Genomic DNA, 56,303 nt, shown 5'->3' on the forward strand with positions numbered 1-56,303 from the left:
CATGTGGCCACTCCCAGGCGAGGTGGGAACCTCAATAATGAGAGGCCCGATGCAGCTCCTTCCTGGACACCAGCTTCGGGGCAGTCATCGAGTCTGACCCTGAGCATTCCACAAACTGCGTCCAGCTGAGCTATGGGCTCCAGGGGTGATCCCGTTCTCCATGCTCTGATACCCTATGATACCCTAAAAAGTACACAACTCCTCTACCCAGCTCAGTTTCTCTAAGGCCAACTCTGTTGAGAAGAGGGAGAGCCAGAGAAACACAAAGAGAATAAGAGAAATGGCAGCTAAGGTAAACATGAAATAAGCGCATGGAAAAGCCTTTGGGAGAGCAGAGGAAGAGCTGATTAATGCTGCCTGGGGGGCCTGAGAATGCTGGGGAGGAGGACCGAACCCAGTGAAAAGGATTGGCAAAGCAGGGGAAGGAAAGGTGTTTCACGCGAGGGAACAGAGTTCAGGCACACAGAGCTGTGAACAGGCAAATCACTGAGGCTCTCTGAGGATGCACAGGAGGCAGGAAGCAGGCAGGAAAGGCCAGCAGGGCAAACCGGAACGTGAGACCTTGCTGTGACCTTCAGACAGAGACCAAACTGCTTGGGAAGTGGAGGCATTTTGCATTTGAAAGGAAAATGAACATTTGGGCTGAGAAATAAAGCTGTGTATGGAGTGCCTCCTCTGTGCCCAGTGGCTTACAGGCATTTTCTCCACATCACGCAAGGTGCACGTTTTACAGGGGCAGACACGACAGAGCCATGGTTTTTCTACGGTATAAGCCCTGTCCAAGGAGGGGGCAGGGCAGAAGGGAACTTGGCAGAGCCATAGCAGCTCCTTGAGGGTGAGGACCCCCTTACACGGAAGGAAGCAAGTTGGAGCTTATTAAAGAGTTCAGTCTTCTGATCTTAAGACCTGAAACCTGGTCCGTACTCTGGGCCACCATAGTGCTGTCAAGGTCACCACACTCAACACCCTGAATGAGCCACCTGTCAAGAAACACCCACACCGAGGCTTCTCAGTGGCAGGGCCCACATGCCTGGTGCCTGGCAGGTGCTCAGTGATAGCTGTTGGATGAAGCTTTCTGTAAAGAATTCTTTTGGTTGACTCCTGGCTTTGGCCAACACCTCAGGAAGTAACTCCCAGTCTCTCTGGTTCACCAAAGTCATTCAGAAGAGGAAGACCCCTCTACTTCCATGGGGCCGCCCAGCGTGGGAGTGCCGCCAGAGCCCCGCAGGCAGCTGAGTCAGGGTTGGGGGAAGACTTCCTGGAGTAGGAGAGGCCTAGGTGACCCCACGGAGGGGGGGCGGTAAGTGGAGAGGGCAGTGGGAGGTGGGCTCAGGAGTGAGGACGGGTCTGGTGAAGGAAGGAATGTCGGCGCCGCCCCACCTCTCAGGGCCGTGTTTTCCTGTGTGAACCTCAGCTTCTCCTGCCTCAGCAGCCTTCTCCAAGGTGTTGGATTTAAGGAGAGGGTGGAGGGAGGGAAGGAACCAGCTCTGCCTGAGCCGGGGTATGGACCAGGTCCTCTTGCTATGTGCCAGCCTCAGGTGTTATCTGTGGTGACTCACAGCCCTTCCAGGCCTGTTTACCCATCTACAAAATGCACTCCATTATGGGGTTTCCTGAAGACTCGGTGTTAGGTGATTTTTGTTGCTCTCTTGATTTTGTCTGTTGTTTTTGAGTTCTGTGGAGGATAAGAGATGAACCAACTGGACCCTCTGTGTTGGACTCACCACAGTCAGACCTGGCATTTTTGAGTACTTGCTGGAACTATTCTAAGTTCCTTATATGTATTGTCATTTCATTCTGAAACCACCCTGCTATTATCCGCATTTTGCAGATAATGAATGTGAGCTTTCCATCCACCCATTCCCTCACCCAGCACTGCTCATCAGGTGCCCAGTGGCCTGGGCTCCGGGTCAGCCCACACTTGTCAGCACACCCGGCCTCCCGAGACAGCCGGATGTCTGGGCAGGACTTGCAGCTCTTAGTTAGACCTGTCGCCACACCCTGTTTCAGCCCCCAATGGCCTCCTTCCCTACTTGCCTGGGTAGCTCGGCAGCTGCCAAGGCTTGTCATGCTTCCCCCCCCCAACCCAGTTGTTTGGGTGCCGGCAAATGCCAGGCAGGTGAGGAGCCCCAGCTTCCACCAGCCCAGCTGCCCTCGCCTTCCAGGTGCAGGGTAGGTGTGGGGCAGGGAGTAGGGGAGAGACAGGGTGTCTCCCAGGCTCAGAATTGCTGAGACGGAACCTCAACTGAATCACAGCATTAACTCATCTAGAACTGGGGCTCAGGAAAACAAAACACCTGTGCGTGTACAGGGAGAGACCTGGCATCCTTGTAACATGAGTGGCCAGGAGGTGTCCTCCGCCCAGGTGCAGGCGCAATTTACTTCCCTCTTCAAACTTAAATCAAGTGGTCCCAACTTCTCCCTTTCTTCAGAACCATTTGTTTAGGACCCATCACGAGCCCAGGAAAGAGAGGGAAAGTGGGGCTTCCTGCATAAATTAGGAAATTAAGTCTCACAGGAATTCAGCAATGTTGCAATCACCCAGAGGTGGCTTCTGGGCTCAAGAAGCTGAAGCCCAGATCCAGAACTGATGGTCTTAGGAAGGGGGCTTGGACGTAGTAGGAGAAAGTCAGGAAAAAGTCTTGGACTTGGAACCTGAAGCACAAACGTCTACTCCCACCTCTGCTGTTTGGTGGCCAAGTAAGTGAAAGTGACTCACCCATCGATGAGCACAAGTGTCTGCATCCCTGAAATGGAGGCAACCCCACCTCATGAGAATCTAGCGAGAATAGCCACACAGGAGAGAAACCAGCGTCCACAAAACCAGTCCTCAGGAACCCAGCTCCATGGAAGAAGGGCTCTGTGGGTAAATAGGTTTGTAAAATGCTCTCTCCTCTCCTGAAATGTGTGCCGCAGGTGAAGGATTCGGAGAAGCCCTGCAATAAGGAAAGCAGGTGGAAATTGTTTAACACAGCGTTTCCCAAACTTGGCCCAGGAAAGTGTTCTGTGGGGTGGTGCTGTGAGTGCCCTGAACGCAAACATTAGGTGGCTGTGGTGTTTGGAAAATGTCAAGTAGCCCACTTTCGTGGGGGAGAGGATTCAACCAAGAGAAGGATGACAGCAACGTGGAAACCAGGTAGGCCTTCAACACGCTCCTACACAGTGGGTGGAAGTGGACATGGACATGGCTGCGTTGAAGACAGTTTGACTACACTGATTAAAATGTCAAAGTCTCTACCGCTTGATCTGGTAATTCCACCTCTAGGAAATTATCTTGCATAAGTACTTGCACTTAATTATATGTACAAGAATGTTCACTGAAGCATCACATGTAAATATAAAAAGAAAAAAAAGAAGTAAACAATCTAGACATCCAGCCCTAGGGGAGCATTTGAGTGATGACTGTGTGCATATGGCAGCCTGGGCTGCTACCACGGATAAAGCGTGGCTGCGCACTCTGACATGCAAGACCTCCTAGATATGCACTTCAGCAGAAAAATAACTTTGTTTTCCTCTCTCTCTCTATGTATATACACATAGATATAATATATGTCTGGCTTTTTATATTTATGAATAACACTTCAGTGGACATTCTTTTACATATAGCCCATGTAAGTATTTATATAGGATAAATTCCTAGAAGTGAAATTGCCATATCAAAAAAAAATTGATATATATATATATATAGAGAGAGAGAGAGAGACAGACAGACAGAGAGAGAGAGATACAGACATATAGATATGGATGCATGTATGCATCCATATATCTACACATATTTATTTGTGTAATATATATATATAGACACATGTAATATATATGTAAACACACATATACACATATGCAAATGTGTATATATACATATATTTATACAAAGATATATGTGTGTATGTGTATCTAAATAGAAATGACACATCCATATCCATATGTACCACATATCATATATTATAAATACATAGAAAAGTGTCCAGAAAGGGACATGACAAAGTTAACAGGGGCTTTCTCTTCAGAGGGATGTGGGATTAGGAAGAAGGGTGGGAAGGACAATGAGACTTATCAGCATTTCCATGCTGTTTTTATTTTTTACAGTGAACATGCATTACTTTTGAAATTTTGAGAAATATGTCTTTTATTATTTATTTATTTTTAAAACATTATTTAATTTATTTATTTTTGGCTGCATTGGGTCTTCATTGCTGCACGAGGGCTTCCTCTTGTTGCGGTGAGCGGGGGCTACTCTTCATTGCAGTGCGTGGGCTTCTCAATGCGGTGGCTTCTCTTGTTGTGGAGCAAGGGCTCTAGGTGTGCGAACTTCAGTAGTTGTGGCATGCGGGCTCAGTAGTCATGGCTCGTGGGCTCTAGAGCGCAGGCTCAGTAGTTGTGGCGCACAGGCTTAGCTGCTCTGCGGCATGTGGGATCTTCCCGGACCAGGGCTCGGACCTGTGTCCCCTGTACTGGCAGGCGGATTCTCAACCACTACGCCACCAGGGAAGTCCAGATGTCCTTTAATTGGTAGAAAAAAACACTAAAACAAGGCTCAGGAGGATGGCTTTTCTTTTGTAGTCAACTCAAAGCCTTTGTTTTTTGTAACCTGAAGCCATGGGTGTTTGCTATGAATATAAGCACTGAATGACTGTTGGATCCCCAGATTCACTGCTTTTGGTTTCAAAATAAAAACACTTTTTTTTGCTTGTTTGTATTTGAAAACTACTGAAGATTGCAATAATGTATAACATACCACTTAAAAAATATCTTGAAAGAAAGATGTCAGAGCTACCTTGGTTAACCTGACCAGTCTTCTCTCTGGAAATAATCCTAGTAATAATCTCCAGTGAATAGGGTGGTGCAGATTCTGCAGTGGATTTTGAATGGAAGTATTATGATGCTGTGGGGCACCCTCAGAGTCAGTTTGTCTGTTTTTCATTCATAGTCCCCGGTCTCTGGAGCACACAGCCTAGAGGGGGCATGTGAGCCAGCAATACCCACCTACCCTGTTCCCACACTCCCATCTATATGTTTATTATTGTGCTTTTCCTCGGCCCCTGTTACATTACTGACCTTCTGGGATCCTTTCCCATGCTTTTGAAGTGTATCCTTTAGAAGTTCACCTAGTTCAGTTCTCTTGGTGGGGAACTCGTTTCTTTTGTTTATCTGTGATTCTCTTTGTTTTACTCTCATTCTTGCAAGTTGGTTTTGCCAGTTACACCATTCTAACTTGACTTTCAACGCGTTGTGCACGGCCTCCCAGAGTCTTAAGTCTCCCATTGTTGCTGGTGAGGAGCTGCTGTGTTGTCCCTGTGTTAAGGGCTCTAGTCTTTGATTCAGTGTGTGCTTAAGATCCTTTGTCTTTGGTATTCTGCCCACATTACATGCCCAGCAGCAGATTTCTTCTTATTTACTCTGCTTAGGATTCATGGGGTTTTCTTGATTTTGTAGATTCCAATTTTTCATCAGGCACTCTTTCTTTAAAAATTAACTTTCCTCCATTTTCTCTATTCTTTCCTCTGGGACTCAAATTTGATGTAGAGAGACCTTTCCATTATGTTTTATTTCTTCTCTCTTTCCACCTCTTTCCTACTCTCCTGATCAGTGTATGATAAATACTGTTTTACAGTTACATTCTAAATAATTTCCTAGCACATTTCTCCAGTGCATTATCTTTTCAATTGGGTCTAATCTGTAACTTAACCTATCAACTGAGTTTTAAATTTCAATAATTATATTACTCATTTTTACAAGAATAAATGAATTCTCTGGAAAAAGAAGGGCATTCCCCAGAGGTGTCAGCAAAGGTGAGAACATGAGTGCAAGAATGGGAGAGGAGTCCTGGGTTGGAGGGATGGGGGTGCTAACCAAGCCCATTCTTTATTGATAAGACCTCTGAAGTCCAGAGAGTCACACAGGGGTCACACAGCTAGCTAAGGGCAGAGCCAGGATTTGAACATAGGCCTTCTTTCTTTCTTTCTTTCTTTCTTTGGCTGCATCAGGTCTTGGTTGCGGCATGCGGGATCTTCGTTGTGGCATTGGGGATCTTTCGTTGCAGCACGCAGGCTTCTCTCTAGTTGTGAGCTTCTCTCTAGCTACCACGCGCGGGCTCTAGAGCACACGGGGTCAGTAGTTGCGGCACCCAGGCTTAGTTGCATGTGGGATCTTAGTTCCCCCACCAGGGATCGAACTTGCGTCCCCTGCATTGGAAGGCGGATTCTTAACCACTGGACCACCAGAGAAGTCCCCGCCTTCTTATTTCTTATTTCGTTGTGGAGCACAGGCTCCGGACTTGCAGGCTCAGCGGCCATGGCTCACGGGCCTACCCGCTTCGCGGAATGTGGGATCCTCCCGGACCGGGGCACGAACCCGTGTCCCCTGCATCGGCAGGTGGACTCTACCACTGCGCCACCAGGGAAGCCCCTCCTCCTCTTTTTGTTTCCCTTTTTGGTGCCCCTGCTTTGTGGTACATGAAGCACACGCTCAAACTAGGCTACTGGGAACTGCAGCCTGAAAAAGAAGCCACAGCTTTGCCTGCACTGGGGCAGGCAGGATGTCCTTGAATGCAGCTGTAAGGCAGGTCGCGGTGCGGGGCTCCCGCGGACTCCCCCAACTCCTCCCAGTTGCTGATTCCGGGAAGAGAGGCTGGAAGGCAGATGCTTGAGGAGGCTAACCTTGGGGCACCGTCGCCACCTGGTGGCGTACTCCGGTTCTTGCAGTGGTCGCGCCTGCAAGCGCCTCGAGGCGAAAGGAGAGAACAAAGAAAATCTGGGCGGAGGGGCCAGGGTGGGCTATTTGACTTTGCCGGAAGACCTGACCCGCTTTGTCCATCACTGGAAGGTGATGCGCCCCCCGGAAGGGCTGAGCTCCATCCTGAGAGTGTGCAAACAGGGAGCCCTAGACTGGGCTTTACACTACTTCCAGGCATCATCACTTGGAAATCAGAAAGGCCAAAGTCTTAAGATATTAGAATCATCGAGGAGGTAATCCCCACTCCCACCCCTGCCGCCAGGTCACAGTCACAAGGGGCTGAGAACTGCCCGAGATCACTCAGCTCCGGCTGCTCCTCCGCCCCGCCCCAGTGTGGGCAGCCTTTTTTCACCAAGGTCTCAGAGACATTCCGGCCACAGGCAGCAGAGTTTACCATATCTCTGTGATCCTCCCTAGGGCACTTGGCCTGCAGCTCCACGCCCTCTCCTTCCCCCTCTCCCAGAGATCTGACCTCCCTCCCGCCTCCAGCTCCCCTTCCCTTGGGTCCCCTCCCCCACTGGGACCTCTCTCCACCTGTCCCTTCAACTGCCATTTGCATGCCTGGGACAAGTTGCTGTCACCAGCCTGGATATTTCTCCAGAGCAATTCCCTCACGTTCATCCCCTGACCACCCAGGAATCTGGACAGTCCACTGTCCAAACCCGCCCTGTCCACATAGGAGGAGCTCAGCACTGCTGTCCCCTCCTCCTAAAATGTTTTCTTTTGAAATATCATACTTACAGAAAAGCTGCAAGAATAGTACAAAGAACTCCCCTACCCACTTTACCAAGTCATTTATTTTTTAACATTTGCCTCATTTGCTTTCTCCTCTCTCTGTTGTCTCTGTTACACACACACACACACACACACACACAGTTTTTTTTTATGAAACCATTTGGAAGTAGGTTACATCATAGTCCTTAACCTTACCTCAGTGTGTTATTTCCTGAAAATAAGGATATCCTTCTATAATTATCAAATTCAGGAAATTTAACATCAAGACAATATTTTAACCTAATCAATAGTCTATATTTCCACATGGTCAGTTGTCCCCAAATGTCCTATCTAGCACTTTTTGTTTGGTCCCAGATCCCATCCAGGATCACATATTTCATTTACTTGTCATGTCTCTTGAGTCTCCTTAATCTGAACAGTTCCTTAGCCTCTTGGTTGTGTATGACACTGACATGTGTGAAGAATCTAGGCTGGTAATTTTATATAGTTCCTCAGTACAGATACTTCCTTTCATCCTGCATTTTTTTGCTCTAAGTGTCAAGGGTCTACCCAGTTCCTCAGGTTAGGAACCTAGGTCCCTCCCTCCCTCCCTCCCGCCCAGCCCTCATCAGGTCCTCATGCCCACTGCCCTTCTCTTCAATGCCCTCATCATTCCTCACCAACCAGCCATCCTCCACCCTGCCATCAGCGACTGTACTGCTTCACACAAGCTGGCTGTTTAAAGTGTGGTCCAAGGACCTGCAGCAACAGGAGCTTGTTAGAAATGCAGAATCTCAGGTCCCAGCCCTACAGAATCAGAACCTGCATTTTAAAAAAATTTTATTTTATTTATTTATTTTTGGCTGCGTTGGGTCTTCGTTGCTGTGTGCAGGCTTTCTCTAATTGCGGAGAGTGGGGTCTACCCTTCGTTGCAGTGCGAGGGCTTCTCATCGTGGTGGCTTCTCTTGTTGCGGAGCACGAGCTCTAGGCACGCAAGCTTCAGTAGTTGCGGCACGTTGGCTCTAGAGCACAGGCTCAGTAGTTGTGGCGCACGGGCTTAGTTGCTCCGCGGCATGTGGGATCTTCCCGGACCAGGGCTTGAACCCATGTCCCCTGCGTTGGCAGGCGGATTCTTAACCACTGTGCCACCAGGGAAGTCCAGAACCTACATTTTAACATGTTCCCCAAGTGTTTCTTCTGCTAAGTCTGAGAAGTCCTGCTCTCAGAGATCCCTGAAGCAGACCCCTCAGCTCCATATTGAAGGAGTGTCCCTCTCTACCACCCCTGACCCCCAAACTTCATTCTTACCTCACCTACGTTCATGAGGGTATGCTGTCACCTTTGTACCATTTAGTCCTTCTTCTAGGAATGCCCTGTCTCTCCTGAGACTTCTACTCGAGATTAGGCTTAATGGTCACTTCTGTGGTGTGCTTCCTGCCACTCCTCCTGGGCGCCATTTCCTTTGAACCTGCCTCTTATCCTAGCTTCAGTTACATGCAAGTGTTACTCCCAAGGGCTCCTGATCTTTAAGGAGTTCCTCCTCCCATTAGTTGGTGAGCTCCTTGAGGGAAAACCTGCATCTCACACACCTCCTTATCTACAGTGCCTAGAACAATTCGAATGTCTATTGAATGGGCATGTAAAAAACCAGCTCTTCTTCCACAGAGGTACTTCTTCCCAGTAGATCCTGAAGTGGGTACTGGGGTATCCAAAGGGCCATCCAAATACCTGAGCCACAGAATGTTGGGACAGGGGTGGCCACAGGGAGACATCTACTTCAAATGCCCTTTGTGATCCATGAGAAAAGGCCCCAGAGAAGGAGAAGTGGCTTACTTGCAGTTTCGTCCTCTGGAGTGGTTGGCCCAGAGAGTCACTATTGACCCATGTTTTGACCTTCCTGGAGCAAACTGCCCTCATGTGGTTTAGTGTGAGAAGCAGAGTAGTAAAAACCAGAGTTGCAGATGAATGCGCACAAAATGCAGAGACTTATGTAGAAGTTTTAAAAATGAAAAACTATTCTGTATCTTCTTGCTTAGGAAACAGTCATGCCAGTGAAGGATAATGGTTACCTTGAGGAGGATGCAGGAAGACTGGAGGGTTTATAACCAAGCTGGGGTAGGCAGGGGGCTTCAGCCATGCTGTTTACTCTTAAGCTGTGTGCGGAATATGAGTGTTGAATTTTTTTATACAACCTTATGTCCTTTAAAAATTCTGATCTGAACCAAGGGATCATGCCTTGCACACAGTTGTCCTCAAATTTTTTAATGAGTTTTCTTGCTGAAGGTTTTCAGTTAACCAGCCCTCAACCTTGTGGGTGCCCATTAATTTTTTTTTTTTTTTTAATAGTAAATGTAAACTTTCTGCATGGCAGGCTTCCAGCTCTAACAAGCAAGGTTCAGAGGGCAGGGTGCATTCTGGAAAACAGAATACCACTCTGTTATTGGAGCTTAAGATGAATACAAATAAGGCTGGGGTTATATCTTAGCACATGGGCTAGAGTTCAGGTTTCATTTTATAGGCAAAGAAACACTAAATTCTCAAGGAAGAATGGTTTGAATGAATTATTCATTTTAGCAAGGTGACTGTGGCAACAACAGGCCAGAGAGGAGACCAGCTAGCTTTGGCAATAATCCAGAAGTATTACCTGCTCAAAATAAATTTATTTTATTTATTTTTGGCCATACCGTGCAGCTTGCAGGATCTTAGTTCTCCAACCAGGGATCGTACCTCTGCCCCCTGCAGTGGAAATGCAGAGTCCTAATCACTGGACCACCAGGGAATTCCCTCAAAGTAAATTTAAAAAGCAAAATGGGGTGAGGTGAAGAAGAGAAACAAGACTTGCTCTGAGTAGATGTTGAAGCTGTGTGATGCGCAGAAAAGGGGCTTCTTATTCTACTTTTATGTTTGAAATTTCTCATGATTAAAAAAGGTAGTGGGGCTTCCCTGGTGGCGCAGTGGTTGAGAGTCCACCTGCCGATGCAGGGGACACGGGTTCGTGCCCCGGTCTGGGAAGATCCCACATGCCACGGAGCAGCTGGGCCCGTGAGCCGTGGCCGCTGAGCCTGCGCGTCCGGAGCCTGTGCTCCGCAACGGGAGAGGCCACAACAGTGAGAGGCCCGCGTCCGGCAAAAAAAAAAAAAAAAAAAAAAAAAGGTACTGATCTTGTAGAAGTCATAAATATACACTGACGTGACAAATGAAAAAACCCTAATTACAAGAAAGGATAGTTGGTTTTGGTATAAAGTTTTTCATAAATGAATTAGAAAAGTACTGTATCACCTCAAATATACAATACAGAAATAGCCCATGATACAGAAATAGATGTTGAAGAGTTTAAATAACAATTCATTCTGAAAGACTGAGAAAAAGCAGCATATCTAAATTAACATTTATATGCTTTTAAATGTGTACAAATAATATATTTATAGCTATAGTAGATATTTAGCTATTTCTGCCATGAACTTAGTTTGTGGTCTAACTAATCAAAACTTTCGAATCTTCTCATTAGGAATATGGAGTCTTGTCTTTGGGAAGGTACTGTAATATGGGATGGGTTAAACAGAGTACAGCCATGTGATTTTATATGCAGTTGAAAATCACCTCTATATATTGTACATAACTCTCTTTATATACGTACATGTATATATACCTAAATATATATACTGTTTAAAAAAATGGTGTGACAAAAGTTGAATGGAGAGTAGGGTGGCTGTGCTTAGACATGCAGTGTCTCTTTGGAAGGGTTAATAAACCATCTGGGAGAGGAAGTGGGGAGATGAAGGAGATAGTGCTCTCCCCTCCTAATCTTTATGAGCACGTTAACAGTAACACTCACTGGATGTTGGTATCACAGGGGACTTCCTTTCTTCACACATTGTCTCATAATTTTTTTTTAAAGGCTGGAATAGTGCCTCTACTATAGAGGCAAATCAGAAGGGGACTATGTCTAAATGAAGCTTGAGGGAATTCCCTGGTGTCCAGTGGTTAGGAATTCGCACTTTCACTGCTGAGGGCCTGTGTTCCATCCCTGGTCGGGAAACTAAGATCGCACAAGCCACGTGGTACAGCCCACCACCAAAAGAGAACACATATTACTTGCTATCTCGGCACCACTCTATTTTGTAATACACTTTTGTTCCAGCTGGTATCCATTCTGGCAATAGCCCCCAGTATTACAGGTCCAAGTTTCTCTGGTTGCATGTGGGCCCGTGACTCACCATCTGCCTGATTTCCTTCTGCAGTATCCTCTCTGGCTCCTTCAGAACACAACTGAAACTCCTATCTCCTTTACAGTGGTCCCTCCTTTGGTATGTTGCTCAATCCTATGAATTAATACATCTTGTAAGAGAATGTCAGAGGTTCAGGCAGGCTTTTCATTCCCCTATTGCATCTTGTAAATCACCCTGAATCACAAGTTTGTTTTTGGACTCAGAGTAATAACGGAAGATCATCTGGCCATCCCTGACGCCAGGCCACATGACAGCTCCTTGGCCTCTTAAGGAAATGTCGCTACCCCAGCCTCTGGTTTTAGTCAAGTGTGGTCCCAGAACTTTTAAAGGGACTCACAATTCCCTTTAAATACATTATGAAGTAGGCAGAGAGCATGGGTTCAAGATTGTTTTTATTTTCAGAGCCTGCAACAGTTGGTTACCAATGTTACTAAGCTGGTACATTCTGAAGGCCATCCCACCTCCCTTTTCAGGCATTCAACCAACAGAATCCCTACAAACAAGATTACAGACTAATTAAGATGTGTCTCAATGTGTGTGGGGGAAGAGGCCTTCTCCCCCTGCTCCCCTCCTCCCCACATACTTTTTCTAACAAGATTGTTTTATAGTCAAATGCAACTCAAACCCATAACACAGCAACCAGTCATCTCCAGTATCACTGATTCTCTCCCTGCCTGCAGAACAGGAAGCCAGGGCAAGAGGGGAGACTGAATCTGCTATATAAGAAAAACTTCGCTATACCCCAATGGAGCAAAGATGGTGAGGAAGCCAGCGCCTAAGGGTGGGGATGAGCAGGAACCAAACAGGCCTGTCTAGAATCAATCAACTCAGCCCCAGCTCCTTGGGAGGTGTTCCTTTGAGACCCCTACTTCTGTGGGATGAGATGAGGGGCAACTGGTGATGATCCATCTCTCCCTGTCCCTCAAATTAAAACATGATAAACTCAAAGTTTTACCTGCAAAATCCACCACGCTGCCTCCTGAGAAACACATTCTATAGTCATCTCTGCCAGCACCCACTCCCTTCTAATGCCCAGGGCTTCCAGCCCCTCTCCCCAACCTTGGGTGGCCCAGCCAACACTGATTTGATACTCCTTGACTCATAGAATGACTATTTTTAAAAAATTAAAATAGAAGCAATCAAAGAGTATCAGAGTAATAGAAGAAAGACACTCAATATATACTCCCTTCCCTTATCTGGCAGAGCCCCCCATCCCTGCCTGCCTACACTGGGATACCTGCTCTACCATGTTCCAACACTGACCTGGGGGTGGCCCAATGGAAGCTGCCTCAAGTGCTTTCCTGACCGTGACTCCTAGACAAGCAACATCACAGCGAGCAGGGTCACCCCAGTAGATCTCAGGGGCCTTCGAGGTAGGTCTGGGAGGTTTAGCTTATGTCCTGTAGCCAAGCCTGAGTCTGGGGCCTGCTCCCACCAGTATCTCAGTCCTTGGCTGTATATTAATAGCAGCAGCCCCAGTACTGCAGCACCTCCTGGGGGTGACAGAGTGCCTAGTTCTCTGTCCCACAACTCATGTCCTTCTTCCCCCTCCCTTTTTCTTTTTTTTTAAAAATTAAAGGCAGAGGTAGTCCCTGGGATGATAAAACCCCACCTAGGATGGCAGTATTGTAACTTAAAGCAGTTAAATAAAAGTCTCCAGGAGTTGATTACAAAAAAAGAAAGAAAAGAAAGTGACTGATGAAGTTGAATAAATTAATGATATGGGTTATCCCACAAAGACCTTTCCTTTGCAGGCCGTCTTTGGTATTTGGCCAGCAGCATTTGTGAGTCTTCTCTCCACTCGGACTCTCCTACCCCTCCCCCCTCAGGAGAGAAGGCCATTGCCCAACGAGGCCCAGGCGGCTCATCCAGCTGTGGGGGATGAGGAGTCAGAACATCTTGACTTGGTGCTTGGAACTGTGCTGTGGCACGTGACAGCCTTGGCAGACCATCCTGTTGCAGAAGGAGGACAACTTACAGGGACAGAAGAGCCAGCAGGATGCTCTGGGCTCCAACCCTGGGAGAGTGGGAGGTAGGTTTAAGACATGGAAGCCTCAGGCCTTCTCTCCAAATGTCACATGGCTGGCCCCTTTGCTCCAGTTTCTCTGTAGCAAAGCGGGGAGGGGGGTAGGGAGGGAGGCTCAGGCTGTTGCTGTCTGGCACTGAGACCCTCAGAGCTTCTTCAGACGGCTATACATCTCTCTCTTGCTCTTTTCCCCGGCCCAGGTCCGGCTCTTGGTGCGGAACTTCTTCAGGTCTTCTTTAAAGTCCTCATGGTGCATGGGCCGGTAACTGGGGGGCTCGCAGTGAGACTGGCGGGAAGACAGGACGAAGTCAGGGCACACCTGCTTCATAAGCACACTCCTGCGTCCTCCCTGCCGGGGGCTGCAAGGCTCTGCTCAGCAGGTTCTAGGGCCCTTCTGTGTGCGGGGCAAATCCCCAGACCCCTGGCAAGAAACACCCATGACCACCAGACATCTGGGTGCAGGGGCGGCCCCCGCCCTCCAGAGAGTCCATCTTACCTGGCATTTCAGGAAGAACTCCTTATATCCGCCCTTCAGGACATATAGCTCCGGGTAATGGAGTTTGGGGTACTCGTTACCAAGCCGATCTCTCTCTCTCACATATCGGCACCTATAAAGGGGAAGGAAAGCCAAAGCATGGTTAGCTCTACACAGTGAAAGCAGTGTTCCTTACACACATCTCCCCAACTTTACCTTCATTCTTGGAAACAATCAGTGTTGACTTGTGATTTCCTGGCCACCTGTTATCTTCAGGAATAGTGTTCAGAGCCAGTGCCACTGCCTCGTATTGGCAGGTAGATGGTCTCTTCCCAAATTTTCAAGTTAAACAGCCCTAGCAACTGATCTCTGCCCAGCATCTTCCCTGCCACCACCAGCACCTAATCTTCGGTGACAGCTTCCCAGCCAGCTTCCCTCTGCATTCTCCACCCTCCACGACCAGTGTCTCTCCCTTACTTCCTTCTGAGCTTTGCTCCTGTCTCAGGGCACCTACTTGCATCCTGTACTAAAATGGACTATTGTGTAGTGTACTGTATACTCCTGTAGTTATGTGTGTGCAAATGCAGCAAAATATCACCAGTCGATGAAATCAGGGGAAGCATGCACTCTTTCTGAGCATGAAATGGTTCCAAATAAAAAGGTGGCACAAGAACTTGAACCCAGTCCCATGAGAAAAGTCTCTCTTGGAACCTCCTAGTGAAGCTGCACTGCTCCCTGCCACCTCTGTCCCTGTTTGCTCATCATTTGTCACAACCATCTTCCGTCTCTCCACTGGGACCTCCCCTGCGGCAGGTCCGTCCTGTTTGCTCACTGCTGTAACTTCATTGCCTCAATAGCCCCTGACACGTCCAGGCTGGCAGTCCTTTCTGAAGGGAACTAGCACAGATGGGCAGCTGTTTGGCCCTCCCCCTAGCTTTTTAATACCACCACTCACTTCTGACCACATTTTCAGAACCAGTCCTGTCACCATTAGTGAGAGTGTGGAAAGATGTTGTTAGAGCATCAGAGTATTATTTTAAATCTGAAGTGATGTTATTTTATTGTAATTATACTTTCATTTATTTTGGTATAAAACTTATCTTCGTAGTAAATTATAACAGGGCCTTAGTCACCAAAGTCCTAACAGAAGTTCTTATTAATAAGGGGTGGGGATGGGGGGGCAGGGGCATTTCTTTTAAACTCTAACGTGGCAATAACGTGAAGGTAACATAATCCACTCCTTTGCAAACGTGGATTTGACAAGTGTTCAAGAGCATCACATCAAGTTTTGCAGAGAGGATATGACACTCTTCTGGCATTTGCATAAGGAGCAACCACACTGTACCTGAAGGATGTCACCTGAGAACAGTAGCCCCATAGGTAGAAATAAGGACAGTGGGGGAAACTGGAAGAGCCAGAGTTTAATTCAATATAAAGGAAGGCTGGACAGTAGGCCATGCCCAGCAGTAGCCAGGACTAACTCAGGAGTGAGGGTGATGAAGCAGAGGCCAGATCCTCGGGGGATGTTGCACAGGGAACACCTGTGTCACAGGCTGGACTGGGGAAGCCAGAAAGCCCTCCACGACGACTACTGTGAAACTGTTAGGGCAGCCTATAAACTACACTCCAGGAAGCTGTTCATGAAATCAACTGACTGCAAAACAGGTAAGGATTTGAGAGAATACCTGTTACACGTGAATTGATACTTTTACAAAACTAGGTATTTTCACACCATGTGTGTAGGCTAAGGCATGGAAATGACATTCGATGTGCAACAGGCGGTCCCACAAAAGCACCATGGGGGCCATGCCCTGGAGCCCACTCACATGCGAGGGCCTCGCTCAGAAGAAAACTCGCAGTGGAACACCACGATGACACGCTTGCCATCTGTAGGTACGATGGGCTTCTTGAGTAAGAAGTCTTCAACCTCCTCTTCCATGTGCAAGTTCACTGCACCCTGTGAAGGCACCAAGAGACTCATGTTTCACACTCGCAGTAATGATTCTTCGAGACTGGTCTTCAAATGGGCACCTCAAATTCTGTTATGACTGTGTGCACTGTATGAGTGGTATTTGTGAATGCCCGGGACTTTCACGGCCACGACAGTGGCAAACACTAACACTGTATTTAAAGTACCTCCTTACCGTATTTCAACACTATATTATTGGTTAAAAGATTAAAAGGGCACAACCAATTACTTTCTTCCTGGGAAAGTATGTTCCAACACCCAACTAACCAGGCAACTATAAATGTAAGAGGTATCATTAGGCTTGGCACAGACTGGGACATGTTGCCAGAGACTGGCTTCTCCTCATGGCTTCATGTCCAGGCATGGCTTAGAAGTCAGTGGGTACCATTTAGAAATGTCCCTGATGGTGATGGTGATGGTGATGGTGATGGTGTGAGGGACAGAACAGGAAGCAGTTGCCGTACAGTGTGGTAGAGATTAGTGCAGACCAGGGAACATTCTTTCAGTGCACCAGGAGTCAAATGCCTTTCACACCCACTGCTTCTTTTTACAATTCTTATAACCAGCATGTGAGCATTATAATGAGCAGCCAGGTGTCACCTCCGCCTTTAAAAAAAAAAATCACAGATGCTGTCCAGGGCTCCTGCTATGCCTCCCACAACAGCAGGGCTCGCCCACAAGCCTCAGGAATCCATACCTTGATGTGGCCTCCCTCATATTCATATGGGTATCGGCAGTCAATGATAACAAACTCTTTAATGAGGTTGGCAAACTTGCCACTCAAAACAGACGCTATCTGTGGAGAGAGAGCCAAGGAGAATCAACTCTGGCTGCCAGGAACACGTAGATTCCATGTGTGGCAGGTTCCAAAAGGATGACTTACAATTTCTGGAGAGATGTATTTTAAATCCTGATGCTTTCCAGCAACTGTATGAAAGAGGTAACACTTACAAAAAAAGAGAGAGAAAGAGAGAGAGAGAGAGAGAAATACTTAGCAAATCCAAAAGCTTAAAAATGCAACATTTTTATATTGCTTGCCTTCCTGGTAAGAGTCAGCTTGAAAAAAAAAAAAAACAAACATTAATCTAATAGAATATGTTGGTTACTTGTCTAGCCACTTCATTAATATCCTGACATTGAATTTTCACACAGACTTATAAGGCACATTATCCCCATTCCCATATGTCAAAGCTAGGTACCTTGTCCAAGGTTAGCCAGCAAGTAAGCCAGACTTGAATACAGAAACCTCAGGTGATTTCCTTTTTCTCCCGCTTTTGTTAGGAACCCTCACCTCAGCAGCCAGACTGTGTGCAGCACATAAAGGACACAGAGAGGAATGACTTCACTGTTTACTGAGCACCTGCTATGTCCAGCATGGTGCTAGACATTGGAGGTGGAATGAGTGAGGCTGGGCCCAGCCTTGAGGGAGAAGGACGGGCACATCAGTAATTACTCACTAGGGCGGACTGGCCGAGTCAAGTGCTCACCCAATCCCGTGGCCATGTGTGGGGTCATTATGACAAACACAACCAACCACAGCTTCAATTCAGGTGCAAGCTTCTACCAGCAAGGATACACCACACCCAGGTCTTGGCTTGCTCTTCCCTTCAGACTAGAACTGTCTTCTATTTTTTAAAAATTTTATTTATTTTTTAACATCTTTATTGGAGTATAATTGCCTTACAATGGTGTGTTAATTTCTGCTGTATAACAAAGTGAATCAGCTATACGTATACATATATCCCCATATCCCCTCCCTCTTGCGTCTCCCTCCCACCCTCCCTATCCCACCCCTCTAGGTGGTCACAAAGCACCAAGCTGATCTCCCTGTGCTATGCAGCTGCTTCCCACCAGCTATCTATTTTACATTTGGTAGTATATATAAGTCTATGCCACTGTCTCACTTCGTCCCAGTTTACCCTTCCCCCTCCCTGTTGTCTTCTATTTTTAATCCACTTATTTCTCCCACCTGGTTGAAATATCTAGCCCAGATCCAAACCTTCCCCAATCGCCTAGCTGAGACTGAGACAACCCTTTTATTTCTTATTTATTTATTTATTTAGTTAGTTAGTTAGTTAGTTAGTTATTTTTGTGGTACGCAGGCCTCTCCCTGTTGTGGCCTCTCCCATTGCGGAGCACAGACTCCGGACGTGCAGGCTCAGCGGCCATGGCTCACGGGCCCAGCCGCTCCGCGGCATGTGGGATCTTCCCGGACCGGGGCACGAACCCGTGTCCCCTGCATCGGCAGGCGGACTCTCAACCACTGCGCCACCAGGGAAGCCCAACCCTTTTATTTCTTAGTCTGCTGCTTTCACTGCACTGATGTTTACTTCAATCTACTATGTGATACATGTGGTACATGTCTATGTGGCATGATGTCTTACTGACCGTATGTTAAGTGTTTTGAGGGAAGGAACTGTGTCTCATTTTGGAATCTTTGCCTTACACATGATAAGTGTTTCCATAAATGTTAGCTACATTAATACATAAAAGACTGGTCTGGGGACCTTCAAGTCATATGTGGCTAAACAAGCTACTACTGACACAGGAATGTGTCACATTTCACCACAGCTCAAAGGCAGCCAACCTGTATGAGGCCATCAGCAGACCATCCTCTGGACCTCCCTGAGGGCCTTTTCCCTCTAGGGCCATGCTCCTCTGGACAATGGAGAAATTTAGTCTCAATCCTGGACATTCTAAGAGGACCTTTTGATATACAGACTTATATACAGTGAGGCTAGAGGTTTATTTCTGCTTCTTTACACTTTTCTGCAGTACTGCTTTTATAATCACAAACACAGTTCCCAGAGAGCCTGGTCTTTGGGTTGGTGTCAAGGCGGCTGGTGGGTGGCTCCCTACTTGAAACCTCTGACCAGCATCAGTAAGGTCTATAGTCCCACAGAGACTGAGATACACCTGATCATGAATGTGTTTCCTTATCTTAAAACAAACTTCAAACTGCGTCCCCTTGGCGGGGTCGGGTGGGGTGGGGGGAACCCCAGGAACCACTTCAGGGAGGGAGGAAGGCTGAGGGGGGCATTTTAGGTACCCCCTGCCAGTCCTGCATCACAGAGCAGTTCTGCGTGCAATTACCTTGGAGAAGTCTCCTATAAGGTCCCTTGGGTCATTATCCAAAATATTCTCAATGGTCCCTTTTGGGGAAGATACCAGGCATAAAGACTGATGTAGAATCTGTAACAAATCAAAGGTGGAGAATGAGGCCAGGCTTCTGAACAGAACTTATGAAAACATTCACCTGGAATGTGTCAGGAAGAAGAGACTGAAATGTTAACATCCATATTTAGCAAAAAGATACCTTTCTTATTTGACTGAATCTAGAGTGAAAAAAAGAATATGGGTTACTGACTAGGTATACTGTTATTTGAACTGAATTCAATTCTAACTGAACTGCTCTGAAACTTCCTTTTTTTTTTAAAAAAAAAAAAAAAAAAGAAGGATTAAAATTAGGGCTAAGTCTAAAAAAAGTATTTCTTAGTTCTACCCACTGAGAAGCTCCAGGGTTGCAGTAAGTAGCCCTTAGGTCAGTGTGCTCTCTAAATAATACAGCTGACCCCTGAACAACACGGGGTTTAGGGCCACCATCTCACATCCCCGAATTCAACCAACCACAGATCATGCAGTACCACAGTATGTATTTATTGAAAAAAATCTGCGTATAAGGGGACCTTACAGTTCAAACCCATGTTGTTCAAGGGTCAACTGTATTTTCCACTAAAAGAAACCAGAGCTTTTTGATTGACTCCAGGCTGGGACAAGAAATGTACAAGATAAACCTGGAACACTTTGTCATTAGTAGCAAGGAAGCACTCATATTTCAAAGGACACATCAAAAGGGCTAATCGTGGGTAAGTAAGGATTTCTTTTATACACTTAGTGTATTTTATATTATTTATTTGGCTGCACCAGGTCTTAGTTGTGGCATGCAAACTCTTGGCTGCGGCATGTGGGATCTAGCTGCCTGACCAAGGATCGAACCTGGGCCCCCCGCATTGGGAACGTGGAGTCCTAGCCACTGGACCACCAGGGAAGTCGCAGGATTTCTTAAGCAGTACACAAAAAACACGAAACATAAAAAGACTGATAAATTAAAACATGTTTAAAAAAAAATCAAGAAATTCTGTTCATCAAAACAACAAGATTAGGTAAGAACAGGCAAGCCAGAGTGGGCAGATATGCATCCATCTCAATAAAAGATTCATCTCTGAATATATAAAGCATTCCCACAAATAAGAGACAACCCAATAGAAATATGGGCTAGAAACTTGGCTGAGTAATAGAGAAGAAAATCTAAGACCAAGAAAAATAACTATCAGGGAAATGCAAGTTAAAATCAGATACTACACACTCACCAGAATGGCTAAAGTTAAAGAGATGAACAACACCAGATACTACTGGTAAGGATGTGGAAGAACTGGAACTCTCACACACTGTTCTGAGTACAGCCAACCCTCGGTATCTGTGAGATTGGTTTCAGGACACCCAAGGATGCTCATATAAAATGACACGTAGTACAGCTAGTGCTCAGTAAGAATGCATTGCAGGGGCTTCCCTGGTGGCGCAGTGGTTGAGAGTCCGCCTGCCGATGCAGGGGACACGGGTTCGTGCCCCGGTCCGGGAAGATCCCACATGCCGCGGAGCGGCTAGGACCGTGAGCCACGGCCGCTGGGCCTGCGCGTCCGGGGCCTGTGCTCCGCAACGGGAGAGGCCGCAACGGTGAGAGGCCTGCATACCACAAAAAAAAAAAAAAAAAAAAGAATGCATTGCAAAGTTGGTTAAATCCATGGATGCGGAGCCCCCAGATACGGAGGGCTGACTGGACAACCACTTTGGAAAGCTGTATGGCAGTGTCTGCTAAAGCTAAACACATGCCTAGCCTAGGACCCAGCAAGTCCACAAGAAAAGTTAAAGTGCATGTTTACAAAATAAATTGTATAAATACCATCAACTAGTATTTGACAAGGGAGCCAAGAATGCTCAATGAAGAGAAGATCAGTCTTCTCTATAATAAATCATGCTGGAAAAACGGAATATAAACATGTGAAAGAATGAAATTAGACCCCTATCTTACACTACTCACAAAAAATAACTTGAAATGGCTTAAAGACTTAAATGTGAGACAGGAAACCATAAAACTCCTAGAAGAAAACACAGGAAAAAAGCTCCTTGACATGAGTCTTGGCAATGACTTTTTTAGATTTGACCCCTAAGGCACAAGCAACAAAATAAAAAATAATTGAGACTACATCACACTAAAAAGCTTCTGCCCATTAAAAGAAATCAACAAAATGCAAAGACAACCTATAGAATTGGAAAAAATATTTGCAAAATATATTATCTGATAAGGGGTTAATATCCAAAATATATAAGGAATCCATACAACTTAATAGCGAAAAAACAATCTTTTTTTTAACATCTTTATTGGAGTGTAATTGCTTTATAATGTTGTGTTAGTTTCTGCTGTACAACGAAGTGAATCAGCTATAGGTATACATATATCCCCATATCCCCTCCCTCTTGCATCTCCCTCCTACCCTCCCTATCCCAACCCTCCAGGCGATCACAAAGCACCGAGCTGATCTCCCTGGGCTATACAGCTGCTTCCCACTAGCTATCTATTTTACATTTGGTAGTGTATATATGTCAATGCTTCTCTCTCACTACATCCCAGCTTATCCTTCCCCTCCCCGTGTCCTCAAGTCCATTCTCTACGTCTGCATCTTTAAAATAATCTGGTTTTAAAAAGTAGGCAAAGGACCTGAATAGACATTTCCCTAAAGATACACAAATGGTCAACAGGTACATGAAAAGATTATCAATATCACTAATCGTTTAGGGAAATGAAAATCAAACTGTTGTACAATGAGATATCACTTCATGACTATAAGAATGGCTATCATTGAAAAGAAAAGATGGGGACTTCCCTGGTGGTGCAGTGGTTAAGAATCCGCCTGCCAGTGCAGGGTACATGGGTTCGAACCCTGGTCCGGGAAGAACACACATGCCGCAGAGCAACTAAGCCCATGTGCCACAACTACTAAGCCTGCGCTCTAGAGCCTGAAAGCCACAACTACTGAAGCCTGTGGGCCTAGAGCCTGTGCTCTGCAACAAGAGAAGTTACCGCAATGAGAAGCCCGAGCACCACAATGAAGAGTAGCCCCCACTCGACGCAACTAGAGAAAGCCTGCGCGCATCAACAAAGACCCAACGGAGCCATAAGTAAATAAATAAAAATGAAAAAAAAAAGAGGGAACTCCCTGGCGGTCCAGTGGTTAGGACTCCACACTTTCACTTTGGGGGTCCGGGTTCAATCCCTTGTCGGGAACTAAGATCCCGCAGTCCCCATGGTGATGCCAAAAACAAACAACAACAACAACAACAAAAACAAGAAACAAGTGTTGGCAAGGATGTGAAGAAAAGGGAACCTTTGTACAATATTGGTGGGAATGTAAAGTGGGATGGCCACTATGGGAAACAGTATGGACGTTCCTCAAAAAAATTGAAAATAGGGACTTCCCTGGAGGTCTAGTGGTTAAGAATCTGCGCTTCCAATGCAGGGGGCATGGGTTTGATCCCTGGTCAAGGAACTAACAGCCCACCTGCCGTGCAGTGCAGCAAGCAGACAAAAAAGAAAAAAAAAAAAATCAAAAACAGAACTAACTAGGAGCCAACAATTCCACATCTGGGAATATATTAGAAGGAAACGAAAACACTATGTCAAAGAGATATCTGCACCCCCATGTTTAGAGCAGCATCCTTTATAATATTCAAGAAATGGAAATAACCTAAGTGTTCATTGACGGATGAATGGATAACAAAGTTGTGATACACACACACACACACACACACACACACACACACACACAATGGATTATTACTCAGCCATACAAAAAGAAGGCAATCCTGCCATTTGCGACAACATGGATGGACCTTGAGGGCATTATGCCAAGTGAAACTGAAATAAGTCAGACAGAGAAAGACAAATAACTATATGACATCACTTATATGGGGAATGAAAAAACTTAAAAAACACAATACAAACCATCACCACAACCACCAAAACAAAAACCAAACTCATAGAAAAAGAGATCAGATTTGTGGTTACCAGAGGCAGGCAGTGGGGGAGGGGGATTGGATGAAGGTGGTCAAAACGTACAAACTTCCAGTTATAATATAAATAAGTACCAGGGATGTAATGTACAACATGATGACTACAGTTAAGCCTGCTGTATGGTATATATGAAAGTTGTTGAGAATAAATCCTAAGAGTTCTCATCACAAGGAAATAAAAGAACTAAAATACCTAGAACTAATTGACAATGAAAAACACTACAATCAAAGTTGTGAGACAAACCTAAAGTAGTGGGAAATTTATATATCTACATAGAACAGGACACAAGAAAAATTAAAACTAACATCAAGGAAAAAAATTTATGGCCCTACTCCATGGCCCAACAAGTAGGGAGCTTAGACTTCCACCCCTGCCCAGCTGTACTTAAGTGTCCCAATCTCTACTCCACTGGGATGGTGTCTGCAGAGGCCTAGAAGGGAGCCTGAACTCCCAATCCTGCCCAGCAAACATGAGGCTTGCCCCACCCTAGGTGGCATATCAAGGGAACCTGAACTTCCATCCCCACCTTCCTGCAGTACCAGAGGACTGACTGCTAAAACAGAAGAGTTACATAGCCTCATAATATCCAAAGAATATAGATATAACTGAAAAATCACTTGTCATACCAAGAACCAGGAAAGTCTCAGCTTGAATAGGAAACAATAATCAACAGAAAGCCACACCAGAAACAGACGTTGGAATTGCCTGACAAGGATTTTAAAGTAGCCATTATAAAAATGCTTCAACAGGCAATTATGAACATGATTGAAACAAATGAGAAACAAGAACAGCAAGTCTCAGCAAAGAAAAAGAATCAAATGGACATTTTAGAACTGAAAGATACAATATCACAGTCCTTGAGCAAAAAAGAACCTGCATAACTAACCTCCTGGGGCTTCTTTGGACTAGCTGCCTCTTCGGGACTGGCCCCAGCCACGCTCTTCCTCCGCTTCCTATTTCCACGTGGGGACTCCTCTTGCGATCGGTCTGGTCTTTTCAACGTTGACGGGATGGTGGAGCTACACGTGGAAGGGGAGTCAAACAGCTTGCAACGATTGCCCTTGGTGGGGGGGGTGGGGGGGGAAAGAGACCCATTTAATGTATTTCATTAACATACACTCACTTGAATGGTAAAGAGAATAGATCAAGGACTTCCTGGGATGGTTTAAGATTGATCCATCCTAAATTAGGAAACAGACACTGTCCATTTATCTAGTCCCTGGCACATTGTAGACACCAAGTCCCTGGTGTTCAATGAACATGTTCTAAAGCTGACATTATATGGAAATGAGGAAGACTATCCATGCCCTCAAAAGCCTACGTCTGCACAGGGTCCTAAGCGTCAAATAACTGTTACCTTCCAGCCAGGGACACATTTTTGGCTTCCTCTTCCCTTCTAGTTTATTACTTGCACTTTGCTGGAACAGCTTGAACAGGCTTTAACAGCCCACCTTAATCCAGAAGGGTGTGCGGTAGCTGGATTATACTATAAATCAGAGCCAGTTAAGGTGGTAAAATAGAGTTGAGTCTAAGTTTGCAGGGGGCAGGGGTGCCTTCAAAACTGTGTTCAAAAGTCCTTCTCTCTACTTGTTTGTTTTCTTTCTGGATTGTACCAAAGCTTTTTTTTTTTTTTTTTTTTGTGGTACGCAGGCCTCTCACTGTTTTGGCATCTCCCGTTGCGGAGCACAGGCTCCGGACACGCAGGCTCAGCGGCCATGGCTCATGGGCCCAGCCGCTCCGCGGCATGTGGGATCTTCCCAGACCAGGGCATGAACCCGTGTCCCCTGCATCGGCAGGTGGACTCTCAACCACTGCGCCACCAGGGAATCCCTGTACCAGAGCATTTTAACTCAAGACTTACAAAGCCAAAGGAAATACACGAAGATGTGCTATAGTACTTGATCTTTTAAAGACTAATTTCTCAGAGTCTGAGGGCAGCCCACCTGACTAGGGGTAAAGACAGTCTGACTTCAGCTCTCTAAACTCATCTCAGCCCGTTCACAACTCAGTGTTCCTTGGCAGGGCTTTTCCTTCTGTGCTGAATGCCCTTTCATACCCTGTAAACCACTCCCTTTCAAGCTGATACTAAAATTTCAGTGTTGCCTCTTCTTTGAAATGTTCCTGATAGTCACCCAGCAAGTGTGTCACTCCCACACTGGCTCTCCTAGAGACCAAGGATTTTCCCCTTATTTTTCTGAAGTTTATTTTAACAGTATGTTGTTCAGAAAAGCAAGGTCAGTTTTGTCTTGTTGTTGTTTTTTACCTAAGAGAGCTGGAAGCATTTTTGGGAAGAGGGCTTACTGCTTTCAATAGGATCTCAGAGGAACTGTAAGCTCCTCAAGGGCAGAAACCTCAGTGCCAACTCAGCCCCTGGCAATTGTGAGTCTACTATGTTTGTGAAAGGAAACCCCCCACTGTGAAGGGCCCACACATACTATTCATGATTTTTAAATCCAACTTATAAAACTGATAGCCATTTCCTAAGCATTCTCACACTGTATATAATTTTGTCTTTCAAAAGGACCTAGTAAATTTCATCGTAACATTTGTCCTGGGGTAGCCTATTCCCTCAGAGCTTTGCACATTAATCTACTATAATGTGTAAGTGGCTTCAAGACTGTAGTTCATTTGTTCCATATTTATAGTTCAGGGACACTGATACTTAAAAATATACTTATCAGGGCTTCCCTGGTGGCACAGTGGTTGAGAGTCCGCCTGCCGATGCAGGGGACACGGGTTCGTGCCCCAGTCCGGGAAGATCCCACATGACGCAGAGCAGCTGGGCCTGTGAGCCATGGCCGCTGAGCCTGCACGTCCAGAGCCTGTGCTCCGTGACGGAAAAGGCCACAACAGTGAGAGGCCCGCGTACCACACACACACACAAAAAATATATATATATACACACACATATACTTATCAATTTATATGTATACCTAAGGGTGTGTAACTGTATTTGTATTGTGATACTATCTCACTTTCCCTAGGTGTTTGCATAAATGAGGATATGTTCCTGTACAGGCACAGCCTTGCGTCTGACTGTTTGAAAGTGTCCCTGATGGAAACAGAAGCCTACAGTCTATATAGATAGGTGGGTATTTAAAAAATATATATATATATATATATGTAGATAGAGAGAGAGAGAGACAGAGACAGAGAGAGAGAGAGAGATTTTGTGAGTTACTGTTGTTTGCCAAGTGTGCTGATGCTAAGGAATGTAAATAAATGAGAATGATATAAAAAAGTAATAAACAAACAACAACAAAAAAGTAAACAGTCTTCAGACTAAAGGCTTCAGATTGAGAAGGTTTTTTCAGGGAATTCCCTGGCAGTCTAGTGGTTAGGATTCGGCGCTTTCAATCCCTGGTTGGGGAACTAAGATCTTGCGAGCCGTGCAGCGAGGCCAAAAAAAAAAAGACTAATTAATTCCTCTTCAAATGAAGCCTTTCTGTCCCAACTTATTCAACCAGTCCATAATATCTATCACAGTCTGAGTCTCCTCCTTCTACTGGGTGTTCTCTGAATGTGCTCCAGTCTCTCCACATTCTCTCAGCTGTGGAAAGTAAAACAATACGGTAGTCCAGTGTGTCCTCTCCTTCCCCATCAGAACAGGGCAGGGCTAACATCTCCTTTTTCTGTTCTGGGCCAGGGTTCTCCAGTCAACACTCCTAAGGAAGGATAGCGCTATCTGCTACAGAGCCATCAGCTGGGTGGGTACAGATGGTACCTGTAGCAGAAGTCTTTCTATTCCTGCTGCCTGAGATCAAATTCCTTGTCAGATACAAACTGCTCACCCACGAAGCTGTCAGTTAAAATCTAAGCTGATACCAAATCTGACAGAGTTTGAGAATAACTGAGTCTCTTAAATTCAGTTTAGCAGGTATTTTCCAGCACTATCCAGTGATCTTAAAGAAGTTAATAGAGAGGTCAGAGTTGTATAGAAAAGACATTAACTGACCAAGAACAGTTGAGATGAACTAGAAATTATAAAAACAAGAACTGCATGCATTTTATATTACCCAGACTTCCTCACACTCCAATGAGGACAAAAACAAAAACAAAAACAACTCCAAACAAACTTGAAAAAACAGTGTGCATTAACACCAGGAAACACTAGCGACCAGTCAAGGGAAAGGCCCATAGACCCAACCACAGAATCTCAAAAGAAACAATTTTGATTCCTGTGGCTCCCTCTAGACACACTGGGACTTACCAGGTTTGTAGTTCTTCTCATGACAAGGGGAGCTGTCCAGAGGCTTGCCATGCAGGACGGGGTCTCTTCATCATTCTAAACAAAGAAAAATGGCGTCACAAAGGTCCAGCAGAGACAACATTAATTTAAATGCTTTAGAATTCTTCCTGCAGAATACCAGAAAGACCTGGATAGGAAGCATTCTAATGTTCACCCCCTTCCCCGTCCCCAACATTTTAAGGTCAGAAAAGAGTAACACTTAACAGTCCCGTTATCTGAGCATAGCTAAAGGTATGCCCCTGAGGGACCGTGAGGAGGCACCCTGTTCTCCTCAGCTTTACGCCACGTGGCAGCTATTCTTCCACTGTTCCTGATTCATATCTCTTGCCAGAAAAATGGATTGTCAGCTCCTTCAGGGTAAGAAGAATCACATCAGTGTCTTCTTTTGAACTCCTCCATAGGATTTAATCAGGCTAGAAGCAGAGTCTCAATAAATTCCCAACAAATGAATAAAAATATCCGCCAGTTGGGGGATCACTGTTCCTTTTCAGATGACTTCTCTCCAGGGTAGTCAGTAAAATGGATGGGAAAACACACACACATAGTACCTTCAGATTCTCTCCATCGAGAAGATCCATGAAGCCATCATCCTCATCAGACAAAGTGGCAGTCACAGGGGAGTGGGGCATAAAAAAAGGAGTGAAATGCCCTGGTTCACTGCCATCTCTTTCATTTGAGGAAAGCTACAAGACAGAATTCATGGCTTGTTAATAAATAATTAGCTTTGACTTCCTTGGATGGGTCACTAGTTTTTATGAGGAAAACATATTATATTTTTTGTAAGAAGTTTTAGCAGCTCTAATCAAAGGAAAATGAAACCTAAGATTATAAATGAATTGATGTCCACACACAGTTCTGAGTAGAGTCAGGCCAAGTAGCCTTCACAAAGAACACTCCCCAGGAGCAATTCACCTTACAGTGAGATCTGGGGCTAGCCTCTTGTGAAGGGCAAGGTTTGTTTTTTCTGAGGATCATAATTGGTGAACAGGGATCAGCATGGGGGTTGTGACAAAGTGATAATCTGCTAAAATGAGGAAGGGTGAGAAGATACCAAGTCTCTATGGAAACCACAGAATGGACTAGAGAATGCTTCTGTAACTCCAGTTCTGACAGAGGGATATAAAGTCAAGAAAGTTCTAGAAAGTCCATCCTAGGGACTTCTCTGGTGGTCCAGTGGTTAAGAATCCACCTTCCAATGCAGGGGACACAGGTTCGATCCCTGGTTGGGGAACTAAGATCCCACATGCCATGGGGCAACTAAGCCAGAACGCCACAACTAGAGAGCCCACGTGTCGCCAACTACAGAGCCCACGTGCTCTGGAGCCCATGTGCTGCAACTAGAGAGAAGCCTGCGAGCTGCAACGAAAGATCCCGCATGCCGCAACAAAGAAAGTCCATCCTAGACTTGGAACTGGAATTTAAATGACAGTTGCTCACTTTTAACTGAGGAATTACTTGTGCCAGACACTAGGATATAACCTTTTATGTATAATCCCATTTAAGCCTCACAATACACTAAGGGTAGTTAATCCTGTTCTTTTTATTTAACGAATCAGGAAACCAATGCTTAAGAGAGGTTACCAAGGTCACACAGCTCACCTGTTTGACCACAAAGCCCAAGCTTTTCTCCCCACTATACTCTCCCTAAGAGAGACCATTCCTGGAGTCAAAATATAGAGTATATCTCATTAAGCAACACTATCTTGTTTTTCAGGTAAAACCCCCATTATAAAATGAATATATATTTAGTATAGAAAATTTATAAAAACCACTCAAAAATCTACCATCTAGAGATAAACACTGCTAATAAAAACATTGATGATAATGAATTATTTCTTTTCCAGGCACTTCCCAAAGCCAGGAAAAAAGTTCAGAGATAGATTTTTTTCTCTCCCATAGCATTTTTTTCTCTCCCATATTCTCTTTGGGGTATGAATGCATTAATCCTCAAGCAGCCCTCTGGTTTTCTGAGTAGATACCTCACCTAGGGGTCCTCTCTGCAGCTGGCCTACTCTGGTTCAGGCACTAGCTTTGCTTCACAATATAAAACAAGTTCTGGGTTGCCTCTCATCCTCCACAAGTGTACCTGAGCACACCCTGGGCACACTGCCAGTTTTTCAGCCAGCAGAGCCTAGGAGCAGGTAACTCTATCATGGGGCAGCACCCACTGAAGGCTCACCCTATGGTATAATACCAATTTCTGTAACCCAGCTTCTGGCGTTCCCAGGTGCAGATATGCTATAGAAAATGACAATCTCTGGACAGGACCTAATTCTTCCTCCATGATTCCTGCACCAAGGAGCCATTATGAGGAAATATAGATGGTGCTTAAAGACTAAAAGCAAGGATACAAAAGAACTACCCTCTGGGACTTCCCTGGTGGTCCAGTGGTTAAGAATCCGCCTTCTAATGCAGGGGACTCAGGCCCAATCCCTGGTCCGGGAACTAAGATCCCACATGCCACAGGGCAACTAACCCCGTACGCTCTAGAGCCCGCGTGCCATAACTAGAGAGCTCGCGTGCTACAACTACTGAGCTCGCACACTCTGGAGCCCGTTTACCACAACTAGAGAGCCCACGTGCCACAACTAGAGAGTCTGTGCGCTGCAAATACTAAGCCCGCATGCCACAACTAGAGAGAAGCCCCATGTACCGCAACAAAAGATCCCACATGCCACAACAAAGATACTACACGCCTCAACTAAGACCCAATGCAGCCAAATGAATAAATAAATATTTTTAAAAGAAAGAAGAAAGAAATACCCTCTGACATGATCAAAAGCCAAACCATTGCGCTTAGCACTGGCTTTCTTTCAGTTTGTACCCTCAGCACCTACAATTAGGGATGGCCAAGTGATTACAGGAAACCCTGGTGCTGTGTTCTTCAGGTGTACACTAGAGATATTTAGTTTTGGATACCCAGCTCTCAGAGGGTTACTGTGTACTTGGGAATCAGCAGACTGTTTAATTCTGGTCTTCATTTATCTGTGTCCTTTGGCAAATCACCCAACCTCCCTGACCATACTTTCCCAATCTGTAAAGTGGGGTAATTCCAGCTACTTCACAGGCTTATGAAGATTAAAGACAGGAGAACATAAATTGCTTTGTGCAAATGCTAGACAGAGTAGTGATACTAGCTGAACCTGAACCTCAGACCTTAAGCCAGACTGGAAAGCTGTATTTTCAGATGCAAGTTCCCAGGAAAACCTGGAAACCAAATGTGGTCATTTTGCTCAAGCTGGGCCTCTCTAGTCCATAGCTATCTGTCAGATCATCAGTAGGAAATTAGGAAGTAATGACAGTCTCTGGCAAGTAAATAACTGTGGGACAAGTGGCCCCAAATACTGTCAAGTAGCCTGATAGGCAATGGGTTCACTGGTATACATAATAGTTCTTAATAAACCAAGTTTGGAAGAAGACAAGTGCTCTCTTCAAACAAAATCATTCTGGGAAGTACCTCTCAGCATTCAGGACGCATCGTAAAAGACAAGTTTGAAGTAAGACATACAATCCCACCATACATACATTCAGAAGAATGACCCAGGACGCCTGCAGAATTCCCATAATTGACAAGGTCAAATATTCCTTGCTCAAGTCCAATATTTCAAACATATCACCTCTCACTTCTGCTTCTGCCTGTCTGCTCTCCAGACACAGCAGAAACACGAAAAATGTGAGTCTAGTTTCAAAAAACAAAGTCAAGGTAAAGACAGCAAGAGCTACTGCTTCAACTCTAGGTTAAAGAGGGTGCTTTCATCTCTTCCCATCAGAAACTCCCAGGACTATGAAAGCCAGAGCACGTACCATCCGAGCTGGGGCAGAGTTCTGCCTCTGTGTGAAGAGATCTTTACCCTCCTGCAGTCCATGAGCATGCAGGCAACCTCGAGATGCAGGTCTTACTGGCTTCTTAAACTCAAAGGCTTCCTGCAAGACGGTATAAATTGAGACATCATCCACTGTCTATGAAAACCAGCTCTAGGGTCTCAGCTATAGCTTCAGGAAACAAGCAAGGGAGTGGGTATTGATCACCTGCCTCCAAACCCATTTCTGATCTAATTCCAATACTGGATCTGTGTAATTAAGAATTTCAAAGATTCTGTCAAAAGCTAACTTCTAATACAGCACTTTTTTCTCTTACCACAAACACTTTATTTCCTAATAAACACATGAGTATCTGCCAGGTACACAAAACACTATAAGCTAAAAACTAAATCAACAACTGTCTATCAACTATACTTCAATTAAAAAAAAAACTTTCTAGGGCTTCCCTGGTGGCACAGTGGTTGAGAGTCTGCCTGCCGATGCGGGGGACACAGGTTCATGCCCCGGGCCGGGAAGATCCCACATGCCGCGGAGCGGCTGCGCCCGTGAGCCATGGCCGCTGAGCCTGCGCGTCCGGAGCCTGTTGCTCCGCAACGGGAGAAGCCACAACAGTGAGAGGCCCGCGTATCGCAAATAAAAAAAACTTTCTAAAATCGAAAGCAATTTCATTTCAATATAATTGAATAGGAATAAAAACTTTTCAGTCTAAACTTAAAAGAGGGCTTTATATTTTCCATCTTCTTCCTACCAATAGGAGATAATTAAGTGGAAAACACTTAAAGTTACTGCTTTCCATACTAAAAGCAATGGGGAAAAAAACTAACGACAACATAATGACTATAGCTAACACTTCTGGATGATAAGAGAGTAAATCCTAGGAGTCCTCATCACAAGGAGAAAAGTTTCCCCTTTTCCTTTCTTTTCCTTTTATTGTATCTATATGAGAAGATGGATGTTAGTTGAACCTACTGTGGTAATCATTTCACAATACATGTAAATCAAGCCATCATACTGTATGCCTTAACTTTACAGTGATAAATGTCAATTATTTCTCATTAAAACGGGAAAAAAAAACCAAAAACCGTTCTGGTTTATTCAACCACTTGGATGAATCTCACATAATGTTGAGTGAAAGCCAGAAGTGATAGAATACATACTGTATGATTTCATTTACTTAAAGTTTAATAGCACTAATAATTCCCCTACCCTAAAATATCCACTGAAGAACTTGTTAAGCACAGCTAACATCACAGAGTATTTACATGCCCATACAGTGCTTTCAGTGCATTAGCTCATTTATCCATCCGATCATCCCCACTTTAGAGATGAGGAAACTAGGCCCATAGGTTAAGTGATGTGCCGAAGATCTGGCTTCATAACCCGACTGGACAACTCCAGAGCAAGAGCTCTTTAACCTATGCTGTTTCCCCTCCAGAATGAAGCTCTAAGCAGGCAACCCTGGGAGAAGCCAACCTGGGGTTGTGGGGAGAGAGACCAGGCATGAGTACAATAGCATTAGACTGTTTGGTTAAATGTACTACACAGAGGGAGACGTAGTGTTCTAAGCACTCAAGGCAGGAACTCATTTCTGTATCTCCCTCAGGACATCTTGCAAGTTGCCAAAGGAATCACTGGGAGAGTTCATGGAAGCAGTAGGTTCTGGAAGTATTAAGTCTGGAAGATTATAAGAAGTATGATATGGAAATAAATAGATATGGAAATACAGTGAGAAAGAAGACTGGGAAAGCTGAGCTGATTCACTGAACTCTTTTGGTGCCTACTCTGTGCAAGGGGCCCCGCCAGGTGTGAGAAAAGCCAGGCCAGGACGTTCTTGGACTTTTGGCTGCACCACCCCAACTCACCTTCTAAGCTACCATTTCAGTTACTCTGAGATCCCCTGGGACTTGTTGGCTCTGTTCTTTCAAATACTGTCAAGAAGCATTTCCCTAAACTTCTAACTCATCCCAGGGTCAGCACAAAGAGGCAAGGAAGGCCTGGCCAGACCCTTCCAGATAAAGTGTTCATGGATATAATTCCTACTCAGAGCTACCTTCTGAGCAACTCCTACCTGCCAGGAACCATTTGAAATGCTTTATCTACATTATCCTTATTTAATTCCCACAATAATCCTAAAAGGGACTGTTACTCCTATTTCACAAAGAAACAAAGAAGGCTAAAAAAAAGCCAAGGTCACAGCCAGCAAGCAGTAGGATTCAAATCTAAGTTTTTCTGACTCCAAAGACCATCATGACTTTGGTGAAGGTTTAGTCTCCCAGGAAGCAGCCAGCCCAGCTACTTCTCCATAAGCCATGAACACTTGTGGGTTTGACCTGCGCCCCCAGGTGAGTAGATTAACGCCACACTCACGTTTTCCTTGTTCTCATCCTGGTCAATTAGCTGAAAGACATCATGGTCAAGAGAATCAGAATGGCTCCTCTTCAGAGCTGGGCTACACCCCAAGAGCTTCTGCTATTAAAGTGAAAAGAGGAATTAGGGTACATAAATGAAAATTCAATGGAAACTCAGTTCTAAAAGAAAAAAACATATGGTGGTGGTGGGTTGGGGAGACCTAGCCCCTCATACACTGCAGTGGGTAACCAGTAAATGTGCCTAGGGCTCCACCTTGAGAGAACACAAGATAGAAGTTCCCACTACATGGATTTACACCTAACTTCACAACGTCTACAGCCCTCTCAGCAAGGACTTAGGTACCAAATCAACCCCAAAATAACATCACTTACATAAAAAGAACCTCCTTCCTGGTTGGATAAAACTCTAATAGTTAGAGATGGAAGAAAAAGCCCTCAAGAGGTAGCCATTATTGAAGTTGCTTTAGGTAGAGTGTTTTGAATGTTTATGAGACAAAGTAAGGAAAAGCAGTCTGTATAAATTAAGGTCTACTATCAAGGTTATACTGGTAGCTAAGGGGCAGATAATAGGTATTGGCTCAAAATAAACAAGGGAACTAACTTACAGGCAGAGAATTTATTCTCCTCATGGGATTTTCAAGGCTGTAACGAAATCAGAAAGTAAATAATGAGAATAAAGCAAGTAAAGAGGTATACATATTAGCAGATGCAAACCTATAGTTTGGTGGGGTGAGGGGAGAGTCAAACATTCCCATTTTAGGCAAGATGGAAAAATAGATTTCTGAAGCTGTCTTGTTCTCATAAGCATCTCCACCGCTGGGCTTCTAGTGAAAAAAGCAAGCCCAGGTCTTCTCTTAAAATATACACGTTCTAGGGCTTCTCTGGTGGCACAGTGGTTGAGAGGCTGCCTGCCGATGCAGGGGACACGGGTTCGGGCCCCGGTCCGGGAGGATCCCACATGCCACGGAGTGGTTGGGCCCGTGAGCCATGGCCGCTGGGCCTGAGCGTCCAGAGCCTGTGCTCCGCAACGGGAGAGGCCACAACAGTGAGAGGCCCGCGTACCACAAAAAAATAAATAAATAAAGTTTTTCTAAACACAAATATTTAAAAGCAGTGAATACGTACTTTTCTTTACTATCCAAGGGCCCAGGAGAATCCAGACAGAAGCCTGTGGGAAATTCAAACAAACAAACAAAACACCTCTCAGGATTTAATACATGATGCACCACTTTGTCATTGAAATAAATAAATAAAACTACTAGTACTGTTTCTTTAAGGCCATCAACAAAGGCTCATGGCTTGGACTTTTGACAGAATTGAAGTTGAGTCTCCATGATTGCCAAAACTTTTGTAAAAGTCTAAATATTTTCATAGTATATCTACTCATCCTTTCCTACTTGCAAATAGCATCATGGAAAACAGGATTTGAGGAGAGTGAATTAAACCAAACCTCGTGACTTATTTACAAAACAGAAACAGACTCACAGATGTAGAAAACAAATTTATGTTACCAAAGGGGGAAAGGAGGAGGTGGAGGGGATAAATTAGGAGTTTGGGATTAGCAGATACAAACTACTACATATAAAATAGATAAACACCAAGGTCCTACTGTATAGCACAGGGAACGATATATATTCAATATCTTGTAATAACCTATAATGAAAAAGAACTATATATATGTATAACTAAATCACTTTGCTGTACACCAGAAACTAACACAACATTGTAAATCAACTATACTTCAATCAAAATAAAAAAAAGTTCCTAAACCAAACCTCATGATTGCTTCGTTATTCAGATAGAGGTTACCCAGGCTAACTTTCTGTGAGTTCCAACCACGGAAAGAATAGGTACCTGTTTTCTGGAATAGTTTTGGTTTCAAATATCTTATATCCTGTCAGATCATATGCACAACTCAGCGGGTTGGAAAATACAATTATGTTCTCTGACAAGCAAGGCAAGTATTTATTGCCTTCAACAAAATAACATAAAGTGAGGTGCTCAACTCACCAACGGCAGCAGAATAGAGGAGACACTGCTCAGCATGGCCCAGAGCCACCAGGGCCTGCCTAGCACACACCTTTCCTCCATGATGTCTAAATAATCGTACAGGAAGTTAGGTGTTACTGCTCCTGACATTCTCCCTTGCCAAACTGCCACAATCCTATCCCTGGTTCTTAAGAAGCCTACATTTTAAGACTTTTGCTCTTGCAGTTCCCTAACCTAAAGCATCTGTGCAAATATACCTTGCAGTAACATGAACTTATGGATTACAATAAAATGCACTGGCACAGTTTCTCCATAGCAGGCTCACTGAAATAATTTCATTATATATCCAATAATTTACTCAGCATTTTAACCAATAAGATTTCCTGAATGCCACGTAGAGTGGTATGGTTAATTTCACACTATTACTCATCCTCAACACCAAGCACAAACCACCTCCCTGTGGCCACTTGACACGTTTCTTCTCTTCATAAACTGCCACAGGGGCTCCTTTGTACTGTTGTTAAGGGTGTTTGTAACTCAATGCCGGACTTTTCTGTTTACTATCTCAACTCACCAAACTAAGTTTCTAGGTGAAAGCGCACATTTCAGCAAATTCCAAGTATTGCTTCCCACACGGCAGACACATGATAAAAATGTTTAAGACTAAAAGAATACCTGAATCAGTTGATTCCGAGGAGCCCATTCTCTGCAGACAGCTATTCCTCACCTCCAGGGGCTGTTCATACTCACTGAAACCAAGAAAAGTAACACTCTCTATAGCTCTAGGACATAATTAAAAGGTTACATACAGGAGACAGGCCATGACATGGCAAGTTGCCATGCTGCCATCAACCATCATTACTTTCAGACCACACCACAGAACACTTGGCCACCCAGAACACCCAGTTAGCACTTGAGCATAAAAGGAGATGAGAAAAGAGTGGGTTAGCATGGTCTGGGTCACACTATAGGACAGGACGACAAAGAAGACTATTGGAGTATTTCCTGAAATGAGAGCATGTGTTCTAGGTACTGAGCTAGGAGCAGGGGTGAATAGGACAAGTTCCTGCTTTTCAGAGATTGGAAAAGACATGTGCTTATTTAGAAAATGTGACGTCCAAGATTGAAGAGAAAGCAGTTTCACCAGAAAAACGGTGGGATGCATTTTTTGCAATAAGGAAAACAGCAGGGAAATTTGTGGCATGGAAAGTTGAATAAAAAGACCTGGTCTTAGGAAAGCATCGGGGTGGACATCAGGAAGGTGCACGGGGCGAGGGATTGCGACGATTTCGCAAACGCCAGGAAAGAAAATGCCACGTCCCTTTGCTGAAAAGGAAACAAAGCTCACAGGATACTAAGCTCCTACGAGGTGGCTCAGCAAAGGGTGGAAGTGAGCGCCTAGGAGGGCCTGCTCTTCCCGCGTGGAGGGAGATTTCAAAGAGCTTCCTGGAATAGGGACAGAAGAGCACAGGGCAATCCGAAAGGGGTGGCGAAGGTGGGGAGTCGGGGCAGACCCACCCCCTACCGGGCCCGGCTCGGGGCTGAGAGCGGCCCTAGAGGGTCCGAACGGCCTCTCCCGCCCAACATTCGGCCTGGGGGGGGGGGGCGGATGCACATGGCGGGCCCCCGCCGGTGGGGCCGCCCCCAAGCGGCGGACAGGCAGGTCTCGCTCTTCTCCCGGCCTGTTTCCCGGCCCGATCTACCCGAAAGCCGTCTGGGAGGCCAGCGGCCTGAGGCACCGCTCTTCGGTCCCTCCTCACCTGCCCAGTCCCTGCAGCTGGTCCATGGTGACCGTCAGGCTGGTGACAGGCGACAGGCCCCCGGCGGCTGGCGTGCTGAACAGCGCCTTCACGACGGGCTGCGGTGCGGGAGGGGGGCTGCAGGCGAAGAGCAGGCGGCGGCGGTGCGGGGGCTCCGGGCCCAGTTCCATGGCGGCGCCCTGCCTCCCAGGGATTCTGCTCCCTCTTCCTCCGCCTCTGCCGCGCCCGCCCCGCCCCGCCCCGCCGGCACTGGCCTCGGCCGCGCGCCCCACTGCCGGCGCCCGCGGGTCAAACACAAACACGACCCCGCGGTTCAGGGACGCGGCTGCCGCGGGCAAGCGAAGAGGACGGGCGGGTGTCCGGACTCGGCAGGCGCCAGCCACAGGCGCGAGCGCTTCCCCTCACTCCGCGAGGCCGGCGGGCGGGCGCCGGCAACCTGAAGATTAAATCCAAACAAGCGGGGCAGGTCTAGGAGGGAGAGCGGCTAGACCGCGAGGCCACGGCCCGGTCTCACACTCTCTTCACTCTTCTTTCACTCTCTTGCCCAGCCCGGGAGTGCTGAAAACCAGGCCGACCTTCACCTCCCTCCCGGGCTGTCGCTGCCGAGGTGGCCTTTCGCGGTAATAGCTGCTCACTAGGGCCTGCCAATGCCCCGCCCTCCCTTTCCTAGTTGGCGCCAAACGGAATCCACCAATCAGTAACCAGTTCTCCTCCTCGCACAGGAATGGCAGCTAGGCTGGACCAATGAGAGGGGAAGAAGGAAGCAGCTCGCGGGACTCCGCGAGGTCACCCCTCCTCAGAAAGGGGAGGGGCCTAGAGGGGACCTGAGCTCCTCTGAGCCAGAGTGGCTCGGAGGTCAATGAAAACTCCCAGCTGAACCTGCGAGGCGCCGGGGGAGACCGGAAGCCCCTCTTGACCCATTGCATGGTGGGAAGCGTAGTTCGCACAGCCAGCGGCAGTCCAGTCACTACTTACCCCCGTTAGGCCAAAGCTATGTCGGCCGCCCGTCCCGCGCTCCGCAAACTGAGGAAATGTGGAGGGTGGAGAAGGCGGTCCGGGCCCTTCTCCCACCCTGGGCCTCCAGGCCCTAATTTTATCGCGAGAGAGGGAAGTGAATGACCCAAGGACTGGGCGCTGCCTCCTGAACACCAGGGCCCAACTCTGGACCGCTGACTCCTGTCCAACAGGTAGTTCTGGCCATGAGTCGCTGACCACAAGACTTAACCCTACGGCCTGGACTGTGGGCCTCGGCATTGTTTGCTCACCTCCATTTTAGCTCTTGTATAATACTTTTCTCAGAATCATTTCCTTCTCTCCCACCCTTTCTTACCTCATTGGGATAGCAATACCGTAAATATAATAATAGCTAATGCTTATGTAGTGCTTAGGTCCCCGTGTTCCAAGGGCTTTATCTATTAATTCGTTTGATTCTTTTTTTAAAAATTTATTTATTTTTGGCTGCGTTGGGTCTTCGTTGCTGCGCGTGGGCTTTCTCGTTGTGGGGAGCGGGGGCTACTCTTCGTTGTGGTGCACGGGCTTCTCACTGCGGTGGCTTCTCGTTGCTCTAGGGCGCAGGCTCAGTAGTTGTGGCACATGGGCTCAGTAGTTGTGGCTCACGGGCTCTAGAGCGCAGGCTCAGTAGTTGTGGCACATGTGCTTAGTTGCTTCGAGGCATGTGGGATCTTCCTGGACCAGGGCTCGAACCCATGTCCCCTGCATTGGCAGACAGATTGTTAACCACTCTGCCACCAGGGAAGCCCTAATTCGTTTAATTCTTAAACAGTTCTGTGAGACAGGAATTGTCCCCATTTTATAGATGACCAGATTTGTTGTTATATCCTCTGTACCAGTGGCAACTCCTAGAATGAATGATTTTATGAGAGAGGCAGAGGTACAGCAATCAGTCCTTAAGAGGACTTGTCTTTAGATAGCATGTTTAGAGCAAATACTCTTGATTATTTAGATTGTATATTTATTTTAGGTGTCTGGTTGAGATTATGACCACTACCTCTGTTTTGGGCCTACCGTTAAATTCATTAAATATTTCTTTAAAAAGCTTTTGCTGGGGTGGAGGGATAAATTAGGAGGATGGGATTAACATATATACACTACTATATGTAAAATAGATAATGAACAAGGACCTACTGTATAGCACAGGAAACTATACTCAATATTTTGTAATAACCTGTAAGGGAAAAGAATATGAAAAAGAATGTATATATGTATAACTAAATCACTGTGCTGTACATCTGAAACTAACATAACATTGTAAATCAACTATGCTTCAACTAAAAAAATAAATAAAAAGCTTTTGCTTTCAAAGGTTTGTATTATGCAAATAATACAAAATAATTATAGCCTTAGAAAATACAGATAGTTATAATTTTAAAAAATCATCCATAATTCTACCATCTTCAAAGAAACAATGGTCAACATTTTGAACTTTTTGTATGGACATACACTATAATTATACAGTCAATATTTGTTTCATGGTTAAAGGAATGGAAAGTCCTTGCCCGAGCAGACATTTCCTGAATGGGATTTGCCCAAGTAGGTTGACATACTGAAGCATTTCCACCAGCAATCCAAGTATTGGAATGAAAACTGTGTCCGAAATGTTAGAGAACCTTTTTTGTTTTTCCTTTCTAAATGTTGTTGGGGACTTCCCTGGCGGTCCAGTGGCTAAGACTCCACGCTCCCAATGCAGGGGACCTGGGTTCGATCCCTGGTCAGGGAACTGCATCCCACGTGCCGCAACTAAGAGTTCACATGCCGAAACTAAAGATCCCGTACACAGCAACAAAGATCCCAGTTTGTCGCAACTAAGACCCGGTGCAGCCAAATAAATAAATAAATATATAAATTTTTTTTTTAAAAGGTTGATGAAGTGTTGAGGATGACTTTTTTTTTTTTTAAGGTTTGCGTACATGGATTGTGAAATAAAAGCAAAAGAAAAGGAATAATTTAACCAAACCCTTTTCCCCATTCACTCAGGAATGCTCTCCAAAGTCCTGGAGCAGCTCTGGGGGGAAGGGAAGAGACCTGCGCTGTGAATTGAGAGGTCTGAATTCTAATCTAGCTCTGCTTTGGGGCAAGTCGATTTTTGTTCACTCGTTCATTCAGTCTCTACTGTGAGCCTACCAATTTGCCAGATCCAAACAGACAGGGTTAATGCTTCCTTGGAGATTTGCCTGGAATACTCTTCTTCACTCAGCTAACACCCACCCTTTTAAGAAAGCTCTACCGTCAGATACTGTCATTGACACATTCCCCTGTTACCATCCACATTCCAGGCACCACGTGTTTACACTGGTTTCTGTGATAATTTAATCCCCCTCAAAAAAAGATAATAAACGCAAAAGGATAGGGACCCCCCCCTTTCGTTTTCTCTACTCTAGTGCCTGATTCAGGGAAACCCTCAGCACATAATAGATCGAATACATGCTGCGAAGAAAAAGTGTGACTGCTTTGAGAGTGTTTAAGAAGGGAATTTAATCTGGTGTGGTACCGTCAGGGAATCTCTGAGGAAGTGTCCGGGAGGATAAGTCCTTAGGAGGTGGAAGAAAGCGTGTTCTGGGCAGAGGGACAGAACCTAAGCAAAATCTCTGAGGCTGGGAGGAGTCCCCCCCTCCCCACCTTGTGGCAGAGAACGAGGGGAGGGGTTGTTGCAGAGGGCACAGACTCTGCAGGGGCTTGTAGACCACATTCTGCAAATTTATCTCAAGGGCAATGGGAAATAATTGAAAGGTTTACATTTATATTTGAAAAAGATAACCCTGGCTGATTTAATATTTTACATGTGCCCATTCTTCTTTCACCCACCTGTGCTGTTAGCCAGATTGGATTTATTCTGCATGGTTACCTGAGGCAGTGTGAGCCTCCCTGGAGGTTTCAGATTAACACTGAAAAGGAAAGTCAGAACTAACAAAGCTTTCCAAGGTGGAATGAGCAGTCCACAAGTCTGTATCACCAGGGTCTTAGATGCTGTGGGGGTGAGGAGTACCTAGCATCGAGGGTTCCCAGATCCTAGTTCTACATTACAGTTATCTGGGGAGTTTTGACTTTTACTTAGTTATTTATTTACTGAGTTCGCAATCCATTTACATGGGACAAATTCAAATGATACCAAAAAAGGCCTAGACAAAATCTCCCTCCCATCCCTGTCTACCCTGTTTCCTCCCCGTTGGTCAGCACTGGCCAGCTTTGTGTGTGTGTGTCTCCTAGAGCCTGTGTCTGTGGTAACAAGTGCATGTACATATTCCGCCACACATACTTTTCATTTTTCATAGACGGCAACAACATGTTATAAACACTGTCCTGAATCTCGCTTTTTTCCACTTCATATATCTTGGAGTTGGTTCCATATTAACAGATAAATTTCCTCTTTTTTTTTTTTTTTTTATTGCTACCAGTTTGGGGAGCTTGTTTGAAAATAGAGATTCTCTGGTCTCCCTTGGATATTTTGACTTCATAGGCTTGGTGTAGGGCCCTGCCTGGAATATGTATAATCAGAAAGCTCTATGAATTGTTCTGAAACACAGGTTTGGGAACCACTTAACTGAATGACTTTTAAGGCCACTGAATTCCAGAGATCCCACACATTCTAATACATAATTTGTGTTTATCCTGGTTTGTGCTGGGTAACAAGCTCTGTAGGATGGTATTCTGAGCACAGGCTAAATCTTGTCTCATGGTTAAATGTCTGCTCTGGGATAACAAACTTTTCTAGCAGAAACCGCACCCCCACCCCTGCGCATTCTTTCGTGGGTGCTTCCTGAACAGTGAAACCCACCCCCAGTACTTTTTTGGCCTCCTGCGTTACGGCAGAGAACTCCCAAATTCCCGTTACTGATAGGAATATCTCGCCTGAATTCCTGCCCCACATCTGAATTCACCTAGAATGGCCCGCCGGCAACTCACAACTCTACTTACCTCAAGTCCACTTACTTCTCTTTCCTTCCTAACCGGACTTGTGACCCTGCCTAGTGCCCTTGGCAGGAAAAGGCACCTTCACCTGCCTGTTCTTCCCCCGCTGCTGACCTGATCTGGCTGGACTCCCAAGCCCTTGACCCGTAAATGCTCTTTCTAAATGCAAATCTGATCTCCTCTCACCCTCTGTTTGAAGCCCTTTCCTGTAACCCCCCAACTGCTTAAAGCAGGGGCTCCCATACGTTTTGGACCCATGACCTGGAACACACATATCAAAAAGTTTTCAATACATCATTTACCCAGTACTACCTGTAATACACTGTTTTCTCTTTTATTTTTGTGACTTAAAAATCCTAGCTATGAAAAAATTTGAAATTTTTAAAAAATCCTAGTTATGAATCCCTAAAATAAATGTGTTATGATGGCCTGTGACCTACACTTTGAAAAGCAGTGGCCGATAGGCTCAGTAAGCTAATAATGGTGTCAGCAGGACTCCTTTCATCTTAAAAGCTGTATGAAAAAATAAAGTGGGAATTCTCGGGCAGTCCAGTGGTTAGGACTCGGCGGTTTCACTGCCGTGGCCTGAGTTCAATCCCTGGTCAGGAACTAAGATTCCTCAAGCTGCTCGCAGAGTGGCCCCCCAAAAAAATCTCAGAAAAATTCCTTCCCATTCCTCTTGTTTTGTGTAGTTTATTACTTGGCTCAACATCCCTGTTCTTGCGTTCATTCACTCAACAAATGTTTATTCATTGCCTACTGGGACAAACCTTGTGCTAGAAATAAAATGCCACAATCCCTACCCTCAGCAGGCTTACATCTGCCAAATACAGTCTCACAGAGGAATGCTTGCAGTGATGAAAGCATTATCATGATAATGGATGCTGTCTGGGGCAGGCTGGTGGAGCTAGGAGGAGGGGTGGAGATGGAGACTCAGAAAGCTGGAGTGGGAAGGGAGGGGGGACTTCCCAAAGGAGATTAAAGCTACTGAAGCTTGAGGGTGTAGGTTGTTGGAAAAGGGTGATTCGGGGTGGGGTGAGGTGGGGTGATTTTTAAGGAGAGGAAAGAGGCCTCAGAAGCCAGGAGGTGAGGATACTACTTCTGCAGAATGGGCTCGTGGGAATGGCTGTGAGGACACAAGTGGGAGGAAGGAGACAATTCTTGAAAGATTGAGCATGCTGAAGGGATTGGCCTCATCCTGTGGACAGTGGAGGGTGTGGAGGGTGGATGAAAATTGCTGCAGGGTGGGTCAGTGGGGGAGAGTGGGGAAGCCTGGGGAACAAGGAAGGGGCTGTCCAAATAGTTCCGGTGGGGAATGGCAAGATCCTGAACCGAGGCGGTGGGAAGCGGGGTGAGGGCTCAACAATGGGAAGAGGGGTGTGAGTGACCTTAGGAGCTGAGGAAGGAGATGGAGCTCACTGGGTTTTGATAGCTGAGTCATTGAGGTGGGGGAGGGAACGGGAGGAGTCTAGAATGATTTCTAGGAAAGGACTTAAGCACCTGGGTGGGTGGTGGCATTATTTCAACAATAAGAGGCACAGTTCTTGGAGGAATCTGATGAGCTCAGTTTTGGGCTTGTCTACTGTCTGGGGTTGGCACTCGGGAGAGAGATTTGGAGTTCATTAGCATAAGGATGATAATGTCCACTGAGGGTGTGCAGGGAGTGTTTTAGGAGGCTGGCTCTGGAGGGCACCAGCACTGAAGCCTGGATGCAGCAGGAGAGGCCCAGGAAGGTGGGGCTGGAGAAGCCACCGCAAGGCAGGAGTGGCCAGTCTATGGTTCAATCCTGGTGACTGAAGGGAGTCACTGAAGGGGGCCACGCAGAGGTCTTCATCATGTTGAGTGAGCGGTAGAGGTGGGAGGTGAGGAAGAAGCCACAGGAAGGCTCTGGGATGGCAAGAGATGGCACAGAAGGTATAGTACAGTTCAAAGTGCACCAACAAGCACTTAAACAAATGTTCATAGCCATGTTATTCGTTTTAGCTCCAGCAGAGAGCAACCCAAATGCCTATCAACCATAGAATGGGTATCTGGAGGTTCTTTCATACAGCAATGAAAAGTAAAAACTACACCATTGGGACTTCCCTGGTGGCGCAGTGGTTAAGAATCTGCCTGCCAGTGCAGGGGACATGGGTTTGAGGCCTGGTCCGCGAAGATCCCACATGCCGCAGAGCAACTAAGCCCGTGCACCACAACTACTGAGCTTGCGCTCTAGAGCCCGCAAGCCACAACTACTGAGCCCACGTGCCACAACTACTGAAGCCCACGCACCTAGAGCCCGTGCTCCGCAACAAGAGAAGCCACCCCAATGAGAAGCCCGGGCACCGCAACGAAGAGTAGCCTCCACTCTAGAGAAAGCCCTCACAAGGCAACGAAGACCCAACGCAGCCAAAAATAAATAAATAAAATAAATAAATTTAAGAAAACAAAAAAAACTACACCATGGATCGATCTCACAATCGAGGTTGAGCGTAAGCTAGACATGGAAGAGGATATACTGTTTGACTCCGCAGCATAAAGTTAAACAAAGTCCTGCTTTTTAACCTTGGTAATAGAAATTAGGGTCCTGGTGATCTCTGGGGTGGTGGTGACTAGAAAAGGCCATGAGGAGGACTTTTTTTTTTTTAACATCTTTATTGGGGTATAATTGCTTTACAATGGTGTGTTAGTTTCTGCTTTATAACAAAGTGAATCAGTTATACAAAGTGAATCAGTTATACATATACATATGTTCCCAGACTCAAGAGGGAAGAGGAGGACTTTTTACATGAATGTGCTCACCTTGTGGAAATTCACTGAGCTGCAGGCTCCTGATTTGTTCACTTTTCTATATGAATAGTATATTTCAGTGAAATGTTTCCTGTTAGTAACAAAATAACTTTCCCTTGACCCCACTTTCCCCTCCAGCTATAGTCCTTTCCTTCATAATAAAACGCAAAAAAGTTGTCTCTAACTTCTCTCCTCCCATTTTCTCTCTTTTTTTTGGGAAAAGTATTTTTTTTATTAGTTATCTCTTTTATACATATTAGTGTATACATGTCAGTCCAAATCTCCCAACCTCCCATTTTCTCTTGAACCCACTCCAACCAGACATTCACCCTGCCGACTCCGTGGAAATGGCATCTGGCAAATTCTCCAGGGACCTTCATTTTGCTGAACCTCGTACCAATTCGTATGCCTGTCTTACTCTGCTCAGCAGCCATCTGTTATAGCACTGGATACAGTTCACTACTCCCTTCTAGAAATATTTTCTGCACTTGGATTTCAGGACACCGTACTCCAGATTTTCCACCTCTGTCCAGTTGCTCCTAAAAAAAAAAAAAAAAATGCTTTAACAACATTGTAAATCAACTATACTCCAATAAAAAAATTTTTTTAAAATTATTTGGAGAGGTCATGACAGAGGAAGCCATTTGGCCACTCAAGGGTGGGAAGCAGGCACAGGGAGGGAGAACAGCCTTAAAGTTCTTCTGGGGCATGGCGGCCTCTTGTTCCAAGTAGCAGCAGCATAGAGCCTGACTCGTAGCCAGAAGGAGAAATGTTTGTGGTGTAAATGAAAACTAAGGATGTGAATGTTATCCTGAAGGCAGTGGGGTTAGAAAGGGCCTCGAGACACCAGCATTCCTCTCCCCTCCTCTCCCCGCAAGGAAGATGAACTGAACTTATGGCTTAGGGTGGTGAGGCAGGTCCTTGTGGTCCCTTTTCTCTTCTGAAAAGGTTGACTTTTTCTGCCGCTCTTCCCCGGTGGACATTGGTGTAGCACTCAAAGAGGCCACCAGAGGGCACTTGTTTCCCAGGAGAATATTCTTGGGGACTGAATTGAGGAGTGTTGTTGGTAGAAAAGGCAGCTAGAGGGACTTGCCACGTGTGAAAAAGTGAATGCACCCCAGTCTCTGGGGCTCTGCTTCTAGAGCCTTTTTTTTGGCTGCCTTGGGTCTTCGTTGCTGTGCATGGGCTTTCTCCAGCTGCGGAGAGCAGGGGCTACTCTTCATTGCGGTGCGTGGGCTTCTCATCGCGGAGGCTTCTCTTGTTGCGGAGCACGGGCTCTAGGCGCCTGGGCTTCAGTAGTTGTGGCTCATGGGCTCAGTAGTTGTGGCTCTCGGGCTCCAGGCGCGCGGGCTCAGTAGTTATGGCTCGCAGGCTTAGCTGCTCCATGACATGTGGGATCTTCTCTGACCAGGGCTTGAACCGTGTCCCCTGCATTGGCAGATGGATTCTTAACCACTGCACCACTAGGGAAGTCCCTCTAGAGCCTTTTTCAGGGTGGGACAAGCTCAGGGCCGGGAGCCCCAAACCTGTGTTGCTAGTCTCAGCTGGCCCTTTATCTTATGTGTCAGCCTCTTGATCACTGTTGGTCTCGGTTGCACCCCTCCAGGAAATGGGAGGAATGACTCCTGATCAGTGTACCACACAGAGGCATTAGCAAGAGAGAACAAAGCAAGTAGTGTAAACACTTCTCAGAAGTTTGAAATAAACTTCTGAGAAGTTTGAAATAAACTTCTGAGAAGTGAGTCTGACTCCCTCTGGTAGTCAGAGGTCCTGGCTAGCAGCTGGGCCCTCCTTACAGCTTGCACCTGGGTGCTATTCACCTCACAGATTGTCCTGGGAGGAGAGGAAAGACTTTGTGCCAGGGGCTGGAAGGGGCTGGAGACCAGGAAGGTGGACTTGTGGTAACATTGCCCTGTCCCAGTCTTTCTCAGTCCCTGGGCCTCTGGGAGGTGAAATTGTTCCTGGGGCTCCCTCCTGTCCTGGTTGAGTTAGAGCCTCTTGTGCCATCCTGCTGATGACTGGTTGACAAAGGCCCCCATTAGGCAAGGTGCCTTGTTGGGGGGTGGCAGATAGAGGAAGGGCTCATGGTTTTGATAAAAGAAATTTTCACATATTGAGGTATGGGAGAGTCATTCTGGCTTATACACGAGTTAACTTGAATTTTATGGTAACTGAGACAGCCTGTTTGTGGCCTATCAAACATACATTGTATATCTGTTTTAATTATTAAAGTAAAGGGCACATTGACCAGAAGTAAAGAATGCCCATGTTGGGCTTCCCTGGTGGCGCAGTGGTTGAGAGTCCGCCTGCCGATGCAGGGGACACGGGTTCGTGCCCCGGTCTGGGAAGATCCCACATGCCGCGGAGCGGCTGGGCCCGTGAGCCATGGCCGGGGGGCCTGCGCGTCCTCCGCGGCGGGAGACGCCACAACAGTGAGAGGCCCGCGTACCGGAAAAAAAAAAAAAAATGCCCATGTTAAAAATAAAGCTTAGGGTTTATTAAAGTTCCCTGGTGGCCTAGTGGTTAGGATTCCAGGCTTTCACTGCCACAGCCCGGGTTCAATCCCTGGTCAGGGAACTGAGATCCCGCAAGCCGTGTGTCTTGGGGTGGGGGATGGGGGAAAGCTTAAATGCTTCCCTTCCTGGGACACCAGTGCTGGTACTCCTCCTTTGATGATAAGGCTCCCTTCCCAGGTGCCAAGGACATACTGACTCGCTGTGGACATGCTGGTCTGTTTTTTTTTTTGAAACCTTGAAGAGATGTATCCCTGACATGTTTAATATTCTTTGTTCTGAGAAGATATAAAACTGTGCTGAGAGCCACGGTTCTCAGGAGCAGTTTCTCAGAGCAATCTGAGAAGATGGTTTCTGGGCTATAGTCCTCAGTTTGGCTCAAATAAAACTCTCTTCTATTCTTATTATAGATTGCTTATTGATTATTTTCACTGACAGTTTCCAGGACCTAGACCTTTCTAGCCCTGAGCAATACCTGCCCTAGAGGACTTGGGGCTGGACCCATTCCAATCCTTTGAGCCTAAAATCCAGGCTCCAAGGCATGCCCTGGGCCTTCTGGGATGTTTGTGTGTTCTGTGAAAAAAGGGGCACAATTGAGGAAATTGGGGTTAATCAGAGTGAAACATGTTCCTTTCCTGCAGGACTCTCACAGCCTTTAGTAAGCTAACGTGTATTGTAAGTCTCCGGGAAACAGCAAGGGAGGGTTCACATACTTCTTTGACCATGGGACCCTTTTCTTGGGAATCTTGCGCGACCACCCCTAGTCCATGGAACATGCTCTGAGAAGTACCCACTTAATCCATGCAGCCCTCACATTCACTTCACAGAGGTAATGGAAACAGAGTGGGCTAGGGGCTTGCCCCAGGCCCAGGTTGGTGGTCTCCTAAGCATGGCTGGGGCCTCCCTTCCCTGGGCACACTCAGAGCCTTCCTGAGTTGGCAGGGAGGGGGCAGCTGCAGGGCTACTGCTCTTCCTTGCCTTCACCCCTTTCTGTCATCTTCAGTGGCTCAAGGGCCAGTTCATGTGAGCGTGGGCTCTGCGGCCACGGAGAGCTGGGGAGACCGAACAATTGCCCACACATTGCCGGCGCTTCCCCCCCTGCTCTAAAACTTTTGAAACTGAGATATAAATTATCTACCATAAAACTCACAGTTTTAATGTAATTATTTCAGCTTTGACAAAAATGCACAGTCGTGCAACCATCACCACAATCAGGATGTAGAACATTTTCATTGTCCCAAATGTTCCCTCACGGCCCTTTGCAGTCTACCTTGTCTTCCTAACCCTGGCCCCTGGCAGCCACTGATCTATTTCCTATCACGATAGTTTTTCCTTTTCTGGAGGTTTCATATAAATAGCATCATGCAATATGTGATCTTTGGCATCTGACTTCTTTCACTTATCATAATGTCTAGCATAATGTTTATGAGGTTCATTCGTGATGCACATATCACCAGTTTGTTCTTTTTTACTGGCAAGTAGCATTCCATCGTGTGGATGTCCTGCGATTTGATGGACTTGCTGATGGACATCTGGGTTGTTCCTGGGTTTTGACTATTATCAAGTTGCTTTGCACATTCTTGTACAAATTTTTGTGTGGAGGAATGTTTTCATTTCTTGATGGTAAATACCTAGGAGTGGAATTTCTGGGATGTATGGTAAGCATGAGAACTTACCCTTTTCAAGATGGTTTCTGGCTGTCCTCCCATCATCTGCAAGGGGAAGAGGGGGATGAGAGGGTGAGCTGAAGCTGGGAGAGGTTGGAGCCTCAGCCTTACATCTGTCTCTGAGTAGTTTGGTATCTTGGGCAAGTTGCTTTATCCTGGTCTGGGCTGGCCTCAGTTTATTCATCTGTGAAATGGCAATAGCACTATGATTCTCCCTTCCTGTCGCAGCAGGGGTGGAGCGAAGGTCAGCGGTACTTGCGAGGAAGAACATGGTTCTGGGACAAAGGCCTCCCTTTGAGAGCTCTATTCCCTCTCAAGTCAGTGTGGACAGGACGACAGTCAATTTCTGCAAATCCTAAGAGGTTCCTTTTGGTCCTGAGCTGAGTGGGCAAGGCCTAAGATTTTCGGGGTTGTTAAAGGCGATCCTCTTGCCCCAAACACCTTGGAATATGGAGCTATAAAGGAGGAGAAAAATTTTGCAAAGAGACCAAAGAAAAAAGGATCTTTACCACTGTCTTATACACATGTGGCCACTTAAATTAATGAAAATTGAATTAAGATGTCAGTTCCTCAGTTGCACAAGTCACATTTCAAGCGCTCAGTAGCCATGTGTGTTTAATAGCTGCCATACTAGATAGCACAGATACAGAATATTTCCTTCATCAGAGAAAGTTCTGGTTGAGACTCCAAACCTTCGCTTTGGGAGGGTCCGTATTATTAGTACATCTCTAGTAAACTGAGGCAGGCCCCATGGAGGTCAGCTGGCTTACAGATAAGGACCCCAGAAGATCCAATGGGCAGAACTCACTGTGAGAGAGCTGGCTGCACAGGGACCCTGTGGCTGGCTGGTGGGTATGGCCCCTGAGATGGACAGCTGGACATGGTGAGGGCTGTGCACAGGCAGAGGGCTGGGATGCAGCCCTGGCTCTCCAAGGGGCTGTGGAGGGAGGCAGGGTGGAAAAGGAAGTGGTTGGCTGTAGCAGTTGTGGGAGCTGGCAGGTTTGCTAGCATAAGATGTGGGAGCTCCATTTGAGGGGTGGGCAGTGGGCCTTCTGGGAGGGTCAGACATTCGAGAAATGAATTGGGCCTAGGACTGAGCTGGGCCTCGTGAGAGCACCTCTTCGGCCAAGGCTCCTGAAGGGGGAACTATGGCCTTCTGCCTGAGCCCGGCTGTCTCCAGGAAGGCAGCCCTTGGCTGAGTACTCTCAGCAGGACTCTCAAGGGTCAGTGTTGTGTGCAGGTCTCAGACTATCAACAGCCAGTGTTGTGACAGGACCAGCCCTTGGGGTTCTGATTATAACTGCACGATGCCCTTCACCAATCGCCATCAGAGAACTTTGAAAAAAACAAGTTTCATTATTTATGGGACTGGGAAATTATGTGGCATGACTGGAGCCACTCAAAGACATCTAGGGTAGAGAGAGAAAGAGAATATGGGCCTGGGGTCCTGCTTTTATTGCAGTTGAGGATGGGGGCCTAGGGTTTCTAACGGCTCACTTTTTATTGGTGAATTTAAAACATAAGAGCAGGAATTTAAAGCACAGGAAGAGAAAAAACAAGTGGCCCAAATGATCAGTTAAAGAAATCTGAAACAAAGGACCCTCAGTAGGGGGAGGTGGCCTGGCTTTTTTAATCTAGTCACGCAGCTGACAACATGTTTATTCAAGATAGCCACCTTTGAAGTGGATGCCTGGCTGTCAAAGCTTAAATCAGGCACTTGCATTACAAAAAAGAAAAGAAAAGAGAGAAAGAAAAAAACAATCAACTGTCAGCGTTTACACTGCAATCCACCAAGTGATGCCTGGGCATCAGAGTCGATGGTGAGGACCTTAACTACCTGGGTAGTTGATATGCTAAAAGTCAGAGGTTATAACCCAGAAACACATCTAAATAGGATTACAGTAGTAAATCTTTTTTTTTTTAAATACATCTCTATTGGAGTATAATTGCTTTACAATTGTGTGTTAGTTTCTGCTCTACAACGAAGTGAATCAGCTATATGTATACATACATCCCCATATCCCCTCCCTTTTGAGTCTCCCTCCCACCCTCCCTATCTCACCCTGCTAGGTCGTCACAAAGCACTGAGCTAATCTCCCTGTGCTGTGCAGCAGCTTCCCACTAGCTATCTATTTTACATTTAGTATTATATATATGTCAGTGCTACTCTCTCACTATGTCCCAGCCTCCCCTTCCCCCACTGTGTCCTCAAGTCTGTTCTCTACGTCTGCGTCTTTATTCCTGCCCTGCCACTAAGTTCATCAGTACCGTTTTTTTTTTTTAGATTCCATATATGTGCGTTATCATATGCTATTTGTTTTTCTCTTTCTGACTTACTTCACTCTGTATGACAGACTCTAGGTCCATCCACCTCACTACAAATAACTCAATTTCGTTCCTTTTTATGGCTGAGTAATATTCCACTGTATATATGTGCCACATCTTCTTTATCCATTCATCTGTCAATGGACATTTAGGTTGCTTCCATGTCCTGCCTATTGTAAATAGTGCTGCAATGAACATTGTGGTACATGTATCTTTTTAAAAATTATTTATTTATTTATTTATTTATTTTAGACTGTGTTGGGTCTTCGTTGCTGCCCGCAGGCTTTCTCTAGTTGCAGCAAGCGGGGTCTGCTCTTCGTTGTGATGCGTGGGCTTCTCATTGCGGTGGCCTCTCTTGTTGCAGAGCACAGGCTCTAGGCATGCGGGCCTCAATAGTTGTGGCACGTGGGCTCAGTAGTTGTGGCTTGTGGGCTCTAGAGTGCAGGCTAAGTAGTTGTGGCACACGGGCTTAGTTGCTCCACGACATCTGGGATCTTCCCGGACCAGGGCTCGAACCCGTGCCGCCTGCATTGGCAGGCGGATTCTTAACCACTGCACCACCAGGGAAGCCCACATGTATCTTTTTGAAGTATGGTTTTCTCTGGGTATATGCCCAGTAGTGGGATTGCTGGGTCGTATGGTAGTTTTTTTTTTTTTTAAGGGACCTCCATACTGTTCTCCTCAGTGACTGTAGTAGCAAATCTTATAATAATTATACAGGCAATAGTCTGAAATACAGTTTAGAGCCATTGTCCCAAACTTGAAGGTTTCAGCCATGATAATAGGTCAGTGATCTTGAGGGTCCTAGGAATTTGTTCAAGGATTTGCATAATATTGTGGAAAATGTTAATATTTGGCACCATCCTGTGAAATAGGTCTGAGCCTGTCCAGAGTTGGTAGGTTGCTCCATATCTCATCAAACCAGTCTCTTAGTCCTGAGAATAGATCAGTTTAGTTAAAAGGTTGTGCCTCGTTTTCGGAAGCAGTGATGCAGGTGGGTTCCCCAAGTTAGGCCTACAGAGTACAAGCAATCAGGTATTTAATGAGAGGCATTTCTATGGAAACAATCAAAACAAAAAAAATTTAAAAAAAAACAAAGGTGTGTGACTGGAGCAGATTGTAATCCCAATTTCTGACTTCTGAAGGCAGCCAGATTTCTAGGTGTTGGGCTTAAATCCTCTTCAAATGGAGTGAGGGCAGACAGTGGCAATCTAATAGATTTTCCCGGGTCACAGTTTGAATCTCTGGTGATGCTTCTGAGTGGCCCACGCAGCAACAGACATGAAGATTGTCCATACATGAGCTGTTACGGTGATTTCTCTGAAATTTATATTAAGTGTCCTATTTTAGCCTGCATAGCTTCAGGAAAAGGGCAGTTTTAGTTCTCAATGATTCCAAGTCAGGAGGATGGGAGAAAAATTTGAAACATTAGTTTGGAGAGTTGTAGCCAGATATTAGAGGAAATGAGGAGAAATCAGTATGCAGACCAGTTTATAGGTAGACAACAAAACCTCAATGACAATTAACAGAACTAGTATTTAATATCCTCAAGTACATATTAAATTTTCTACTGAAACATAATTTTTCTGTCTAAAATTACCCCCATTTTTATCAAAGATAACCAACTTAAGACTAATTTGCTTGCAAATTAAGTCTAGTTTCAATAAACTTGGCTTGATTATTTATATGAGTACAGCAAGAAAAAGTGACTGACCATATAGGCTCCTTTAAGTCTGCTTTGCTGGAACTTTTCATAAGGAATCCCAGATTGAACTTTTAAAATTCTACATGACTATTCTTGAGGCTTGGTTGGGAGGGGCCAGGGCAATAGGCCACGGCTGGCAGGGACTTAGGATGGGACATTTTTAGAGTGAGAAAGTCAGTGGAGAAGAATCCAGGAGAGGGGACAAATGGAGCCAAGCCCCTGACTGGCTGAGGGCTGGGCCCAAAAGACAAGATGGTGTGGGGTTGACTGTCTGCCTAGGGTTTGGCTAGGTGTGTAAGGCTCTAGAAGAAGCTGGTACAGTCATCCACTCATCGACATTAACTGATGGCTACTCTGTGCCAGACAGTGCCTAGAGGAGGAGATTGAGTGCTGAATACACTCCTTTACCCTATTCCTGAGGAGGCCAGAGTGTGGAGGCAGAGGGGACGTAAGACAGAGCCTGGTCTTCCCTCTCCTGGAGGACTCAATGCTCTTGAGCAACCCTGCCTATGACACTCCCCATGGGCCCCAGGAGAGGCCAAGACATTGTCAGGGAGATGGAGAAACCATTTCTTCACCTTCCACAGGAGGCTTCCCGCTCCCACTGCCCAGCAACCCCGTGAGGCAACAGCAGGGGCTGAGGCAAGTCCAGCTCACAGCCGGGGAGGAGATCAGGGATGGGGCAGGTCAGGAAGACGCGTGGTTGGGCCATTGCATCAGGCCCAGGAGGGGCATAAAGGAGGGTCCTGCATGCTGGGAGGAGGCCGACTTGGGGACCATGGAGACTCAGAGGGCCAGCCTCACCCTGGGGCGGTGGTCACTGTGGCTACTGCTGCTGGGACTAGTGGTGCCCTCAGCCAGCGCCCAGACCCTCAGCTACAACGAGGCCGTGATTCGTGCTTTGGATCAGCTCAACGAGCGGTCCTCAGAAGCTAATCTCTACCGCCTCCTGGAGCTGGACCCGCCTCCCAAGGCCGTGAGTCAGGAGGACCCTGGGGAGGGGGCTGTCTCCCGCCAGCCATGGCCACACTGTCACCGCCTCTGCTCAGGCTGTACCTCCTGTCAGGAAGGGACTTCTCCCTCTAGGTGGGCTCCCACTTCTTCCAGGAAACCTTCCCAGAGCTGGGTCCCCTCCCAGCATGAGAGCTTCCTGCCTTAGCATCTCTACTGTGGGAACAGGTGCCCTGGGCTCCAGGGCTTTCTGGGAGCTCCAGGGTAGGGGGGATGGTTACTCGGTCTGTGATGTGACTTCCCTGCTTTAAGTCCCATCTGTTCCTCATTGTCTTCCTACCAGGGAGGGCTCTGCTCAGCTTGGAGATTCCAGTGACAAGGTCTTTCCCTGCAGGTGGTCCCTGACTTGCCTCAGCCCCTCCGTGGGGAAGGTGTTCTCATCAGAGCTGGTCTGAGGTCCCCTCCTGCTCTCTGTGTGCCCATGAGTCCAGGAGTGGGCTCTGTCCCCTTCCCTTGTGCACCCAGCACCAAACCCAGGGCCAGGCACACAGGAGGGGCTGAAGAGGCTGCCGTCTAGGTGAGGGGCAGGGAGACAGATCAGAGAAGGAAGCATGAGCTTGAGCCCAGTCACCCCACTTTGATCCTTGACCAGGATGAGAACCTGGACACCCCAAAGCCTGTGAGCTTCACGGTGAAGGAGACCGTGTGCCCCAGGACGACCCAGCAGCCCCCGGAGCAGTGTGACTTCAAGGAGAATGGGGTGAGGCTGGGGGCTTAGAGTGCTGGTGGATGCTTCCCAGGGAGCTGAATAGGGGGCTTTGGGGAAGATTTCTAGCCCCTGGGCTGAGGCTGGGAGGCAATGGTCCGGGGGTTCCAGTTTGAGCTCGAACCTCCCCCTTACAGCTGGTGAAAGAGTGTGTGGGGACAGTCACCCTGGCTCAGATCAGGGACAACTTCGATATCACTTGCACTGTGGTGAGTGGCCCGTTCTGTGTTGTGGAGCTAATAACAGGGTGCGTTGAGGAACATCCTTTGGACCAAATACCCACTGCCCCTTCCAGGGCAGAGAAAGACCCTCCTACCTGGCCCCTCCCTCACCCGCGCCCCAGGCCTCCAGGACTGGCTCTGCCATCCCTTAGAGCAGTGGTTCTCTAAGTGGGGTCCCACCCGGGAACTTGACAGAAAGGCAGATTCCCAGGCCACACTCAGACCTCCTGAATCAGACTCTGGGCTGGGGCCCAGCCATTTGTATTTTCACAAGGCCTCCAGTGGATTCCGACTGTGCTGAATTCTGAGAGGCACTGGCTAGAGTAATGTGCTTTCAGCCCCTACTCCCGTCTAGCTTTGCTGGGATGGGCTTGTGACCCTGGGAAACCCCTTGCCATCTGTGGACCCCAGTTTCCTCATCTGTCTGTGGATGTAGGGTTTCAACCACATGCTCCAAAGGTCACAGCCAGAAAGTGAACTGGGGCCCAAAGTCTCCTGAAGTCACCCAGTTAGTGGGGATGTCCACGTGGGGAGGATTCTGGTCTTACCCTGGGCCCATTTTCCATAGTAACTTGTTTCTTCCTGTTGCATAGCCCCAGAGTGTCAGAGGACTGAGAAGCCTGGGTAGGAAGATACTAAGAGGTTGGAAGAAGTATGGCCCAATTATCGTCCCAATAATCAGATTAATTGGGTGAATTGTGAGCCCAGGGAAAAGACCTAAGGGTCTGCCTGCCCTGGTTCAGACTTCTAGACTCTGAGAAATAAATTCTTGTGAAAGCAACTTACTCCAGGCGTCAATTTCATTTGTCTCCTCTCCTCCCACTTACCAGGACCGAGTCCTTAGCTCCAGGTAGCCTCTTTTGTGTGTGTGTGTGTGTGTGTGTGTGTGTGTGAGAGAGAGAGAGAGAGAGAGAGAGAGAGAGAGAGAGAGAGAGATCACTCCTGTAAACACAGTCATGGGTGAGGCCCCTGTTCCTTCCAGGAGGGCATGGGGAGA

At 46.4% G+C, this 56,303-nt stretch overlaps 2 protein-coding genes across 10 annotated transcripts; one reads left to right on the forward strand and one right to left on the reverse strand.

Annotated features, from left to right (window-relative positions):
- Nucleotides 1-4,156: 4,156 nt before the first annotated feature.
- CDC25A (cell division cycle 25A) lies at nucleotides 4,157-38,115 on the reverse strand. Of its 8 annotated transcripts, XR_010947011.1 has the most exons (16): nucleotides 37,464-38,115; nucleotides 36,379-36,452; nucleotides 34,840-34,882; nucleotides 34,320-34,356; nucleotides 33,713-33,814; nucleotides 31,328-31,447; nucleotides 28,072-28,206; nucleotides 27,485-27,559; nucleotides 24,161-24,334; nucleotides 19,239-19,337; nucleotides 17,029-17,091; nucleotides 16,843-16,941; nucleotides 16,003-16,133; nucleotides 14,198-14,309; nucleotides 11,664-11,768; nucleotides 4,157-4,500 (listed from the first exon to the last, which is right to left on the reverse strand). XR_010947011.1 is itself a non-coding variant. In XM_067754232.1 (15 exons), exons 1-15 carry the CDS (start codon nucleotides 37,631-37,633, stop codon nucleotides 11,763-11,765), a joined length of 1,440 nt encoding a protein of 479 aa, XP_067610333.1. In that variant the 5' UTR covers nucleotides 37,634-38,115; the 3' UTR covers nucleotides 8,274-11,762. The 8 variants fall into 8 exon arrangements, 7 of the variants coding, with proteins under 7 accessions (XP_067610333.1, XP_067610329.1, XP_067610328.1 ...); XM_067754232.1 differs by lacking the exon at nucleotides 4,157-4,500 and having other exon boundaries at nucleotides 8,274-11,768; XM_067754228.1 differs by lacking the exons at nucleotides 4,157-4,500; nucleotides 11,664-11,768 and adding an exon at nucleotides 12,051-13,987 and having other exon boundaries at nucleotides 33,713-33,811; nucleotides 37,464-38,114.
- An 8,750-nt stretch (nucleotides 38,116-46,865) lies between these two features.
- Nucleotides 46,866-56,092, forward strand: LOC137232403 (cathelicidin-5-like). Of its 2 annotated transcripts, XM_067754314.1 has the most exons (4): nucleotides 46,866-54,344; nucleotides 54,972-55,079; nucleotides 55,223-55,294; nucleotides 55,900-56,092. In XM_067754314.1, the coding sequence occupies exons 1-4, from the start codon at nucleotides 53,856-53,858 to the stop codon at nucleotides 55,999-56,001; spliced, it is 771 nt and encodes a 256-aa protein (XP_067610415.1). In that variant the 5' UTR covers nucleotides 46,866-53,855; the 3' UTR covers nucleotides 56,002-56,092. The 2 variants fall into 2 exon arrangements, with proteins under 2 accessions (XP_067610415.1, XP_067610414.1); XM_067754313.1 differs by having other exon boundaries at nucleotides 55,223-56,092.
- Nucleotides 56,093-56,303: the final 211 nt, after the last annotated feature.

The sequence above is a fragment of the Pseudorca crassidens genome, chromosome 10 (genome assembly GCF_039906515.1).
Source record: "Pseudorca crassidens isolate mPseCra1 chromosome 10, mPseCra1.hap1, whole genome shotgun sequence".
NCBI lineage: Eukaryota > Metazoa > Chordata > Mammalia > Artiodactyla > Delphinidae > Pseudorca > Pseudorca crassidens.

Bases quoted from the DNA above. Each gene is read 5' to 3' on its own strand.
- CDC25A (XM_067754227.1), bottom strand. From the start codon at position 37,633: ATGGAACTGGGCCCGGAGCCCCCGCACCGCCGCCGCCTGCTCTTCGCC. The intron at 27,560-28,071 runs GTACTATGTGTG...TTCTTTGTTTAG, and splicing joins TCGATGGAGAGAATCTGAAG to AATGATGAAGAGACCCCGTC. The intron at 13,988-14,197 runs GTAAGATGGACT...TCTTCCCGCCAG, and splicing joins AGTTCTTCCTGAAATGCCAG to TCTCACTGCGAGCCCCCCAG.
- LOC137232403 (XM_067754313.1), top strand. From the start codon at position 53,856: ATGCTCTTGAGCAACCCTGCCTATGACACTCCCCATGGGCCCCAGGAG. The intron at 54,345-54,971 runs GTGAGTCAGGAG...ATCCTTGACCAG, and splicing joins TGGACCCGCCTCCCAAGGCC to GATGAGAACCTGGACACCCC. The intron at 55,080-55,222 runs GTGAGGCTGGGG...TCCCCCTTACAG, and splicing joins GTGACTTCAAGGAGAATGGG to CTGGTGAAAGAGTGTGTGGG.